Consider the following 68237-nt stretch of genomic DNA (forward strand, 5'->3'; position numbering starts at 1 on the left):
AATGGACACATATCGGACATCAGGAATGGTAACATACATAAGCCAGTAAGTGAACACTTCAATCTCCCTGGTCATTCTATTACAGATTTAAAAGTCACTATCATTGAACAAAAAAAACTTCAGAAACAGACTTCAAAGAGAAACAGCAGAACTAAAATTCATTTGCAAATTTAACACCATTAATCTGGGCTTGAATAGGAACTGGGAGTGGCTGGCTCATTACAGAAGCAGCTTTTCCTCTCCTGGAATTGACACCTCCTCATCTATTATTGGGAGTGGACTACATCCACCCTGATTGAATTGGCCCTGTCAACACTGGTTCTCCACTTGCGAAGTAACTCCCGGCTCTCCATGGGTCAATATATAATGCCTGCATCTGTAACTTTCACTCTATGCATCCCAAGAAGTGAGGTTTTTACCCACGAAAGCTTATGCCCAAATAAATCTGTTAGTCTTTAAGGTGCCACCAGGCTCCTTGCTGCCTTTTTATAGCCTTTGCCACATGACTTGTGCATCCTCTGTCCAAACCAAACCAAGCTTGCAGCACGCGGGCATGGAAAAGCTCTTGGAGTCCAGGCATGTCCTGCTGACCCAGAGGTAGCCCCCGGCTTCTCCCAATGGGTTCAGCGCACAGCTGATTGGCATCAGTACCGTCCGTCCAGCCTGTCGATGGCCCATCCGGGGCAATGTGTCGGGGGGTATCGCCCAGAACAGGACAGGGTTGAGCGGCAGCGCTCACACGTTTATAGCGCATGCTCCAGACGAACAGGGCGACACGTAGCAGATTGTAACTTTTCCACTGGTGGCTCCCATGGCCTAGCCGGCGGCTCGTCCCCCTTTGATCACGGTGGGACCAACAATACCGTCAGCGCCTTTCCATCGGCCGTGTGGGAGGGACGGGGGGGGCTAACGAGCAGGGAGGGGCCCGGGAGCCAGGTCAGGGCCGGCTCAGCTCCCCGCCAGCCGGGCTCCTCGGCCGAGGTGCAGCCAATGGGCGCTGCGGAGCCGGTGCAGGGAGCGGCTGGAGCCCGGCCCGGTCAGACATGCGTCAGGCCGGGCTCCCACACGCGGCGTCTCCCCCGCGGGTTCTGGTGACCCAGTAACCGGGTCCGGTCAGCAGGACCGACCGGGCAGCCTCCCCGTCAGGTCGGGGGGAGGGGGCGGGGCTCTCGGCTGTCCTCGAGACGCCGCCTTCGAACCGCCCCCTTCCCGCCCAGCGCGCGCGCGCCTGTCCCGCTTCGCTCACGGAGGCCCCGCCCCGCGCCGCGCCGCGCCCCGCCCACTCCCCGCCCGCCGAGCCCCAGGCAGCCGGGCCGAGCCCCGAGCGCCCGATGGGCCGCTAGGCCCGGCGAGTGGAGTCCCGAGCGCCCGAGGGGCGCCGACGCCATTTTCCAGGCAGCGAGCGAGCGAGCGAGCGGCCCGCAGGAAGGAGCCCGGCCGCGGCAGGTGGGGCGGGGCGGCGGCCGGACCCCGCGGGGGTGAAGCTGCTCGTTACCCGCGGCCGGGCCGTGGGGTCGCTGGGGGGGCCCGGGGTTCCGGACCGGGGCTGTCACCCCCCGGGGTGTGCCGGGGCTGGCCGCGCCCCTCGCCGTGGTGCCGGGCTGGGGTCCCGGGCCGGGCTGGGCTGGGCTGGGGTCCCGGGCCGGGCTGGGCTGGGCCGGGGTCCCGGGCTGGGCCGGGCTGGGCTGGGCTGGGGTCCCGGGCTGGGCCGGGCTGGGCTGGGCTGGGGTCCCGGGCTGGGCCGGGCTGGGCTGGGCTGGGGTCCCGGGCTGGGGTGGGCTGGGCCGGGGTCCCGGGCTGGGCCGGGCTGGGGTCCCGGGCTGGGCTGGGCTGGGGTCCCGGGCTGGGGTCCCGGGCCGGGCTGGGCTGGGGTCCCGGGCTGGGCTGGGGTCCCGGGCTGGGCTGGGCTGGGCTGGGCCGGGGTCCCGGGCCGGGCTGGGGTCCCGGGCTGGGGTCCCGGGCCGGGCTGGGCTGGGGTCCCGGGCTGGGCTGGGCTGGGCTGGGCCGGGGTCCCGGGCCGGGCTGGGGTCCCGGGCTGGGGTCCCGGGCCGGGCTGGGCTGGGGTCCCGGGCTGGCCGGGGTCCCGGGCCGGGCTGGGGTCCCGGGCCGGGCTGGGGTCCCGGGCTGGGGTCCCGGGCCGGGCTGGGGACAGGCCCGGCGCTAACGCGTCTCTCTGCCCCGCAGAGGCTCCCCGGGGAGCGCCGCCCGCCCGCCGCCCGCCAGGATGTTTCACGGGATCCCCGCGGCTCCCGGCCTGGGAGGTGAGTTGAACCCCGACCCCCGGGCAGGGGACGGGCCCGGCCGCTCCGCAGCGCTCCCGCGGGCTAGGCCCGGCTGTGCCGCCCCTTCCCCTGCTGGCTCCAGCCAGCGCCGCGCTCGCCAAGTGCCCGCTCGGCCCGGCCCGGCCCCCAGGGTCCCCCAGGCCCGGCCCTGGTCGGGAGGAGAACACGCGTGAAATGGGTCTGCCCCCCCCCCCCCCGAAGCTACCTGTGGGGCAGGAGCGAGGGGCCTTGCCAGGGCTGTGTGTGGGGCGCACTTGGCCCGCGCCCGCCTGGAGGTTTCTGCAGCTCCCGGAAGGCTGGTTCTCCGTGGCCGCTGCACCTAGGACGGGCCGCAATGGGCCTAAGGGGCAGCCACCGAGGGCTCGGTTAGAGCTTGGGAACGGGTGTCCAGCTCTCGGCGGAGTTAAGCTCTGGCCAGGCGGCCCAGGGGGGCTGTGGGATCCCCATCACTGGAGATTTTTCAGACCAGGCTGGACAGACCCCTGTCGGGGATGGTCTCGGCCCGACCTCGGTGCAGGGGGCTGGATTTTTGTGATTCTCCCCTTTGGACTGTTCCTGGGTCCCGGGCTTGGAGCAATGGCTGGTGGCCAGCAGGAGGTGCAGGGCTGGAAGAGTCTCTGCTGGCCTTTGGGGTCCTGAGGCTGGTCGTAGGGTTCCTGGGTAGCACTGGCCCAGTAGCTAGAGGGGTGAGGAGCTGCCACACTGGCCTACGTAACACAGGGTGACCAGGAAGAAGTGTCATTGTGAGAATGGCTGGAAAGCCCTTGGGGCTACTGCTGTTCACGGGTTTCCCTCTTTTTCAGCCCCAGGGAATAAGCCGGAACTGTACGAGGTGAGTAGCACGTGCCTTGTCGTGTCCCCTCCTTGCTCTGTCTCTGGCACAGGAGGCAGAGAGACCTTCCAGCGTAAGTTGGGTTTGTGCTCTGCAGATGGATGCACACCCCTCAGTCCTGGGGCATCCAGGGACCCCAGGCAGCCCCTAATCTCCATCCCAGTGGGGGTTCTTCTGGAACCCGTCTCCTCTGCCCCTTGGAGAGGATGCAGGAGGTTCCATATCTGTCAGCTGTGTCCCCGTCCCCCCACCCCCAGCCTGTGTGCATAGATTTCAGTTCAGAGGCTGAGACATTGCCTGACGTGCTGTGTGTGTCTGCTGTCCTTGCAGGAGGTGAAGCTGTATAAGAATGCACGGGAGCGAGAAAAGTGAGTCCATCCCCAGCGGAATGGGTTTCCTGTGGGTCCCGTGCACGCAGTTCTGTGTTGGCGTGCGTGTACCGGGAGCTCGAGCTGCTGTCTGCAGTGAGATTCTTGCTCTGAAGATGCTGGGGCTGACGGTGCAGGGAGCTCTCTATTCTGGTGTCCTGCCCCTGCCAAGCCAGAAAAGACCCGAGAGCCCTTTTGTCCTGTCTCTGCCATTGGCCAGTGCAGGCTGTGTCCAAGGAAGAAGGAGTAGGTGGAAATGTCATCTCTGGAAAAAGCGAGTGGTCCCCCTTGGCCCTGAAGCGCTAGAGCCTTTGTGCTGTTCCTGGGGGCATGGGAGGGGGTGTATCACAAAGGGTGTGAGGCGGGGCAGCCGCGGCCTGTGCGCCCTCACAGGCTTCTGCCCTCTGGTTTCAGGTACGATAACATGGCTGAGCTGTTTGCGGTGGTGAAGACGATGCAGGCTCTGGAGAAAGCTTACATCAAGGACTGTGTCTCTCCCAACGAGTGAGTCCTGGCCCTGCTCTTCTTTCCAGCCTGGACTCTCCTGGGTTGGCGGGGAGCCGAGCGCATGGGATTCCTCAGCAGGGATGTCTCCCTCTGGGTGCGTCATTACTGAGTGGAGCGGAGTGACTTCTGCTCCCCAAGACCCTGGAGACACGCTGGGGAGGGGATGTTTCCTCTGGGGGGGGCTCAGAAAATCATCAAAACAGCTGATCAATCCCCCCTGGCTCATGCCCCCCTCCCATTCCTGGGGCCAGGCAGTGTTGTTCCATCCGGAGGGGGTCTCCAGTTTCAGGCCTTGGGGCTGCTCCCCTGCCCTGGGGGCAGTTATGTGGGTGAACTCATCTCCTCCTAAGGAAGCTGCTTGCTTATTTTATGTCCCCAGCCTCAGTGTCCCCCTCCTGCTTGGCATCAGCAGCTCTGGCTGTTTGCGGCTGTTCTTACTCCGTACCCTCTTCCCCGCCCCAGGTACACTGCAGCCTGCTCCCGGCTCCTGGTCCAGTACAAAGCTGCCTTCAAACAGGTGCAGGGTTCCGAGATCGGCTCCATCGATGAATTCTGCCGCAAGTTCCGGGTGAGTTAAGTTCCCTGGCACTCCAGCTTATGGGGGTACTGAGATGAGAATCTCAGGGACCCCTAGAACAGGGGGCTGCGGTCCTAGATTTACCGCTGCTGACTGGGTTAGACTCCACTCGCCAGAGGGGGAAGAGAGAAATCCTGCATAGATTCGTTTATTCCAAGAGCAGAAGGGACCAGTGCGACCATCCCATCCGACCTCCTGTGTAACACAGGCCAGAGCCCTGCCCCAAGTCATTCCCAGAGCAGAGCTGTTAGAAACGCAGTCAGTCTGGATTTAAAATAGTCAGTGCTGGAGAATCCACCATGACCTGGGGCAAATTGTTCCAGTGGTGAATTACTCTAACCGGTTCGCCTGGATTACAGACAGGCAGTGAGTTCACACACACCCCAGCTTACTGACCAGGGCCTGCACTGAAGGTACTCTCCTCCCCCTCCCCCAGGTCAGCACGGGTGTGGAACCCCCGTCCCGTGCTTGGAAGCTTTCCCAGGGAAATGTTGCTTGTTTGGGGTTTTTATCCCTGTCCCCCGGGCCGAGCTCTCCCGGGGCTCGCTGTGACCCTCCCATCCCCCATGCCGAGCTTCCCCAGGGCTTGGGGTGACTGTCCTATCTCCTGCAGCTCGACTGCCCGCTGGCCATGGAGAGGATCAAGGAGGATCGTCCAATCACCATCAAGGATGACAAGGGCAACCTGAACCGCTGCATTGCCGACATCGTCTCTGTACGTTCCCGCCCATGGCGAGGGGCTGCGTGCGTTGTAATGCCTGTACCCAGTGTTTCTGGGGCCGAGCCGGGTCTAGCCTGCCCTGCGTGTCTAGACAGGCCAATTCTCAAGGGCAGGGGTGGCGGGTGAAGCTTCCCCTTGGGGAGGCTAGTCCCCTGGTCTGCCTCTTAGGGGCAAGGCCACACCCCTGCTCACAGCTCCCTGGGTGGGGTAGGGCTAAGAGCTTGGCCTCTCTGCCCCCGTGGGTGGGGCTGGGGCTGAGAGTTTATCCCTTGCTTGGGTCAAGCTCTGAGTCTGGAGCCCCTCCCCTGTTCCATCCCTTCCACTTGCAGCCCTGCCCATGGCCCCGCCCCATTCCATACCCAGGAGCGTCACCAGCTTTTTTGCTGCCCTAGGCAGCGGAAGGTCCCGCCTCCAAAATGCTGCCCTCAACAGAGGCAGCGGAAGGTCCCGCCCCTGAAATACTGCTGACAACCGGGGCAGCTGAAGATCCAGCTGCCGTGGTCGCCGCCCCCCAAATGTTAGCGCCCTAGGCGACTGCCAGCCCTGTCCGTGTCCCCCCCCTTCCCCCAACACCCTGGGGGGGTAGGGAGTGAGAGCTCCTCCAGCCCCAGGGCCATGGTGGGGGGAGATTTTTCTAGGGGCCCCAAATCCGCCACTGTCCCCCTCCTGCTCCACCCTGGTGGTGAGCGGTTTGGGAAGATTTTGCCTCCCCAGCCTCCATTAGACATACCCCCACACACACACTCAGGGGGCTGTCCTAGGAGGGCTGGGGTTGTCAGGTGCCATTCCCCAGGGTTCCAGGCCTTTGCTGAGGTGTCTCTTCTCTCTTCCAGCTTTTCATCACGGTGATGGATAAGCTGCGCCTGGAGATCCGAGCCATGGATGAGGTGAGACTGGGGGAGACAGCCAGGCTGAGTCCCTGAGAACTCTCCCTGGAGCCTGCAACCTGGCTGGCTTTGCAAGCCATCTCCTCCTGGGCCCAGGAGAGGGAAGGGGAACAGCCCGCAGGGCCACGGGCTGTGACTCTCTGCCAAGCTATTTGCCATGGGACGGGATCAGCACCTGGCTGCGTGGAGAGGAGATTCCTGCCTGGCCTGAGGGGTGGGGTTTTCCCAGCCAGTCCTGGGGCCTGGGGCAGGAAAGGCTCAGGCTGCATCTGTTTGTGCCCCCAGATCCAGCCGGACCTGCGGGAGCTGATGGAGACAATGAACCGCATGAGCAACCTGCCCCCTGACTTCGAGGGGCGACAGAAAGTGAACCAGTGGTGAGTATGGCTCCCTGGGCCCCTCCTCTGTGGCTATCTCTGCTCGCTCAAGCAGAGGGGATGGGGGGGCCTGACCCAGCCTTGCCCCCCGTGGGTCTTATGCAGAACTGAGAGGGCGGTTCCACCCACCGGGCTGAGGAGGGCTGCTTTGCAGGCAGGCTTGTGGCACTCCCTATGCCGTGGGAGGTCAGGGCACCCCGGGGTTGGGCTCATGGTAAGACTATCTGTGGCACCAGCCCTGCCAGCCGTGGCTCCGACCAGGGGCATGTTATGCTTTTTCTCCTCTGGCCCAGCTGGGCATTGGGCAGGAGGAGCCCTAGGGAGATCCTGGCTCTCCCCAGGTCAGCGCTGTAGAGGGCTGGGTCTGTTTTTAATGGCCCCTGCTAGTGCAGCACCGGCTGCAGCCGTCACCTTGTGAAGCACCTTCTTCCTGCCCTGGGTGGGAGGAGTCTCCTGGCTGGACCCCCCTCTGACTCTTCCCTGGCAGGCTGCAGACGCTGAGCGGGATGTCTGCCTCCGACGAGCTGGATGACTCCCAAGTGCGCCAGATGGTGTTTGATTTGGAATCGGCCTACAACGCCTTCAACCGCTTCCTGCACTCCTGAGCCCGGCCCAGCGCCCCCTGGACTGGTGGGTCCAGCTGCCCTTCTGAGAGCCCCGCTGCACGTATAGCGCTCAGGCGGGGACTGGAGGGCAGGTCTCTGGGCTGGTGCTGGGGGCAGGAGGTCATGGGTGGTGGGGTTTGTCCATGCTGTCCCCCGCCCCTCCCCCTTGGGAGGGGCATTAGCGCTTGGGGCTGTCCGTGTGAATGGTGCTCCTCCAGCCGGAGCACAGGCAGGCCCTGCCTGGTCTGCGAGCAGGGGGCAGATCTGTACAAACCTGCGTGAATAAAGCCCCTCACGCTGCGGCTCGTGTGTGGTGTGGTGCTTGGCGCGGGGGTCTGATGCAGGGACCAGACAATAGCCCAGCTGGGTCACATTTCCCAGGCACTGCAGCAGGGGCAGAACCAGAACCTGCCAGGCTCCAAAGAGCAGGGAGTAGCTGGCCTGGTGGAGGGGGAGAGGGTCCTGCTCCCTGGGAGAGCCACAGCCCTGTTTGTGTAACAGAGAAACCCTGCATCACCCTGTGGGTGGGGAGCTGTGAGCGGAGCAGCCAAGGCCAGAGCGGGTGGAATGCAGCACTTTATTTACCATGGTTAATCAATGCCCCACCGGCCGTGAGCAGCAGGCCCTGTGCTCCCAGGAAAGCACTGGACAGTCAATAAATAACCTGTAATGTCTGAACTAGCCCGAGGGGCCAGTGGAAGGGTGGGGCCAGAACCCCTGCAGCCTGGGGTGAGTGTGAATACCTCCCCCAGGACTGGATTACAGAAAGATTATTAAAGAGGACATAAAATATTAACACCCCCCCACCCCGAGGCAGGCTCCCAGAGGAATGGAGCGGGGGAGCCTTCTGCCCCAGGGCCTCAGTCAGTCTTAGATGCTGGTTTCCCCAGGCAGTGACCTTCAGACCTTGCTCCAGGGCAGTGGCTGTGCCAGGAAAAAACACAACCCAGCCCCCAGGGTTCCGTTACTCCGGCGTGAAAGCGGCTGGGGGAGACGAAGTGATCTCTCGTGCGGTGCACTAGGAATTCCCACCGTCACTCTGGGAGCAGTGCAGGCCAGGTACCTCGCTGCCTCCTTTGGACACAGCAGAGGCTGTTGATCTGCAGGGAGTTCCACTGATCCCAGCACACGGCCGGCAGTGTGCAGGGTCCTGCTGCCTTTGCATAAGATGGTACCAGGAGCTCCCTTCTCAGCTTGCAAAGGTGCCAGGCACCTGGAGAAGGCAGGATGAGCGCCAGCAGCCAGGTCCCTGCACCCTCTCCCCATGGGCCAGGGCTGAGTTCCAGTGCTTCTTCCTCCTACCCGCCAGCCACCCCCTCTGCCAGAGGCCACTCGGCCTCCCGCGTGCGTCCCGCTAGCTGTGCGGTTCCAGGGCTGGCTGAGGGAGGAGCCAAGCAGGTCCCATCACACACTCTTGCAGAACAGCTTGTGGTGCTGCGTGACTGCGCACAGCGAGGTGCCTGCGGGGCTGCGCCAGGACTCGCCCACGCCCCGCTGGTCGCTCCTGCTCAGCTGCCGGCTGCAGAGTCTCAACTCACGCACGTCGGCGGAGACCCGGGCCCATGTGGTGCTGTCCAATGGGCCTCGCACGCTGCAGCCTGCGGGAAGGAAAGAGGCCGTTGTGCCAGCGTAGGGAATCCAGGACCCAGGGCCAGGGATGTCAGGCTGGGTGATCCCCAGCGTCCCTTTATCAGCTGGAAGCAGGACCCTTCCCTGGAGCCCTCGGGGACCCCCCGAACCCTTCGTACCCTCACCTGCCAGGCTGAGGTAGCGGAGCCCCTGGTTCCTCTCCCCCAGGGCTGATAGAAGCGTCCGCAAGCCCACAACGGTGATCCCCGGGTTCGCAGACAAATCCAGCGAGACCAAAGCTGGACAAACCGGGAGGCACCTGGGGCCAAGAGGGAACAAGTGAGCCAAACAGCCCCCAGCCTCACTCTTCTCCCCACAATGCATTGCACACAGCCCTGCCCACTCGTGGCCCCCAGGGACGGACCCAGCAGCGCACAGGCCCCCAGGCGGAGATCGGCGGGGGGGGAGGGGCGTCACTTCCAGGTAGGACCCAGCAGAGGGAAGCTCAGAGTTCAGGCTCCCAGTTCAGCTCCACATCACAGCCCCTCCCAGGCAGTGGCACACCCATACCCCACAACCGTCCGCCCCCTAGCAAACCCCCAGGCCTTTACCTAGCCAGCTCGGCGACAGCCTCGTCACTCAGGTGGTTCCCGGACATAGTCAGGTGGGTGAGAGCACATCCCTCCTGGAAGGGAACAGAGGGGAACTGATCCCAAAGCTACAGCCCAGCTCAACAGGGCAGAGGCTAAACCCTCCTTGCAAGCCAAGGCCTGGAGCCGCTGAACGCCTGAGATCCCCATGGCCCCAGAGAACCAGGAGCACCAGTTGGTCACGCTCCCGAGGAAGGACAGCATGATCCGCCTCAGCCCCACAGAGGGACCTTGTGCCTCTGCACCGTGGGGGCTGAGGCCCCTGGCCAGAGTCATGTTCGTCCCACGCGCAGTGCTGCACTTCCTGGAGCTAGTGAAGGGTTACAGCAGCCCCCACTCCCCCTGCACCCGGCCTGGGGCCCATTACCTGCGTTAGGTACCTGACCACCGGCTCCATGAGAGGCTCCTCCGGCCGGGCAGCCACCGAGCCGATCTCCAGCTGGCTAAGGGTGGCGCAGGGCAGGCTCCCGCGCAGCAGCTCCAGGCCGGTGGAGCCCAGGGCATTGTGGGACAAAGCGAGGGTCTTCAGGTGCACAGCTCCTGGGCCAGGGAGAGCCAGTGAGGTAACCGTGAGCCTGTAGCCTCCAAGGCCGGGGCAAGGGAGTTGGGGAGCTCACCCGAGGCCCTGTCTGCAGCTGCGTAACGCAAAACTTACAGGCCAGGACTGGAAAGAACAGCAGAGCAGGGAGCTGTGGGGCAGGACCGAGGGGCACTGGCAGAGGTGGGGGAGCCTAGGGCTGGGGAGCAGGGAGCTGTGGGGTAGGACTGAGGGGCACTGGCAGAGGTGGGGGAGCCCAGGGCTGGGTGGCTCTGGCAGAGGTGGGGGAGCCCAGGGCTGGGTAGTGGGGAGCTGTGGGGCAGGACCTAGGGGCACTGGCAGAGCTGGGATGGGACTGACAGAGCCCCCCCCGCTGAGAGCTGTTCACCCTCCCCCCAGTCCCTCTGGGGCTAACGGGGTCTCTAGCCTGGAGATACCTCTGCTATGGCACACGTGGAGGCTAGCAGTGGCCTCTGCCATGTGGCCAGTGCCCTGCCCCTGCTCAGGAGGCCACGTACCTTTCAGGCTGTTGGCCAGCAGGAGGCGGTGGTGCTGCAGGAAAGCCCCAGTGAAGCCGCAGGCCTGCAGGCGGAGCGTGGTCAGGACGGGGCAGGCCTGAACCAGGCAGGCCAGGGCCTGGGAGCTGCTGTCCCCCAGGGGGTTCAGGCTGAGATCCAGCTCTTCCAGGCTCTGGCAGGATGGGGGGGGAGGGGTCAGCGCTGCTGGGTGGGCAGGGGTCACCCCCAACTCTCTGGGGTCTGCCCCGCACACCCAATGCCATCAGATGGGCAGGGGGCTGCACCACCCTGCTGCTGAGGGACACGGGGGAGAAGCGACAGTGGGAGCAGAGCCCCCCACGTGGGCCCCCTCCCCTAAGTGACCCCCAGAGCCTCCCCTGCCAGGGCCCGAGGGGCAGACTCCCTGGCACCAGGAGGGGGCCTCCCCCTGGAGCTCCAGGGAGGGCAGCTCGGGGGTCCCCAGCCCCTGCTTGGGGCTCTAGGGCTCAGGCATGAAGTCAGGGCCCCTTCCACACCTGGGCTGGATGCGCCACGTGCGCCCTCCCCCCAGCCCAGTCTTTGGAGGAGGGGGGAGAATGCTGGACATGCCCCCAGCCCTACCTGAAAGGCCGTCTGGGTGGGCAGCCCTGCCACCAGCGTGCGGAGCCCCACGGCCCCGAGCTGGTTGGCCGACAGGTCGAGGAGGGTCAGGCCGGGCATGGTGCCCAGCGTGGCCAGCAGCTCAGTGGCGAGGCCGTCGGCCAGGCCGTTCCCAGCCAGCCGCAGTCGCCGGATGCAGGTCTGCAGCTTGAGGGCGCGCAGGAGTGGGGTGAGGTGGGGCTGACGCAGCGAGAGGCCGCAGGCGCTGAACGAGGGGCCCGACTCCTGCAGCTCCATGATCTTCAGCAGCAGCCGGTGCTCGCCTGCAACGCAGAGACAGGGCAGGTTAGGGCAGGTTGCCTCAGGCCCACTGGGGGGCCCGAACTGCTGCTGAGGGTCCCTGGACTCACAGCAAGCAGCCAGGGAGAGAGAGCCCCCAGCACTGCACAGGGGTCGGCTGCGACCGAGGGCATCTCCCTTCCCCCTCAGCATCGCATGGGGGTCGGCCGCGACCAAGGGCACCTCCCCTTGATCCCCCTTCCACAGCCGGGGCCGGAGGCCCAAAGACTGAGGGACTTGCCCAAGGCCCCACAGGGAGACTGTTGCGGAGCAGGGTCCCAATCCCAGGCTGGCGCCCTGCCCACTGGACCGTCCTTCCCACTCTACCCCCAGAATGTGATCCCACACACAGGGCAGGGGGCGTCCTGGGGCCCTACAAACCCCAGTGAGACCTGGATCCCTCTGTGCCCGATGGTTCCGCCGCCCACCCAGAGCATGGCCAGCAAGGTCCCCGGGGCACCTCTTACCCACGGCCAGGCTGCGACAGGCCTTCCTGTACCGGTCGGCGAGCGGGGGCAGGTCCCAGGACTGCACCTCTGCTAACACCTGCAAGGGAGAGGAGAGCCCCATTGGCACAGGATGGGCACCGAACCCCCAGTCCTCTGCACCAACGAGCAGGGGCCCAGACGCCACGGTGACGGGCCCCACGACGCCCCCCTCGGCGGTCTGCGGGGGAGCTACGTGGGCTCAACCCAGGAGGCGCCAATGCTGGCTCGGACGCCCCCTGCTCACCTCCTCGTTGCTCTGCAGCACGTCCACGATGAGATCCTGGGGCGCTAGCAGCGCCCCCTCCTTCTTGAGGGTGAGCCGTGGCAGCAGGCCGCTCGTCTGGTAATGGCGCTGGGCCGCCTGTTCCGCCAGCCACGCCACCGGGCGGCTCTCGCTGCTGCTGCGAGTGAAGGGAGAGGGCTGAGGCAGAGCGCCCCCTGCAGGCCATCGGGCACCTCAGCCGGAACCAGGGCCCCCAGGCTCACCCCTGCCCCCGGCTCCCGAGGTGTGGCAGGCATGGGGCAGCCCCTCATCGGTGGCTGGGAGGGGAATCACGTCCTACTCAGAGCGGTGTTACCCCGAGTACCTGACCCCCATGGCCAACCCCTCGCCCCAGGGGGATGGGCCCCAGCAGCTCCCTGGGAGCCAGACCCCTTGGATGGTGCTGCTAATGCCGCTCCACGCTCAGCCTGGAGGGGGCAAGACTCCACCCGCCCCCCTGCCCCAGGGGGCTGGGGTGGAGGTCCAGGGGCACTGGGCCAGACCGGGAGGAAGGAGACGAGCTGGCTCTCACCTGTGGGGCACGGGAATAAGGAAGACGTTGTCCTGGACCCGGACCCGCACTCGGATGGGGGGCGGCCGAGCAGGGGCTGCAGACAGCGAAGGGAGCTGGGGACAGGAGAGTGGAGTCAAGGCACACAGGACACCCCAAGGGTACCCCGCCCCTCCCCGCTGTGAGCCGGACCCCCCAGGCACCTCACCTGTGGGGCCTCTCCACTGCCTCCCAGGCCATTGGCTCGGCTGCCGTCCGTGGGCCTCAGGTCAGTGAGGGGGGCGGCTGTCTCTGGGGCCCCCAGGGCGCAGGCTCCGCGGGACCGGCCCAGCACTGTTCTGTCCACGATCTGGGTGAGGCGGCTCTGCCGGGCCCTCCTCCTCTGGGGGGGCGCTGGGCGGGGGGCCCCGCCGTCACTCTCGGGCCCTGTGGCGTCCCCAGAGTCCGAGCCCGACTCCCCCTGGCCCCAGCGGCTCCTCTTGCAGGGCTCACGGCTCGCCCCCAGGTCGTCCTCCAGCCAGTCGTCCCCCACGTACTCGTCTGCTGGGATCAGGGCCGGCCTGGCAGGGGCCTGGGACGGCACCGGCTCTGTACCCAGGCAGGACTGGGCGCTGCCCACACTACGGATGGCCGCTTCGTACTCTGCCTGGCCACCGCCGCGGGTGGGCAGCTCAGGCTCCTCCTGCGCCAGGAACCCTGGCATCCGGCAATCCTCCCCCAGAGCCCTCTGGGACAGGAGCCGCTGTCTCTTCTTGACGGGGCGGAGCGGGGTCATGCAGTCGTCCTGCTCGGCCCTTCGCTCTGACCCCTTCCCACCATGCTGACCGGGGAGCCCGCAGGGCGCGGGGGGCTTCTTGGAGGGGCCCCCACTCCGGGGCTGTGTGGCCGGAGCAGAGGGGCGCAGGGTTAGCGGCTCCGAGAGCTCAGCATCGAACAGCTGGCTGGGCAGGGTGTCCCGGGGGGGCGGGGCCGCTTTGGGTGCTGTGGGGAGACAAGAGACCCCATGAGCGGGGCCCCCAAATCCAGGGCCAAACACCCCGAGAGCAAGGGGCTGCGGAGCACAGCAGGGAGACGGGGGAGGGGAAAGGCAGCCCCTGGGACCATCCTGGTCCCCAGGAGGACAGGGGCAGGGGACTCCAGCCCACCCCCTGCCAGCGGGTCTGGGAGCTGCGCTGAGGGCTCAGCAGAAAAGCCAGGGGCACCGAGTGAAAACGAAAGAGCGGGCTGGGGCTGGTGCCCACTCAATGCTGCCCCCTCGGAGACGCCCCTCAGCTTCCCCCCTGCCCAGCCTGGCCTCACCTCGCCCCGCCACAGCCTCCTTGAGCAGCCGCTCCATGGCTCGGCAGCGCTGGCGCGTCTCCTGGTCCAGGTCCTTGCCGTACATCCTCACCCACTCCTGGAGGGTGCCCAGCGGGCTCAGGCCCTGCGGGGGCGAGACATAGGCCATGGGCACCACTGCAGGCAGGGCCTCAGGGTGACGCTACTGCCAGCGTGGTCCCAGGAGCCAGGGCACTGCCCCCACATATACACCCTACAGCCATGCAGGGTGTGCCCAGCCCAGTGCCAGCCCCTGCCCTCACCTTGGCGTTCCTCAGCACCGCCGACGCACCCCTCTGGAGCAGCAGCTCCGCCACCTCGAAGTGGCCGCAGTTGAGGGCGTCGTGCAGGGGGGTGATCCCCTCGCAGCCCGGCCCCCCGGGGTCATCGATGGAGGCACCACGCTCCAGCAGCAGCCGGACGATCTCTGGGCACAGGAGCCAGCAGTTAGTGCCAGGCAGCGGTGACACGGCCCCTCTGGCCTCCTGCCCCAGACTTTCCCGCCCCCACCCACTGCCCCCCCTCACTCACCCAGATGCCCATGGTTGCAGGCCTCGTGCAGGGGCGTCCAGCCGCAGTAATCCCGCGGGTTCAGGGGGTGACCCTGACACCAGGAAGGAAGAGACATGAACAGGCATGGGGGTTATGTTGAGGCTGGCAGTGCTGATGGGGAGAGCTGTGAACCCCCCTTCTCCCCAGTGCACCTGCCCATCCCCCGGGACCACACGCCAACCCCAGCACTTCCATCGCCAGCGGGATCCCTTCAGCCCCTGCTAAAACGCGCCCACTGCTGGGGGGGGAACGTGGGGGGCCGGTCCGAAGGGGCTCTGCAGCGCCAGCCAGCTCCCCGGGGCTGCCCAGCCCCCGGCACCGCCCCAGGGGCTGCGGGCCGACAGGGAAGGGGCCCGCTGGGGCTCGGTGCCTGCGACCCGGGACCATCTCCTACCTGCTCCAGGAAGATCTGGACCCGGCGCAGGTTCCCATCGATGCAGGCTCGGTGCAGCGGGGTCTCGCCTCGGTCGTTCCGCCGGTTCCACTGCAGGGGCGAGGGGAGGCACCGGGATCAGAACTGCCCAGGGGCCCCGGATCGAAGCCAGCCCCATCGCCCCTGACATCCACGCAGCCCCGCCCCCACCCGGGATCCAGCCCCGCGGGGTCTCAGCCTGGCTCCCGATTACAGAGCAGGAGCGATGGTCCCCCAGGCCCCGGCCTCACCTTGGTGATCCGGCGCCGGCCGGGCACGCTCTTGTTGTAGCCGTCCAGGTCGTCTTCCTCCCCATCTGGAACACAGGCCCGGGTGAGGTACTGCAGCGCTGGGTGGGGGGAGGGGCCGGGGGCCGATCCAGGGGCTGGGGGAAGCCGGCTACAATACAGCCCCCCACCCTGCAGACCGGGGCCCCACATGCCATGCAAGGTACATGCGGGGTACAGCCCCACCCACCACATTCCTGCCCTGCTCCCCTGCCAGGCCTCGACTCCCCGGGACCCCCCTGCCTGCCCCTCCCCTCCCCCGCCCACTCACCGCTCTCAGACAGCTCCAGGTCGCTCTCCTCCAGGGGCTCGCTGTCCCCCAGCTCCTCCTCGTCACTGTCCCCGGCTGCGCTCCAGCCCTGCAGCCTGGCCAGCGTGTCGCGGGCCTCGGGGCACCCCCATTTCTGCTGCACGGGGTGAAGGTGTCGCAGGATTTGCCGCTGGGGGACAAAGGGAGATGGTCTGATCCCCCTGCCCCAGAAGGGGGCCAGGGGAGGAGGCAGGAGCCCTGGCTGGGGGTGGGAAGCTGGCCCGGCCCAGCAGGGGGGGCTGCAGTGAGGGCAGGGGGCACTGGCCATCGGGGCAGCTCCCAGGCCCCCCCGGCCCAGCAGGCAGGGCTATAAGTGAGGGCGGGGGGACGCTGGCTATGTGGGGCTCCCCACAAGTCCAGTCCCAGCTGCACTGGCCGCATTTCAGCTCAGAGCCCCAGCACCCCACATCTTTCCCTCCAGCCACCCCCAGGGCTTCTGCAATGCTGAGTCCAGCCTGGGCTCCCGGGTGAAGGGAGACACAGCGTTCCCTGGTAGGGGGGCTAACCAGACTCTTCCTGGGCACGTGCCAGCGAGGAGGGGGGGCAGCCAGGACAAGCTGCATGTTTGGGGGGGGGGTGTCAGGAGTGGGCCGGAAAGTGACGCATTTGGCAGCCGGCCCCAGCAGTGAGGTCTAGTGGTTAGGGCAGGAGACCGGGAGGCAGGACTCCTGGGTTCCATGCCCAGCTCAGTCCCAGGCTTGCGGGACCTTGAGAGGGGCGCTGCCAGCTGCCCAGCCTGAAGGTGGCGCTGCAGACGAGCACTGGAGTCTGCGCTGGAGAGCACCTCAGGTCCCTCCCCCCATCACCTGCAGCCTGGGCTCCCCGGCCCACTCCGCACACTGCAGCGCGCTCCGGAAGCAGGGCTCCAGCGCCTCGTAGCCTTCGCCGGCCTCCTCCCTGGCCAGGGCGATGTTCAGCCAGGTCTTCCCCTCCTGGGGCGCAGAGACAACGGGTCAGGGGCTGGGCTCAGCCCGCCGGCCACCAGCCCAGGCCCCCTGCTCCTCCCCTCCCCGCCGGGGGGCACATGGATAACCGGGGCCATTGCCAGCAGGGGCAGGTAAAGCCCTTTGCCACCCTGGCCCTTCTGCCTGCCCCTGAGACGTAGGGCCCTAGCCAGGCCCTGCCTGCTAGCCGAGCTTCCCCCACCCCAGCAATGGGGACCCGGGCCCAGCAGGGGGCGAGGACGGGAAGGGGGGGGCTCTGTCTCCATGGGCCGAGGGCGATTCCCACTGGGCAAGCACAGCAGAGCCAGCGGCTCTGGGCACAGTCCAGGCTGCCCCCCTCACCTCCAGTGGGTTCCCGCGCCGCAGCGCCAGCTCGGCCTGGTAGTGCTGCACGGCCCGGCCATGCTCCTTCAGGTCCCCGTAGGTGGCAGCCAGGGAGACGTGGATCACAGCCAGCTCCTGCTCAGGCCTCCGCAGGGTCTCGGCGTAACGCAGCTGCCCGGAGAGAGACTGTCTATAGCCCGCCCTCCCCCGCCCCGCCCAGCCCCGGGCTCGCTCCCCCGCCCCGCCCTCCCCCGCCCCGATCAGCCCCGCCCAGCCCCGGGCTCGCTCCTCCGGCCCCGCTCCGCCCCTACTCCTCTGGCCCCGCCACCCCACCCCGGGCTCGCTCCCCCTGGCCTGCCCTCCCCCGCCCCAATCAGCCCAGCCCCGGGCTCGCTCCTCCAGCCCTGCCCCCACTCCTCTGGCCCCGCCACCCCGCCCCACCCAGCCCCCGTTGCTGCCACCTGCGCCCCACATGAATCTAGAGTGGCCGGCAGGGGGGCCTCTGCAGACCACGTGGGGGGGGGGGCTGCAGGCACCCCCCTGCACTCACCAGACGTGGCTAGGAGGAAGGGGGAGCCCCAGTGCAGACCAGTCCCTTACCCAGGCACAGTGCCCGCCAGCACGGGGTGCACAGCCCAGGGGCAAGCTTGTCCTGCCCGAGGGCACGGGCAGCTCCGACCCACCTGCCTTTGGTAGGACTCCACAGCCCGGCGATAGTCCCCGTGCTTGGAGAACAGGTCCCCCAGCTGCTCGCACAGGCCCAGGGCTGCCTGCGGGTCGGCGGGCGCCGCCTCCTCCAGGGCCTCCTGCAGACGGCTCACCTTCAGGGCTGCGAGAGAGGCCGGCAGCGTGAGCTGCCTGTGCCGGGGGCGCGGGACGGCAGACCTGGGCAGGCCTCGCCCCCTAGGGGCTCAGGGCAGGCAGGGGATCCACAGGTGAAGGTGGGTAGCCCGGGGACCAACGTCCCCCTCACCCTATGGGACACCAGCCATCCTCCGGGCACCTGCTGCGCTTCCTTCCCAGCCCCACCCGGGCTGGCGCTGAAGTCAGTCACAGAAAGCAGGTGGCCTGTGGTGACGCTGGGGGGCCACGTCGGGGACTTACCAGGAACCCCGGAGGTCACCCTCTGGTAGGAAGGGCCTGTGCCAGCCTCGAAGCTGGGCGTGCCTGTGGGGAGTGGGAGGGGCTGGCGCTGGGGCACGGGGATTTGGAGGGGAGGAGGCCGGGCCGGGTACCGACCGTCAGGCAGCCCAGCCGAGAATCTCCCCTGGGGCCAAGCCCCCAGAGCCGCAGGGCTCCCAGCCCTGGTCAGGCTTGCAGAGTTCAGTGCTGAGCCCTGGGGAGCAGACACCCCGGCCTCCCCCAGGAGATCCCCCTAGGCCGGCTGCAGAGGAGACTGGATCCCCCCCCAGTCCCTGCAGCCCGGCCCTGAGCTCCGTGTTTCAGGGGCTCGCGGCTCCGGCGCCCTCACCGTATCGCAGGCTCCTGTGGACGCTCTCGCGCTGCTGCGGCTGCTGCGAGCCCAGCACATAGGCCTTCTTCAGCGAGCGCCTGGCGGCCACAAAGTCCCCCAGGCTGAGGAGCACCTGCAAGGGGAGGGATAGCTCGGTGGTTTGAGCATTGGCCTGCTAAACCCAGGGTTGTGAGTTCAATCCTTGAGGGGGCCACTTACGGATCTGGGGCAAAATCAGTACTTGGTCCTGCTAGTGAAGGCAGGGGGCTGGACTCGATGACCTTTCAAGGTCCCTTCCAGTTCTAGGAGATGGGATATCTCCATTCATTTAAATTTTCAAATTTGGGGCACCAGGCTCAGAGAGGGGGAGGGGGCAGATGAGCCCCCAGGAGGTACAATTGTTCAGAGCCACCCCAGGAGAACGCGCGCCCCCTGCTGGTGTGCGGGAGAGGAGCTGCCCCTTTGCCCACGGAGTGTGACCAGCTGCTGGGAGGCAGACGGGACGAGGAAGGGGGTCCCCACATGGGGGCGGAGGGGCTGCAGGCACCCCCCCCCTGCACTCACCTGGGCGATGCTAGCACAGCACTCGCTCTCCAGGTATTTCTCCTTCATGGTGTGGGCGCAGTCCCGGGCCCGCTCCAGGCAGCGCATGGCCTTGGAGTGCTGCCCCTCCCGCAGGTGGATGTTGCCCAGGTTGAAGTAGGCCCTGTACAGGTCTTCGTAGAGGCGAGTCTGCCTGGAGGGGGGGGATGGGGTCACGGCCAGCGACGACTTGGGGTCACCCCCGCCACCCCCAGGAAATCCCTGACACCGCCCGCCACACCCCTTAGCCACAGCAACCAGCGGGCTCCCCACAGGCAGCCACAGAGGGTGGGCCAGGGCTTTGGGCTGAATCCTGGGGAAACGCGCTGCCCGGGAAAGGGGCCTTCGGCGGGTCTGCAGAGGAAGGGGGCAGGGCCTTACTCCGAGATGAAGATGCTCTTCTTGATGTAGCAGTTGCACTTGGCCTGGTCCTTCATGCTGTCGTAGACCAAGCCCAGGTTGAGATAAAGCCGGGCCCTCATCTCGCTCAGCTCCCGCTGCGGCACCGTCCCTGGGACACCCAGAGCCAGCCCGTTACCCAGCCGGCTCCAGACATCCCCGTCCTCACCCACCCGGATCTGCCAGGCGGGAGCTCCAGGGCCCAGGGGGTGGCACAAAGAGCCAGGCTGAGTGCCAGGAAACATCGGCCTCTGGCTGACTGGATCATCTCCCAAGGGAAGGGGCGGGAGTGACAGGACAGTCCTGCCTGAGCCCTGGTGCGGGACTAAGAGGTCAGATAGGGCTGGAGGGCCCCAAAGTGCCCCTGTATATCCCACAGTCCCTCGTTGTCAAACAGGCACCAGGAAGGTGCAGCTGGCGCCATGGGCCTGGCCTGCAAACTGGCACAAGGAGACTGGCAGGCCAGACGAAAGCCCGAGGCTCTGTCCGTGGGTCAGGGAGGACATGGATCTCAGGGACCGGGGGATCCCAGCTCTGGTGTGGGGACAATGGGTGAAGTGTGGGTACTGGTATCACCCTGCCAGGCTGTCACGGGGGCACCTGACTGGCGTTTCCTCCCGGGGCTGCTCCAAGTCACCAGCCGGCAGCCCTTCCCCACCCCCCTGCTCTGGCTCTGTGCCCTGCAGCTCCCAGCCCCGCGCGCCCACCAGGCCCTCACCTTCCAGCTTCTCCTCCAGGATAGCCAAGCTCTTCATGAAGGCCTGCTCCGCCTCCTGCAGCGCCTCGCCCACCTGGCCGCTCTCAGCCACGAACATGTAGGTGCGGCCTATGGTGGCCCAGGCCCTCTGCTGCTCGGTGTGGTCAGACAGGGCGTGGGCCAGCGCCAGGTGCTGGCGCTGGTGCTGAGGGGGCAGGACTGTGAGCAGGTATCGGGGAGAACCAGGGGCGGCGTGAGACCCCCAAGCCCTGGGGATCCAGGTTGGCTCTGAACTGGGCCCTCTGGGGCTGACAGCTCAGGGGTTACCGCCACGTGCCCCAGTGTTCCCCTTTAAACCTCTGCAGCTATTCTCCCGCCTCATCCCTGCCCCACTGCACCCCCACCGCCCCCACACTGCAGTCTTCAGGGGGGCTGAACTGCAGGTAATCAGCTTCCATCCCCATTCCCGCAGCCAATCAGCCCCCACCCTCCTACCTTCAGCGCAGCTTCGTAGTTCTCCAGCTCGGCCAGGCGTTCCCCGATCTTCCGGTGGGCCACGGCACAGCCAAGAACATCCTCCACGCTCTCCAGGAGCCGCAGCTCCTGGCGGTGCTCCTCCAGCGCTTCCCGGTAGCGCCCTGCCGGGAACAGAGAGAGGAGGCGGGCTGAGGGAGAAGCGAGCCTGCTGCCCAAGGCGGGAGGCAGCACCTGCTTCGTTAGCCACAGCGCTAACCAGGTCGCTCCGGTAGAGAGACGGGCGTGTTCGTGCCACCGTACAAAGCACTGGGAAGAGCGGATCTGGAATACCGAGTACAGTTTCACGGCCACGAAAGGTGAATTCAAACGACCAGGGGCAGAGAAGAGCGACTCGGCTTGTCAGGGGAATGCAGGGCCTGGTTCGGGAGAAGCGCCTGGAAGAGCCTGGCTTGGTTAGTGCAGCAAAAAGAAGGCTGCGAGGGGATCTCCTTACTCTCTGGTAATACACCGGGCAGGTAAACCCCAGGGAGGGGGAAGAGGTACGGAAGCGAAAGGACAATGCTGGCCTGAGAACAAACGACCATGAACAAGTTCAGCCTGGCAATGAGGGGGAGGGAGGTTCTGGAACCACCTCCCACCAGGAGTTGTGAGGGACAAACAACTTTGTTGGGTTTGAGAGAGAGCTGGGCAAAATTCTGAGTGTGATTGTATGAGGGGGCTGTTTGTGATGATGGGGGCAGGGCTTGGCAGCCCTGGGGACCCTTCCAGTTTGTCTTATGTTCCTAATGCTCATGCTTCAGGGTCTCCGATGGTCATCTGCAGGGGTCAGGAAGGGATTTTTATCCACTCCCAACGTATTCTGGGGGGGGGGGGGGTTGGGCTCCCTCCTCTTCATAGATTCCAAGGCCAGAAGGGACCAGTGTCACCATCCAGGCTGACCCCCTGTGCAACACGGGCCAGAGCCCTGCCCCCAAGTCTTTCCCAGAGCAGAGCTGTTAGAAACGCAGCGATGGAGAATCCACCACAACCCTGGGTAAATTGTTTCAGTGGTTAATTACCCTCACTGTCAAAAATGTATGTCCTATTTCCAGTGTGAATGTGTCTCGCTTCACCTCCCAGCCACTGGATCCCGTTAGACCTTCCTCTGCTAGACTGAAGAGCCGTTATTCAGCGTGTGCTCCCCGTGTGGTACTTATCGACTGATCAAGTCACCCCTTAACCGTTGCGTTAAGCCAACAAATAGAGCTCCTTGAGTCTCGCGCTACAAGGTTGGGCTGCCCGGCTCCGATCACATGCTCCGGGTCTGACTGATCACCACACATGGGTCAGAAAGGAATTTCCCCCCCAATCACATGGCAGGGACATTGGGGGTTTTTTCACTTTCCACTTGCCAGGATTATCTGGGCCATGGTGCTGCTCGGCCCCTCCTGTTCTCTGCCCATACCAGCCTAGCCTCCTGTGGTGCACTGGCCTTGTTTCGGTTGTTGGGGTCAGTGCGCAGGTGCTGGTGGCCAGATGAGATAATCTGCTTGTCCCTCCTGGCCTTACACTGACTCTCCGCTGGGCTCCAGCAACGCGGTACGCCTGGGCACGAAGCCTCCAGCACTTAGAAACTCCAGCAAATACAGAACGCTGCCGTGTCTCCTCAGCGCCCACCAGCAACTCACACCGTCCTTCGCTCCCTCCGCTGGCTTCCCGGACAACAGAGTCCAGCTCAGCGTCCCAGCCCTGATCTTCGAGGCGCTCCATGACCTGGGCCCAGCGCACCTAAACGAGCCTAAAGCTCCAGGATGGAGGGCCTGGTCGCCAACCCCACTCCTCCAGCACCACCGGCAGGGGGAAGTTCGGCTGTGTGGCAGACACAGCTTCCTCGGGTTTGGTTCCAGCCTCTGGACGTAACTCCCCAGGAACCAAGGGCCATCCCAGCCCCACTCCCAGGGCCAGGCGCCCTCCTCTACCCGGCTTCCGTTACATAACCAGAGCAGCGGGGCCAAAAAACAGCCTAGGGAATTTCACAGTGACTAACTTTGGAATGATGGCCCTGAAGGGGGGCGATCGCACATCCTGCTACGGGACCCCGTGCTCACCACCAGGGGCCAGACGGAATCCCCTCCGCCCACACTGCACAGCACCACCCGCCTTCCGCTTTCTCCTGAAACAGCACGCACCGGCAGCGCTAGACGGGGCATCAGACGGGCCAGTGACCTGCTTCAGGGTGAGTGGGGCCGACACCGATCCTAGCCCAGAGATCCCACCTCATCCGTGGCCAGTGCACGCGGCACTGGGCGGGGGAGGAAGGGGAGCTGCGCTTCCATTTTCCCCCCTCCAAGAAAGGCAGGGCCCCAGAATCTACATGGACAAAGGCGTCTCCAGGCCCCATCTCCTGCAACGTCAGCCTCAGCCACCAGAGACAGACAGGAGCGAGCCAGCCACCAGGAGCAGGACCCTGGGACCCACTCACCATGTCTAGCCAAGATCTCCCCAAGCTGGTTACAAATGGCAGCTTCCTCCTTCAGGCTCCCACTCCTCTGGGCCTTGTCTTTCGCCTTCTGGAGCTCTGTGGGGCGGCAGGAGAAGAACCATCAGCGCCCGGTCACGCCGCTGCAGCCCGTTAGCACCGAATCCCTCTGGTGCACAGTCGTCGGCCCTCTAACTAGGCACCAAGGGAACGCCCAGCACAGGGCAGCAAGTCACTCCGGACAGGTCTTCCTACGAGCCCCAACCTATCTGCGTACTCCTGCAGGTGGGAAGCCCCATTGGCCCCTGGGGGCTGAGTCCCAGAGAAGGATGGACAGGACGTGCCCAGGTAGCCCAGCCAGTTTGTGTCAGGACCAGGAGCTGAACCCAGGTCCTGCCAGTGCATTCTTCCCACTCAGAGCCTAGGGCCCCCAGGCTAGTCCCAGGGGGTGAACTCCCATCACCTCGCTCCTGGGCCCTGCCCTCTCACATCTGGCTCCAGCTCCCACATCAGTCCCAGCTACACCCCTCTGCCAGTCACAACAATCCCAAACCCACCAGGGCTGCCCCTGCCCCAGGAGACCACCCATCTCCACCCCTCCCCCAGCCCGATCCACTCACTGCCCCAGCTAGGCTGACCGGACATCCAGATATTAGGGGCTTTGTCTTACCTAGGCAACTATGGACCCCAACCCTAAATCCCACCCCCTAAAATATTGCCCGGATCCCCAGCCCAGGAGCCCAGCTCAATATCCCACCTTCAAACACCACCCTGACACCCTCCCCATCCCACTCACCCCCCCACCCACAGCCCCAACCCCCAGCCCAAGGGCCCAGCTCAGTGACCCCATCCCCAAATACTGACCCCACACTCTCTCCTACCCCACATGCTGCCCCAGCCCACACATCCCCACCCCCTCCAATCCCCCTGCCCCACACATCCGGATTCCTCCCTGCACGAGCCGCCACCCCAACCTCCTCCTGCCCCACATGCCTCCCGTCCTGCACACTGCCGACCCATAGCTCTCAGATCCCCACACCGCACGCACCCCTGCCCCACACATCCCCACCCCCCAATCCCACCACATCCCCCTCCAATCCCCCCAGCTCCTCATATCCCCACTCCCTCCAATCCCCCTGCCCCAAGTACCCCAGCCCCACACATCCCCCCCCTCCAATCCCCCCACCCCAGCCCCACACATCCCCACCCCTCCAATCCCCCCACCCCAGCCCCACACATCCCCCCCCTCCAATCCCCCCACCCCAGCCCCACACATCCCCACCCCTCCAATCCCCCCACCCCAGCCCCACACATCCCCCCCCTCCAATCCCCCCACCCCAGCCCCACACATCCCCCCCCTCCAATCCCCCCACCCCAGCCCCACACATCCCCCCCCTCCAATCCCCCCACCCCAGCCCCACACATCGCCCCACCCCCTCAGATCCTCGCCTGGCCCGCCCCACTCACCCCCGGCCCCCCGGCCCGATCCCCCGCCCCCGCACTCACGGCGGATCTCCCGGCTCCTCTCCCCGCTCATCCCCCCGCTTCGCCGCCAGCTCCCGTCCCGCCGCGCCGGGTTCGTACCGAGCCCGCCCCCCGCCGGTCCCATTGGACCCCGATCCCCAGCGCTGTTCTCTCATTGGTTACCAGGCACCGCCGTCCCGGGAAACAGAGCCAATCGCAAACTGAGTACGCCAGCCCCGCCCCCCAAAAGGGAAAGTCCCTCTTCTGATAGGCGGCAATGGGAATCCATCCACGGGACAACTCCCAGCATGCAACGCATCACGCGCGGCCCAGAACTCCAGCTCCCAGCATGCCGCGCAATCACGCCCCGCTCGGCCCTACAGGTGGAACCTTCCCGCCTTGCTGGGGCTCGGACCGTGCCATTGGGTCCGGGGGGGGGCTCCGGTCATGAGGCAGCGTTGCATGCTGGGACATGTAGTCCTGCGAGCAGGAGCGAGGAAAACGCCTTTGTATCGCAAACGTGTCTGCCCGGAGCTCTGCGCGGGGCCCGCGAGCGGCTGCCGGAGCGAGCCCGGGGCGCCCCGGTGTCCGGTGCAAAGGGGATCGGGTCCGTGTCCGGTCGGCACGGCTGACCGGACACCAAGAGTCCGGTCACCGCACGAAGTGCAATCAGGCCGGAGGAGCAGCGCCTGGCACCGGCTCAGGGGAGGTAGGGATCGGCGCTGCCCGCCCGGGGCACCATAGAGGGGGGCAAATCTAACTGTGATTCCAGGGGCTACACTACGGGCACGGATCGGTTTCAAAACTAACCCCCCGCCAGCACTACTTTGCAGGGGGGACGCGTACCCTGGGGGGACGCCGAGCTCTGCCCGGGGGCAGGTCAACGCACCTAGAGATCTGCCTAGGTTTACAACACGCGACATAAAAAGCACTGGCGAAGTCAGTACCAAACTCAAATTTCATACAGACGCTGACTTGTTTCTACGGCTCTCTGTACTGTACCCTGACCGGTACGTACAATCTTTATAGTCCAAATGAATTAGTTGATAATTATATGGTCAATCTAGGAAGGCGAGCCATTTGTCAGCACTAGCGTGTTGTGGCACGTTTGTATTTTATGTCTGATTTTGTAAGCAAGTCGTTTTTAAGTGAGGTGAAAATTGGGGATACCCAAGACAAATCAAACTCCTGCAAGGGGTACCATTCATAAGCCAGACTGGGTCAGAGCAAAGGTCCATCTAGCCCAGTGTCCTGTCTGCCGACAGTGGTCAATGCCAGGCGCCCCAGAGGGAACGAACAGAACAGGTGATCATCAAGTGATCCATCCCCTGTCGGCTAGTCCCAGCTCCTGGCAAACAGAGGTAGAGACACCATCCCTGCCCAGCCTGGCTAATAGCCATTGATGGACCTATCCTCCATGAATCTATCTAGCTCCCTTTTCAACCCTGTTATAGTCTTGGCTTCACAACAACCTGTGGCAAGGAGTTCCACGGGTTGACAGTACTCTGGAAAGGTTGAGAACCACTGCTTTAACCTACTTTAAACCTTGTGGTACTACAGCAATTGGAATGACAATATTTGATCACACCCTAACTCAAAGATGGTTTCATGGCACCCCACAACAGAAGCACTTTAAATAGCAGCAGTTTTTGTAATGCACAAATGATGGATTGAAATTCTAAATGCAGTAGAATTTCAATGAACCTTAGGTTTATAATATGGGGGTCAAAATATATTGTTCAAAATCTTGCATCAGTAAGATCAAAACTAAAAATGAAATAAGATGGGCCACATTCTGTTCTCATTCACACAACCCTACATCCTGAATCATGGTTGAAACCCAGGCGGTTACTCCAGATTTCCAGCAGTGCTAAGGAGAGCAGAATTGGCCCGTTTGCAATTTCCATTGGAAGCTGTGCTGGAGACAGCTATGGATAGGGATTCTAATAAATAGAATGGAGATATCCCATGTCCTAGAACTGGATGGGACCTTGAAAGGTCCTTGAGTCCAGCCCCCTGCCTTCACTAGCAGGACCAAGTACTGATTTTTGTCCCAGATCCTTCAGTGGCCCCCTCAAGGATTGAACTCACAACCCTGGGTTTAGCAGGCCAGTGCTCAAACCACTGAGCTATCCCTGCCCCATCTACTAGTCTCTACTACTATACTCTCCCTAAGCCGCATGCTATAGTGAAGCGTTCATTTAGCACACCTTACTGGCAGTATTACAGTGTACCTAATTAGTAGAATTTACTTGATAAAACATCTGTAAAGATTGGAACAAACATTGCCTTCTAGTAACATTAGATCTTTGTGTAGGACCAATTGCAATGAATGACCGATGGTAAAACTATGTATGGAGATCATCCACAACAGAACCTTGCCGGGGGGGGGGGAGGGGGAAGGCAGCCCCGTCCCTACCAATTATGGTGCCCTACACAGCCTGAGCACCTGCTCTCTCCCCCCCTCCCCCACGGAGAGTCTGAGCTGCACTCAAAGCCTGCAAGGCTGCAGACAGGAGCTGTGGGGGGCCGCTTTGGGGGGGCCCACAGCGGCCTGGGGGATTAGCGGGGGGCCTAGCACCGGCAGCAAGAAACAACAACCTGTCCCCAGCCTGTTCCGTTCCCCCACCCCAGCCGTGTTGATTGGGGAAGGAGGTTTTGGGGAAGGGGTCCATCACCCCCCCCACACACACACACACACACTCACTCACTGGCGGCCGGAAGCAGAGCGACACAACGGGGAGCCAGCGGAGTGGAGCGGGCTGGGGTGCTCTGCTGCCCACCACTGCCAGTGAGTGTGGGGGTAGGCCTGACCCCTGCTGCCAGTGCCAGGCCCCCCTGCTAATCCCCTGGGCCGCATCTGTCGCTGGGGGAGGGGACTTGGGAGAAGGGTGGAAAATGAGGATGGGAAGAGGCAGGGCTGGGGCAGAGGGAGTTGTCCTGGATCCCGCATCCCCCTAGGAACGCACAGGAGGGGCACCTGGGGGATGGGGCTGGCCGCATACGAAGCACCCAGCTGCGTGTTCTGCGTATGCCCAAGGACGGCCTGGGGAAAAGCAAGCCATTTTACAAGGGGGTACCTAGATCTAAAGTCGAACCAAGGGCTGGCTCCTTAAACACATACATCACAAGTTATCATCCAACGCTCGTGCCTAGGGAATTGAAGGGGCATTCGGGGGGGTTTGTTGAAACACTGGAAATGAAACTAGACGCTGAAGAGATCTGAACCAGAAGGGGTGGGGCTGGGGCCAGACTCCCCCAGCTAGCCCTTCAGCACGGCCCAGCACCGATTTAAAGGGCCTAGGGCTCCTGGGCATCATCGCCGCCGGGCCCCAGGGAAGCTGCCCCTTTTGGCCCCCCTCCTCAGCAGCCCTGCCCGTATGGTCGGCTGTGTACCAGTGTACACTGTACCGGACCGTGCCAGCTTACTCTCACCTCTGAGCCCAGGGGAGGGGTGGTGTGACTCCTACACACACACACACACACTCTCCTGTGTGTGCCTCTCTTAAAGGGCCAGCACTCCTGCATGCCAGGGCTCGGGTATGAAACGCAGTGGGGGGGCGACAGGCAAGTACCCCTCTCCCCTCCCTAAATGGTGCCCCTGGACCTGGGGGAGGGATCCTGACAGCGCATCTCATTGGAGGAGCGTAGCCGGGTTCGCTATCCGTAATGGCCCATCCTGCCTTCTCAGCGTCCCAGGCCCCAGCTCTCTCCAGCCTCATGGCACCTGGACACAGAAGGCAAAAAGCCAGCAACCCTACCCCTGGCTCCAGGAACCGACCCCCATCTATGCCCCATTGTGCCCCCGGCCTCTCGCTCCAGGGACCGATGCTGCCTCTGGCTCAGGGACTGCCCCCACAGTGCCCTGTCCCCCATTGCCCCGTCCCAACTTCTCTGACACAACACTCAGCAAAGGTTCAAACAACAGATACCATGTGTTGAGTCACTGTAGTACCGAAAAATGAAGGTGATCCTGAGACACTCCTGACAATTACAGCTTCTCAGTCACTGGAAGATTCTAAGGAAGTACTGGTACCATACCGGCTACGTAAATATAAACACTGTCTGTGAGGGGGTGCGGTGTTGGGTTATGAACGAAATTCTCTGGGTGCTGTCTTCTGGCTGGGGGGGTTTCTGTCTTAAAGGTTAAAACCAGACTCTGACTATATTATCTTAATACATCAACATGTTAGTGTCTTGTTAATCTTGACAGCAGCTGGTATCAAATGTAAATTATATTGTTAACTTATAGTTTTCACACCGTTTTGTCGTGGCTTTATCGTACTCTACCAAACATGGAAAATGGTGACACTGTAAGCATGCCGTTTGATGTGCTCGCTCCAGCAGTTAATGCTCTTCCCAGGGTGGCGCTAATTGAAGGGATGCAAATATACAGCGATGTCCTTGCAGAACTGGATATTACACAAGCTGGTCAAAACACCTATGGTAACTTTAGCTGCACTGAAAACAGAAAAAATAGCTTATGACAAATTATAGAGGATAATATATAAAAAGTCCCGTTTTAAGGGGACCCGTGCAGTCTCTAGTCAGAAGTATTGACCGGACACCAAAAGTGAGTTACCACAATTGTCTATCTTCTTCTAGCTTCCTGTAACAAATAAAACCTGTAATTAGTGTACTAGATCTGTCAAAAAATTGGTGATTGACTCTTTGAATAACTTTTTTAGTGCACGACCACGGGGAGCAACTGGCACACACACTCAACACTCTTAGCTGGTGGCTAAACTGTGCTGCAGTCAGACCAGCACCAGGGTGAAATGGCGGAGCCCGAAAAGAAAAAGAGTCGAAGGCTGTGCTCTTTTAAAGATGAGTGGCTACAACTCCCAGAATATCGGAACTGGCTTATAAAGGCAAGTGAAGACTCGGGATATTGTTCCATTTGCCGTGTTCAATTCACAGTTAAGTTTGATTCTGTAAAAGCTATTAAGCATCATGCAGAGACAAAAGGTCACAGAATCAAAGTACAAGGACAGGTATGGTCCAGTACTAACAATAAAGTCTCCATAAAGACTGATAACGCTGAAGAACAACACATATGCACAGCTGAATTGCTTTTAACGTATCACGGAGTTAAACACCACCACAGCTACCGTTCTCAAGACTGTGGAAATAAACTCTACCCCTCCATTTTCCCTGACTCCAAAATAGCTTCCAAAATTCACTGTGGAATGACAAAAGCAGAAGCTTTGATTGAGAATGTTTTAGCCCCCCATTCATTGAAACTGGCTGTGCAAGACATTGGATCAACACCTCTCTCAATAGTGACAGATGCGTCTAATAAAGGGAACACAATATTATTCCCAGTTGCCGTCCGCTACTTTAATAAAGATAAGGGAATCTGCATGTCTATCATAGACTTTTTCGAGGATGCAGACGAAACATCAGAGGCAATCGCAAAGAACTTAAGAAGTTGTCTTCAAAATTCTGGTCTGATACAGAATAAAATTGTGGCATATGGAGCAGTCAATTTTGGAGAAAACAAGTCTGTTTTTCGGCACCTAAAACAAATGTTGGATTTACCAAACCTTGTGCCAGGATATTGCAGTGCTCACATAGTACACAATACAGCGAAACATGGCTTGGAAATGCTCTCTTACGATGTAGAATGCTTGGTCATCAAGGTCTTCAGTGAATTCTCATCCAGTGCAAAGAATATCAGTGAACTTAAAGAATTCTTTGACTTTGTGGAGACAGAATATTCAGAAATCTTATACCAGCTACCTAAACGTTTTCTGACCCTTTTCACTGCCATAGACAGGTTACTGAAGAACTGGCCTGCACTCAAATCTTACTTTGTGAATAAAGGCAAGGAAGATGTGAGCTGCACAATATGGGCCTTTCTTGCTGAGCAAGAGGACACAGTTTCTGATGATGAAACTATTACACTTCCTGAACTGTACATCTACTTTGTGCACAACATTCTGAGCCAATTTAACAACACAATAAAGGTTCTTGAGCATGATTACATTCAGGTAACTGAACTGTATGCTACATTCAACAAGCTGAGAAGAGAGATTCAGAATCGACAAGAGAAAGGCTTCTATGGGTACAAAGTGACCCAGGTCTTGAAGAAGCTACCACTTAACGAGCAGAATAAATTTGTTGGCGATGCCCAACAGGCTTACACACGCATGCTGCAGTACCTGGAAAAGTGGTTTGATTTCAGCGAAAACTCTTTCTATAAGTTGTGTGCACCACTCAATCTGGACGAACCTCTTCAGCTAGACAAACTGTGTGCGTTGTCGACAAACTTGAACATTCAAGTGGACATAGATGAATTATTTACAGAAATGTGCGTATTGAATGATGTGCTACCAATCCTAAAGAGTTCAATAAAGGACGCTGAAGCGACACAGTGCCAGCAGCACCATCTAATCAAGGTCTCTGAGGTGTGGGTAGAACTCTTTAAGTGCTGCGAGGCCCCAAACTTGCTCAGAATTGTGCAGCACGTGTTTGCTGTTCCACCCGGCAACGGCTTTGTGGAACACATTTTCAGCGTTATGAAGAGCTTGTGGGCTGATGAAAGGAATCGGCTCCAAGTGGACATAGTGAAAGCTGAGCTATTCATGCATTTCAACTATAAAATGACATGTGCCGAGTTTGCGGGATTTTTGCAGACAGGAGCAGCTAAGGAGCTTGTGACAGCGGCAACAAATGATCAGAAGTTTCAATTGCCACTTACACCGCCCTGTCTGGGCTAGACTACACGCTGCTAGAATACAACAGCATTATAGTCATATTTTGATATCCTAAAAAAAGTTAAACCATTAAGTACACAATATAGAGTTCGAATATGAATTAGTAGAGAATATTTGAGGTTGCTTTAACTTCATTACTTGTGGGCCAGGCAGACACAGAGCTGGCCTACAATAAAGGTGACTTTAATCCCCTCGCTGTCCTGTTCGTGCCTCAAGTGGAGAAATAAATGCACAGAGAATTGAGGCCTGTATGTTTGCATTGTTATACATAAATATCGTTACCTATACAATGGAAGTTCTTTGTGGCTGCGCTAGGGAGTTTCTTGCCCTGTTCTTGTTATATTTTTGTTTTACTTCTGAGGAATAAAGATGATACAAAGTTTGTATGAAATGATTACGCAGTATCTGGTGACATGTCCAAAAATGTAAAACTTTGCACCTAGCTGTATATTAAAGCGCACACAAAAAAGCCCACCCGGTTTTCAGAGGTTTCGTGGGTGCTCAGCCCCACAGAAAGCCTATTTACCTTTATTCCGGTGTCCGATGGAGATGCCTCATTGTAGGCAGTGAGGTTTGAAAGGTTTTACCGAGGTCCTTCAGACTTGAGAAGTGATTAGGTTTCAATATACCTTTATCAATTCTGGTCTTTTTTTTGTTATGCCTGGAACCATTGTAATTAAACATCTACCTTGGGTTTATGCAAATACCAGGGCACAGATCCGATCCAATCAAACAACATCTCCCCATCACATGGCACTTTCCTACCTATCGGGAGTGATGGAGCTGGCGACTTGGATCCAGTCTTGCAGCGAGTTAGACCACTAGTGCCAGTGGGATTCTTAACACTTTGCAGCACTGAGCCCAGCTGGAAGAGTTCCAATGTTTGTGTTCATTTCTAATTTACAATATCTGCACTTACGCATTTAGCACCTCCCTGCGATCCAAGAGGGCGGGCCCCAGGTAGCCTGGCCACTTTTGTAATGGACGTTGTTCCACGCATCTTTGAAACAGCAGCAGATTGTGATATCATGTTGGGGTTTTTTGCTGATTAAAGTCATAATGTGATTCATAAACCTGCAGGAAGATGTTAGTCTTGAAAGGATTGTATGATAAAACAATTTTCATGGGCAAGGGTGTTGTTCCCCTGTAGTATCTAAGCTCTTTGTGAATAATAATGAGCTTATCTTCACCAAACTCCTGTGAAATAGGGAATCATTGATTTCCACTTTACAGATGAGGAGCTGAGGCACAAACAGGTAAGTTGCCTGACCTTGATCACACAGGAATTACCTGGCAGAGTTGTGAAATGCGCCAGGTGATCCTTAGTTCCAGTCCAGTGCTCTGTTACTGGAGGGATAGCCATGTGTGACGGTGCTGCATGTGGGAGCCAGCTGTCACTCCGTTAGGGTGAACTGCAAACAAAACAGGGCAGACAAACCCCAAACGCTGGTGGATATTCCAATACTTAGATTTACCAACCAGCACAAAACAGCTTCTATAGTACCTCACTGGTTACTTAGAAGTTTAAACAACGCAGTTCCCTTAAAGTGCCCAGCCTCAGGCCTCCGTCCAGACACACCTGTGAGATATGATGCTGATTACTGAAAATCTGATCTCATCATGTAAAAGAAAAGGTTCTTCCAACCCCAAAGGATCAGCCACATACCCAGGTCCAATTATAACTTAGATCTTCCCCAACATACACGCTATAGCCAATTCTTATTAACTAAACTAAAATTTATTAAAAAAGAAAAGAAAGAGTGTTGGTTAAAAGATCAATATACAGACAGACTTGAATTCAATTCTTGAGGTTCAGATACATAGCAGAGATGAGCTTGTAGCTGCCAAAAGTCCTTTTAGAAATAGTCCATAGGTTATAGTCCAATGTCCATATTCAGGGTACCTTAGAGACTAACAAATTCATATTTGTTCATATTCATATTCAGGGTGACTCCAGTCAGTGACTGGGGATCTCAATCCTTGTAGCTTAAGGTTTCCCCCTCTGGAAACCCAAAGCAGATCTGAGATGAAGCAGGATCGTGTCCCAGGGTTCTTATACATTTCCAGCAGCCTTTTGGCCTGAGAAAACAATAGGCTTAATTCCCCTTCTCTCAAATATCCTGGCAATTAGCACAGGGTAATTTATCCATTAAACAGTTCAGATCCAGGTACCACAACCTTCAAAGAGACATAGAGACAATAATACTATTTCCCTCAAGTATCATCATGTTAATATTCCTTTTTTGATCTTTGAATCAAAGTTATAGCAATAGACAAGACTTGTTTACTTATATCACAAGACCTGAGCAAACAGCTTCCCTTCTACCTCTAACAATACAGACTTGCATTTCAAAGCTCTGTTCATTTACAGATCTTCCTAACCAGTCTCTAAAGTTCGGTCATGGGTCAGGTCAGTCTGTGAAGTAATTAACTCTTTCTGGCGGTCACCTTTCAATGAGATATTATATTATACTCATAACGTCACACCATGTTCGTCTGGATCTGTAAAAAGCAACAAAGAGTCCTGTGACACCTCCAATACATCTGTTAGTCTGTAAGGTGCCACAGGACTCTTTGTTGCTGTTGCTAACTGTTACTGTTAGGTGATGCTGATTGTACTAGCACCCAACAGCCAATGTGCCCTCTAATTTTTTACATTCATGTGCAGAATGAATTTTGTTATGTGCACCAATATGGAGGTGATGTATGGGAAGGGATGGGGCAGAGGGGTTCAGAGTGTGGGAGGGGGCTCAGGGCTGGGGCAGAGGTTTGGGGTGCAGGGGGGTGAAGGCTCTGGGGTGGGGCCAGGGTTCCGTAGCTCCACAATTAAAGAAACTTACTAACTTTTATATACATCTGTTAATGGGCAGTTTCAGTTTAACTGGCATTGGGATTCTCCTTTTGTGAACAAAGACCTCTTATCTCTTGCCTACTGACCCGTTGTGGCTTTGAAGAATTTATCATCATCATTCTGGCTGTAATCGTCAATGTAACACCCCAGAAATTAGCAGCGTTTGACAATACAGCGTGGGAACTTTCTTATGAAGATTGTAAGAAACCTGGCTTTGCACGCTAAGCTCTGCTTTAATTGGGTTGTTTCAGTTTAGCACTCCGTGTGGGTTTAAAATGTGTGGTGTCACTTGACTGGAGTTGGATTGGACGGTTTAGCACACTAGGGGGCTTTGGGGAATTTTATGTTTTCTTTCTTTATAGGAGAGACGTTAAAGCTTAATTAAACTGTCCTTTTAGGTAGAGATTTAAAGTAAGACTCATAAGGAAAAAGGAACGCCGCTATGTACGAGGTTCATCTGTTCATACTTTTTGATTTTTGTCTCATCATTAAATAATACAGCTGGATGACCAAAGAATCCACCCATGGTATACATTACATTACAATATTCTGTTCGTGGAGATTAAGTCAAAATTCTAACAGTGACTAAACTGTCACTTGCGTACTCAACTCTTGTTAAACTGTAGAGTAAACTATGAATGTAGAAAATACCTGACCAACAAGTAGAAGCATGAAAGTAGAATTGCTAAACCGAAATAACTAGTGCTGTTACTCGTGGGCTATTACTAATGAGTTATCTCGTACTTACAATTAGTGCTGCAAGTGCTTCGGGAAAAGCGACCTGGTGAGCAAGATCAGCATTGCCAACCCCCCAAATGGAAAAATCACCAGTCAGCCTCCCAAACTCATGATCAGTCAGTCCCCCACGGCAGACTGGACTCATCTCCTCCCCGTTGCAGGCAGCTCACCCCCATCAACGCATGGAAACCCTCAGCCTCTTCTTCCTTCCCTAGTCCAGGCAGGCACACACCTCTGGGCCCGGGGGATGTAGCTACTAGGAATCCGGGAGCAGGAGCTTTCCTTCCTGCTCACTGGTCCAGGACCAACGCAGGAGGGTCTGAGGGCATTTGGACTGGTCCCACTAGCAAGTTTCTCTGACAGGCAAATGCCCCAGCTTTGGCCCGCAACGCTTGCCTCTCACCTTACTGATTATGTGAGTGTTAATTATGTAAAGTGTTCAAAAGTCTCCAGGCTCAGCAATTCTACACTTTCATTGGTCCCTCCTGCCTGTTCAAACACCCCCTCCCGCCCCAAGCAAAACCCCAGCCTGTTAACCACTGCCCTCGGCCCTGGGAGAAATATCATCCACAAGGAAGAGAAATGCTGTAGTGTGGGACTGCCCCGCTGCTCCCAGAACACACTGGACTCAGTGCAGTGTTCCCAGCCAGTCTCACGGGGAGGAGGCAGCTCCCCTGTCCCTGCCCAGAACTAAGAGCTCAGGGGGTCTGGACCACAGGCTGGTTGAGTTTTAACTCTCTCCATCGAGGCTGCAGGTGGGTGGGTGGCATAAGCAGGGCAATGACTGTTTCAGGGAACCTGGGAGCTGCATGCAAAGGGATGGAGACAAGTTAGGGGGTGATGAACTTCTGCCACAGCCTATGGCCACAGGGATCATTCAGTACACTACCTCCAGCACAGTCACACACTCCGGCTCACGAGCACAGCCGTGGTGGGCGTATCTGACCCTCAAACCAACTCGGAACCTCCCGAGCGGTCCCAGCTGGAGGAGGCCTGCACCTTCCAGCCACTGCTAACACTGGACACTCTCTCTTCCCCACGTCCCCGAACACGGCATTTCTGACAGTTCAGGCGAGACAGCAACAAGGCTGCTGAAAGCCCTGCCTGTGCAATGGGGCCTACATCAGCTATGGACCAAGGAAAGGGGTGAGGTGGTTACCTTGATCAGAGGGAGCCTTTGCAGAAATTGGGGGGCGGGGGAGCCTTTTAAATAAAACAACAACCCACAAACCTATTTTACATGTTTCAAGCAGGATCAAATGGTTTTACGCCATTCCTAAGAGAAAGCAGCCAGCCTCAGTGATCAGCATCACCCCCTCAGCAGTCTGGAGGCACAGCCGGTCATTTGTTCTCTCAGCCCCCAGGATGAGTGAGCTCCCGTCCCAACTGGCCTAAGCTCACCTCCGATGCATCGATTCGTTTTTTGTAAGTCATGGACCAGTCCACACCTGGACACAAACAGGATGCACATTCCACTGCACTCAGATGTGGCCAACACGGCAGGAGAAATCCACAGAGCCGCGCCAGCATGAATGAGAAGGGGCTACAGCTCCATAGATTTGAATTTAGCAGTTCTGCTTTCTTTCACAGCTCACTCTCCCCTCAGTAACTCACCTCTGCTCCACACAGTCTCTCGCCCCCACAGCACACAGGTTTTGCCAGTTATTTTTTCACAATTCACATTTAGACGATCATTGAACACCATATTATTTTGATGACGACTTTTTTGGTGCCTTAGAATCAGGCAGTGAGCCCCACATGTCCCAGCACACTGGCTAGGACCTGCTCTCCAGGCAGCTCAGAGATAAGCAGCTGATAAGTTTTTATCAATAAAATGTTTTTTCCTCTACAGCAACTACATTTCCTCTCTCAGCAGGTGAATGCTCAAGTCTTGGACTGCCTCCTTTTACTTCCTTCTTGGGAGGGGTCTAGAGCAAACGCAGCCCTTCTTGGTGCAGCCCCCAGGCTCCCTGCTTAACAGGACATAGCTCCCTGGCAATTTTACGAAAATGCCCCCAGAGCAACTGGCTCCACATGGATTCCCGGATGTCTAATAAGTGTTGAGCGCCACCTAAACCTTTGCTCACAACTGGGACATTTATAGGGCCTCTCGCTCGTGTGGGTTCTCTGATGGGCTGTGAGGGACGATTTCTGGCTGAAGCCTTTCCTGCACACCACACATTTGTAGGGTTTCTCCCCAGTGTGGATTCGCTGATGCTCGGTCAGGTTCGAGCTGCTGTTGAAGCTCTTCCCGCAGGCGCTACATTTGTAGGGTCTGTCCTCCAGGTGGATAACCTGGTGTCAGAGAAGCTCTGCGCTTCGCTGAAAGCCTTTCCCACACGCGCTGCACCCATAGGGCCTGTTCCCCGTGTGGCTCCTCTGATGGGCAAGGAGGGATTTGCTCTGACCGAAGCTCTTCTCGCACCCGGAGCAGGTCCAGGGTCTCTCTCCCGTGTGCATTATTTGATGCTGAACGAGAGCCGAGCTGTGACTGAAGCCTTTCCCACACTCAGTGCATTTGTAAGGTCTCTGCCCCGTATGGCTCATCTGGTGAACGAGGAGGGTAGTGCTCCAGTTGAAGCGCTCTCCACATTCCCTGCACTGATGGGGTCTCTCGCCTGGGTGGATCCTCCGGTGAGCTCCAAGGGTTGAGCTCCAAGAGAAGCTCTTCCCACACTCGGAGCACATGTAGGGCCGCTTGCCGGTGTGGAGTCCCTGATGTCTGATCAGTTCTGAGCTCTGCCCAAAGGCCTTGCCCCAGTCGGCACACTCGTACCTTTTCTCCGCCCAGTGGATTCTCTGGGGTCTGGCAAAGGCAGAGCGCTGCTGGAAGCTCTCCCCACAGTCAGTGGGATGGCGGGGGATCTGCTCAGCGTGGCTCCTCTGGTGTCTCAGGAGTGCTGAGCTCAGCCGGAAGCTCCTCCCACAGGCAATGCATTTGTAGGGCGTGTTTCCCATACAGTTTCTCTGGTATTTGAGAAGGGCTGGGCGCTGCCAAGAGCTTTTGCCCCATTCACCACATGTCTACGGTCTCTCTCTCCTGAGTTGGGCTCGGTGCACAGCCACATCTTCGCACTTCTTAAGACACCTCTCGCAGAGAGTGGATTTGCCTCTCCGGTCCCCTGTGGATTCTCTCTGCTGCATTGGTAACCCGTGCTGACTTCCACCGTCTTTTCCCTGGTCCAGGCTCTGGGGAACATTGCCCATGGAGCAGTCTGACAACACCTCATTGGCTCTCACCTTTCCAGCATCTTCCCGCCGCGTTTTCTCACTCTCCAGCCCGCCATCTGCGGAGCGGAGAGAGGGACCCGGGCTCGCTCACGTCCGGCACTCAGGGGATCTCGGAAAGGAAAACGGCCAAGCGCAGGGCAGAACCACGTGAAATGCTAAGAAGCGCCACGTCCGAACGGCAATTCCCCCCCCGGGGCAGCCCGAGGGGCACGCGCTGAACGCGGGCCCAGGGTCACTCCGGGGTGGGGAGCCGCGTCTGCGCTACTAGACGGCGCGCGGGGCCGGGCCGGGCCAGGGGCCTCCAGGCTTCGGGTCTCCTCCGGCCTCCACTTACCAGGGACAAGCCGCTCCCGGGAGCCCGGCTGGGGCCGGTCTGGCTCGGGCCCCCCCCCCCTCCCCACGCTCGGGCCCCCCCCCCTCCCCACGCTCGGGCCCCGGCCCCGGCCCCACGCGGGACTGAGCGCGGAGCCGCCCCCCGGGACACGGCTCGGGCCGGGCGCGCGGCGGCCCCGGGTCTCCGGTCCCGCTTCCCCCCGGAGGGGCGGGGGGCCTTCGGCCGGTACCGCGGGAGGCTCCGCCCCCTCCGGGCCGGCCCGTAGAGGCCGCTCACAGCCACACCGGAAGTGACTCCACCCGGAAGGGATGCCGGGGTGGACGCGTTTCTCTCAGCCCCGCCCACTTCCGCTCGCCTGGGGGGGCACAAAGAGCCGGGAGGGCGCATGCGCCCCGCTCCTGGCCACGCGCGTCCCGGCCCCGTGGCGCGGGCAATGCGAGCGGGGCCGGCAGCGGCGCCCCCCCGCCCGTGGGCCCGGGCACGCCAGGCTCTGCCTGAGCCCCTGGCTCCGGGGCTGCCGGCCCCGCGGGGGGCGCCCCGAGACCCGTCCGTGGGCTGCCGGGGTCACGCCGCATTGCTGGGGCCGCCCAGCTCGGGGGGGGGGTCCCAGGAGACCCCCAGCCGGGCGTTATTTGTAACTCGGTCAATACTCAGCGGTGATTTGCTCCCGCCCCCCTGGCCTGGGGGGGGCGTGTCAGCCCCATACCGGGGGGGGGGTTCAGGGAGCGCGAAGCCTCTGGCCCAAGAGTGGGGGGTCCCTGTCCCCAACCCCGAGCTCTCCCGACGCGGGGTGACCACCACTGCCCCGCACAGACACGCGCGCTCACATCTCCGTCCCCAAGGGCGGCCAAGCCACCGACCCCAAAGCTTGACGCGGGGCAATGGGAACGCACTGATCCCCTGTGCTGGACCGTCGGAGTCAATACAGCCAACCCTTCCCCATTCTCCTGGGGTGCGAGAGTGGGGACTTCACACTGCGGTTGAGATCTTGGCCTTGGTTCACCTCTCCTGCCCATTGTGCTTTCCCACCTGCCCTTGAAAGTAACAAGGAGTCTGGTGGCACCTTAAAGACTAACAGATTTATTTGGGCATAAGCTTTCATGAGTAAAAACCTCACTTCTTCGGATGCATCCGAAGAAGTGAGGTTTTTACTCATGAAAGCTTATGCCCAAATAAATCTGTTAGTCTTTAAGGTGCCACCAGACTCCTTGTTGTTTTTGTAGATACAGACTAACACGGCTACCCCCTTATACTTGCCCTTGAAAGTGCATCTCTCCCATGTCTGAGAAAACACGTTCACTACTACATGTGTCAGATAAACACTTAAAACCAATCCAGATTAACATGCGTCAGTTGTGTCAGTGGTGCAAATTGTGTGCTGTGTGACTTCCCAACCTGCTGACCTGAAATTGGGATGCCAAAGGCAAATCTCTGATGAATCACCCTTCCCAGGTATATGCAAAAGCTGCTGCCCACCCCTCTGAACCTACAACACAAGATCCAGACCCAAACCGAGGGACCAAAGGGGGGTGTGAAGGGATTTATACAGGAGACTGAGGAGAGGCTGAGGGAACTGGGATTGTTTAATCATAGAATATCAGGATGGAGCTCGGCTGTTCTCAGTGGTGGCAGATGACAGAACAAGGAGCAATGGTCTCAAGTTGCAGTGGGGGAGGTTTGGAATCATAGAAGATCAGGGTTGGAAGGGACCTCAGGAGGTATCTAGTCCAACCCCCTGTTCAAAGCAGGACCAACCCCAACTAAATCATCCCAGCCAGGGCTTTGTCAAGCCTGACCTTAAAAAACCTCTGGTTTTATACTCCTGCCGATTACCACCCTCTCTTAGCAGAAATCTATAGCAATAGTGAAGACCCTAGTTGACTTCATGGAGTATCTGGCACATCGCTCTTTTCAGGGTCAAAAGAAGGGATTTTAGGGTAGGGATTTTGTTTCGCTCTCTATTTGTCGGGTTTGGGGGGGTTGGTCGGGGTTAATTGGGTAGAAGGGAGGGTCGTTAGGAGTCATTCTTCTAATGGAAAAGCCTTTTGAAGAGGAAAGCTTTGCTGTGTTTCCCACCGACTCAAGACTTTAGATTCACCCGATTGCCTCCGGAAGTTTGCTCCATACCTGAAGCTCCTGGACGGGATGCTTTGTCCTGTGCTGGGTGACCTGCGTTGGCTCAAACACAGCTGTCATGGTGGTTCATAGATCAAACTTCAGTCTTGCACAGAGCTGGAGCGTTATCCATTCATTGAACTTTTCTTTCTGTTTATAATAATCTCTCCGCACCTGCTGCGCGGCCTGTTTCCCTGTGGGCGTCCCAGCACTCAGTGTAATCTTCGTGCTGCTCTTTGCATGCAACACAGCTAACGTCTGGGGGGCAGGGGTTAATGAAAAGAAACTCTCAGCACTGCCAAGCCTGGGGGGCAGGGAAATGACGGGGTGGTGCAGGCCAGGGGCTGGAACAGTTTGTGTAGTGGGGGGGCTGAGAGCCATTGAACCAAACTGGGAATCCTGGATATGATAGAAACCACTTCAGATTTGGAGGTGCTGCAGCCCCCTCCTATCCCTAGTTCCAGCATCTGTGGGCGCAGCCTCTGGGCCCCACAGCTGGATGAGATCAGCATGGCCAGTTGCAGAACTGGAGGCCAAGGGCCCCGGCTTCGAAGGTCACTGGAGGCAGAATGCCCTTGGCGCTCTCACACCTCAAGGCTGGCCCAAGCAGGGCCTATGCAGCAAACCCAGGCGCAGCTACGCTTGGAAACCTGGTCACGTTTAGACTGGGGGGAAGGGGCACAGCAAGGATCCCAGGCTTCGGCGCCTCTCTGACACTTATGTGGAACCTCCCCCCCGCAGCAGTCCAGTGCTGCTAACCCTGGGGGTCACGTTAAGATCAGCTCCCTTAGTGAGGCCATGGCTTTTCATCTATAGTTTCAATGTTGTTGATTTTTTCAGCCTGCGTAAAGACAAACCCACTAGACTAAAGTTATGGCTCCCCCAGCCTGGGCCATCCCCAGCAGCCAGAGCCCGGCGCAATCAGAAGAGGAACGCCAGCCTTTTCCGAAGCACGCACTCACTTTGGGGGAGCCCTAGCCGAGGCCCCAGCGGTGCAGGGGACCTGCCCGTAAGCCTGTGCACTGCGACCCAGATTTACCAGCCCCATCATGTGCTGCGAGGGAAGGGAGTGTCCCGAGACACTCAGACGAGACCGGTTGTGATCATGTCCCGGCTTTAATGTCACTTTGTCATGTAACATGTCTTAAACAGAACTCACCCCCCAAAACTGTCTGAGCCCTGGGCTTTCAGTCAGAGGTGCCGACTTTCTAATGCGCCAGGGGTGTGTGTGTGTGTGTGTGTGTGACCCCCCCACTATGCCCCTGGCCCTGTCCCCACTCCATCCCTTATCCCTAAACCCCCCATCCCCACCCTGCCTCTTCCTGCCCTGTTCCACCCCTCCCCCAAGAGTGCCAGGCTCTCGCTTGTCCACCCTCCCCTCTCCCCCCCAGCATCTCCTGCACTGGGAGGGAGGTGGAGGTGTTGATTGGTGGGGCCTGCCAGCAGGCAGGACACACTGAGGGGGGGAGCTGATGGGGGGCTGCCAGTGCGTGCTCAGCACCCACCATTTTTTTTCCAATGGGTGCTTCAGCCCTGGAGCACCCATGGAGTTGGTGCCTTCCTGATCAAAGCCAGTGGGGTGACCACCAGCGTGTCCTCTCATTTTTCCCACCCATGTGCGGAACGAATTGTGTTATGTGCACCTATATGGAGGTGATGTGTGACACGACCCTGTGTGACACATCACCTCATATTGGTGCACCTAAAATTCATGTGGTGGGGGTGGGGCCGAGGGATTTGGAGTGTGGGAGGGGGCTCAGGGCTGGGGCAGAGGGTTGGGTGTCGGGGCTCCGGCTGGGGATGCGGGCTCTGGGGTGAGGCTGGGGATGAGCGGCTCAGGGCTGGGGCAGAGGATTGGGGTATGGGGGTGAGGGTCCCTGCTGGGGATGCAGGCTCTGGGATGGGGATGAGGGGTTTGGGGTGCAGGAGGGAGCTCCCCCCAGCTCTCACTCCCTGCGGCAGCTCCGGGGCTGGGGCCGTGGGCTAGGTGCCTCTCCCTGTGGCCACGGAAGGTCCAGGATGGGGCTGGGGCCGGGGGAGGGGCATTTCTTCCCCAGCTGCGGCAGGTCTGGGGCTGGGGGAGAGGAATCTCTCCCCGCCACAGCCCTGAGCGCCTGCGTGGCGCTTAATAGGCTGCTGCGTGGCCGCGCAGCTTAGAGGGAACGTAGGTGACCACGCTCGGCCCTGCTAGCCACTGATGGTGTGGGGGAAAGCCCCCCGAGCAGGGTTATTTGCACTGGGGTAACAACTGTGCCCAGGTGCTCAGCTGTGAGGATAAGGGCTTTTCCTGTAGCCGTACCGTACGGTCGGAGGCCTTTTCCTTGAGTAAGCAGCAGCCGTGAGCGAAGAAGCAGGAAGCCACATCCTCACCTACCGGGCTGTAAAGGCGGCTGTTGTCCCAGTAGCACCCACCATCACCAGAGAAAAAACCTGCAGCTGGTTAAAGAAAACGTCGTTTGAAGCATCCTGGGTGGCAAGGAACCACGTCTCAGCAGTTGTGATTGTAAAACCTCCACTTCGATTGTTTTGCCATTACGGTCCCTACGTCGCTATAGTTTATCTGGTTCTTTGATTGTTCCGGTCTGTTGCATGCCTAATTGTGTTCGGTGTAAAACAATCATGTTGGTGGGGTATGATTGGTTAAAGAATTATTTTACACTAGGTTAGGATTGGTTAGGGAATTGGTTAGTAATATTTTAGTAAAATGACTGGTGAGAGCACAGCTAAGCAGGACTCTGGTTTCACTGTATAAACCGGGGGCCAAAAGGAAGTTCTTTGGGACCCAGCCCAGGATCAGAGCTGCCAGATCTCAGCACCCAGCCAATGCCACCGGGCAGAGACTGGAGTCCCCGGGTGACCTGAGCCTGCCTGGCCAGCAGGGATGTCTCCTGGCAAGCGGTGAGCACTGTGTGCTCATTGGGTTTGGTAACTGTGAATAACTAGAAGTGAAGGCTATTGCTGTGCGAGGCACTATCACTGGGGAAAGATCCTGAAAACCCAGAGAAGAGTTCGCCCTGAGCCCTAGGAATGGGATACAGGTTGGTGCCTAAATCAAGAGGGTTACGCCTTGAGTTCTAGGAACTGTTGCTGGTTTGGGGAGTGCCAGCTGAGCAAAGGCATATGAGGAGTTAAGGGGTGGGGCAGCCATGTTGTGGGAGGGGAGTTGGGGGGCCGAGTTTGGGGGGAATGGGGCAGGGAGCCCCCAGGCGGTGCAACGGCTGAGCGAGCCCGGTGGTGGGGTCAGCTGAGGATGCTTCGTACCCCACCCTGGCGAGGGCTGGCTGGCTGGGGAGGGCACCGGGCGCAGCCTGCAATGGGGCGGGGGCTCCAGCATGGATAGCGGAGGGGGGAGGGGGGAAGGGGACAGGTCAGTGCCCGGGGGAGGGGGGGTGTCCCCTGACCCTTCACTGCAAAACAGCCCATCCCCACCCCAACCCGACGCCTGAGATGGAGGGAATAGGTCAGTGCGAGGGGGGCAGGGTCCCCAATAGGCCACACTGTGAAATAGCAACCTCTGTCCCACCATCTGCAAGCCAGCTGCTGAGGGAGGGAGGAGGAAACCTTCCAGCTGCACCTTTGCTGCTCCCCTGACCCCAGCCCCCCCCCAAAAAAACCCTCTTCCAGCCCTGCCCCCAAACTCCCCCTACACATGCTCTGCGCGCCGGCTCTGCTTGGCAGGGCCAGTGGCTGGGCTGTGGGCCCTGGGGCTGCGCTGAAGGGCCAGGGCTGGGGGGGAGTGGAAAGATGCAGCCTGGGGGGGGGCAATGCCCCTAATGCCCCCTCGATCTCCGCCCCTGGCTGTGACATCACAAATGTCGCTCTGATGCGGCGCAGGGAACGCGCTCCCGGGAAATGCTGCGGGTTGGGGCAAACGTGTCTACGGGATCCTTGTGGCAGGGCAGCAGCACAGCACTCAACGTGCGCTTACTGCGGGGCTGGGGGGTCCCCCAACGAAACCTCCCTCGCTAAGCCCAATGCAAGGGGGAGGGGACAGGGGTTTCTACCTGGGGGGGCAGTTTCAAGAGGCTAGCGGTTCATTGCCCCGTGACCCCCTTCTAACAACAAAAATGACTACGCGACCCCAGGCCTGGAAACGTCCGAGCCCCACCCCCCTGGGGGGACCAAAGCCCAAGGGCCTCAACTCTGCGCGGGGGAATCGTCGCCTCGGGAGGGGGGGTCACTTGTCCCAGATTTCTGGGCGGGGGCTCCAGCCGCTTCTTGTTTGGACTGTTCAGAGCAGCCCCGAGACACTGAACCTGGCCCTCGCCAAGGCTGCCGAAAGGTTTTGCTCCTGGCCCCGGCCCGCTGGAGCTGGGCGTATTTGTCTCACCATCTTTTTCAGCCCCTGCTACCCACTCCCCCCACTCCACCCCCCCGCGACTGGGTCTGTGGGGTTTGTCCTGCCTCTCTGGCTGGTTTCTCTCTCTCTCCCCCCTCCCCCCCACGACTCCTGGGTCTGTGGGGTTTGTCCTGCCTCCCTGGCTGGTTTCTCCCCCCGCCCCCCCGTCAGCCCCTCCTGATGTTCTCTCTGGTCCTTAGACTTTATTCCTTTGCCTGGCTCCTGCCCCCTGCCCCGGTTCACAGCTCTCCATCTTCAGGCCTATTGTCTCAGCCGTTCCCCCCACCTCGCTCCCTGCCCCCTCACGCCATCCCCCAGCCTGTCTCCCCCCCAGGGCGGGGGAGTAGAGGGTCAAGCTGCTGGCTGGCAAGGGGATGTGGGCTCCCGTTGGGCAGGTGACCGGGCCACACGGGCCAGCGGGGACAGTGTGGCCACCTCAGGGCTGAGGGCATGGAGCTGGGAAAGGGGCCAAGCCGAGCGGAGGGGACTGCCGCACAGGAGATGGCCCCCAACAAAGGAAAGTGGGATCACCTCAGAACAGGGGGGTAGGAGGGGACGGAAAGAACCAACCCACCCTAGCAGGCAGGAGGTGCCAGAAAGGGGGGCAGCCGCCCCAGTGGGCAGGAGGGGCAGACCCTCAAGACCTCAGCAGCCAGGGGCGTGCAGCAGAGCTCCTTGCCTGCACCCAGAAGCCAGTGGCCAGCAGACAGCTGGGGAGGGCAGCCTGCAACCCACAGCCCAGCCACAGCCAGACCCCGCAGGAGGCAATAACCTGCATGAACAGGGCTCAAGTCCCTGCTGTGTGGGCTGGGCTCTGCTCCAGGAACCTGACCCCACCATTGAGGGAGCGATCGTCTCAGAACTGGGGTGCCTGTCCAGACTCGCTGAGCACCATGGTCCCTTCTGGCCTTACCAGCCCCGCAGAACCCCAGCAGTGGGGGCAGTGCGAGGCCCTTCCCCGGGGACTTCCCTGGGGGAAAGGGACCGAGCCCTTTCAAAGGAGCGCAGCCCCCGCAGTGCAGCCCGGGCTGCTATTCCAGCCAAGCCAAGAACCGCTCCAGGCGTTCGTGTCCATTCCCCCAAATGCCTGACGAAAGGCATGTCCGGCTCTGGCAGCCGCATGGCCCGAGCAGCGGCGCGGTTCCATCTCCCCAGGCAGACAGGGGGACGTTCATTAGTTGATTTTCAGCATTCAAATGTGACTCCAAAGTACAGCCTCTCCATCTGCTCACCTCCTATCTCCACGCTCAGCCACTCACAGCCAGTGCCATTTCCAAGGCTAGCGCTCTCCGGCCCGCGCCCCAGAGCCCTCGGGCCGCATGCACGGCGTGGAGCACACGTCGCACTGGTTCCTGCTGGACGGGTCAGATGGTGACGTCTGTACCAGGATTCCACCGGCTGAAGTCTTTGCGGCACTGCTGGGTGTCCCGCGCGGCCGCTCTCGCGCACGCTGAGCTCTTCGGGAGGCTGTTTTGAAGAGTTGCATGAAGCCAAACAGCAGCAGCTATTCCTCCCCCCCCACCCCCCGAGGTCCTATTGCACAAGACAGCACTCTGTCCCCTCAGCCTACACATGCATCATCCCTCTGCTCCACCGAGCGTGTCCGCTGGCACCCTCAGCAATGGGCGCGAGGCTTTTCCGGTGAACGGGCTAAGAGCAAAGTGGAGGTGGCAGGTGCTGGGATTAGAGGGGAACATTGCATCTCCTTGTTGCTACAAGTGAGAAGCTGGATAGTTCCAGGTCAGAGGGCGCAGAGGTTAGGCAGAAACGGAGGATGGAGGTGGATTGGCACGGCCTGTTGTTTTGCCAGCCACGTGTCTCTTCCTCATGGGCTCTCGCACGTTTCTTTGCAACAAACAGTAGCAGCAGTGAGCCTCCCTTCAAACCACACTCAGGAACGTGCTATTTGCCAGGATGAAAATACCCCAGCTTCTGTGCCATGCCTAGGTGTGGCTTGGCGAGGCACAGGCTGGCCAATGGGCCGAGTAGCACAGGTATTTCCCACCCCGGCAAACAGCTTCAACCTGTAGGATGAAGGGGTCTGGTGTTTATTTTTAGCCCGGAACATCCATAGTTGGGGGAGTGGGGGGATTAAGATGTGGGCTCCACTGAACACACAGGTGCATAACGAACATGCGAGAATACAGCCCCATTTGTGTTGGATTCTCTCAATCTCTTTGCAGCGTTACTGCCCTCAGCCTGCGGCCTTGTCACATCTCACAAAATGAAGCAGTGCCCGGCGGTTAAGTGGACGGGACACGCAGGGAGCTCTGAGTCACGACAGAAGGAACACTCCACCATGGCGTTACGGAGCGCCGTGCTGTGGCCAACGCCATCTTTCCGCTGCTGCAACCCCAAGTTCGGAGATCCACCCACTGCCAAGCCGGGGGCAGGATACAAGACGCACTAGCGCAGAGAGAAGAGTTTGGGGTGCAGAAAGCAGTGGAGTTCTTCCTGGGAGAAGGGACCAGATTAAACAATACCTGCCTAAGCTGCCCGAGTCGGCCCCCCGTGGCGTGGAAACCGGCAGGGCTCATGGGACAGGCTTTCCAGGAGGTAGAAAAGGGCCAGTGTCACAGACCGAGACAGGGAAGGGATATCTGAGGGCCTCTTGCCAGTTCTCAGGATCCAGTGTAGTTCCAGGACTGCAGGGCCTGGGACCCTGCTGGCCGCACAGGTCTGAACACCCTGGGGAAGAGGAGGATATGGCCTGGAGAAGAAATGCTGTCTGTCTCGACTTCACTACAGGGAAGGGATCGTAAGTACGTGTTAGGGAAAGCAGGTGAACTGAAACCTGACTCGCCGAGGGGGCTGCTCCCAGGGGCTGGTGGGTCAGTTCTCTGCAGGGCAGAGTGAAAGTGAAACGTACAAAAGTCTCTTGGAGCAGAGAAGAGGGAGGAAAATCAACACTCTCTCAGCCTGAGAAAACTTGCCAGTGTGTATTTCATTAAGAAATCTCTGATGGTCTCTAAATCTCTGAAGGTCGGTGGCCTTCACAACATCCCCTGGCAGCGAGTTCCACAGGTTGACGGTGCGTTGGGTGAAAAAATCCTTCCTTTGGTTTGTTAAATAAATAAATAAATTTAACAAACCAAAGGAAGGATTTTTTTCACCCAACGCACCGTCAACCTGTGGAACTCGCTGCCAGGGGATGTTGTGAAGGCCAAGACTATAGCAGGGCTCAGAAAAGAACTAGGCATCTCGGGTGAAGGGGGAGGAAAATCAACACTCTCTCAGCCTGAGAAAACTTGCCAGTGTGTATTTCATTAAGAAATCTCCGATGGTCTCTAGTGTAGCCCCACACTGCAGCTAACAATTACAGTCCTCTTGCCCAGGGAGAATCCTGGGAGCAGACGAGCTGGGGGCCGTTGGGGTTCGGGAGCAGAGGAGCGGGGGCCGTTGGGGTTCGGGAGCAGAGGAGCTGGGGGCCGTTGGGGTTCGGGAGCAGAGGAGCGGGGGCCGTTGGGGTTCGGGAGCAGAGGAGCTGGGGGCCGTTGGGGTTCGGGAGCAGAGGAGCGGGGGCCGTTGGGGTTCGGGAGCAGACGAGCTGGGGGCCGTTGGGGTTCGGGAGCAGAGGAGCGGGGGCCGTTGGGGTTCGGGAGCAGACGAGCTGGGGGCCGTTGGGTTTTGCTTGGCTCCTTCTGGCAGATCTGAATCCCCTCCACAGATCAGGTTGAACAGGAGCAAGAAGTTTCTGAGCTTAGCCAGTGCTTGAGAGTTAGTTCCTTGGTCTCACGTAGACAGCCCCAGACATAGCCGAGAAGGAAGGCCCTAGTATAGACTCTCCATTTCGGGAGGGCCAAGCCCCCTGACCGTACCCATCTCTAGAAGTGGAGCAAACCCCTGGCTGAACGTGAATCCATGCCGGACTGAGGAGCTGCTGTCAGAAGAGGGAAGAGCTTTGAGGAAGTTTCTTTGCCAAGAACAGCTCTGTGTAGCTCAAAACCTCGTCTCTCTCACCAGCAGAAGTCGGTCCAATAAAAGATATTCCTCCCACACCTTGTCAGTCCACCACATTGGGGTTCTTTTGGACTCATGACCACTGAGTGTCCAAAGAGTCATGGCAAGAGACGCCCACTTGCTTCTGCGGCTGGCCAGAGGATCGCTCCCCTCCAATAGGACACAGACCTGGCCAGGATCAGTGTGTTTGTGGCCTCCAGGTTTGATCATCACAACGGCTATCTAGAAAAACCTCCATCTTGCACAACACACAGCAGCTCTGCAGGTCATCGGCAGCCCGTCCCCCGGTGTCCGCTGTCTGCACTGGCTCCCCAGAATCCAGGCCAAAACGTCCCAAGATGCAGAGCTCTCCACGGGACTGGCGCTAGCTACCCAAACCGTCACTTCTCCCCACACAACCACTCCCTCCCAGCGTGGTTCTGTTCTGTGGAAAACAAACCTGCCAACCAAGAGGACCCTGACGCGTGGGAGGAGCTGAACTGAACCACCCTTCCATACTCCATCCACCTCACCATGCGCAGATCTACATCGGTGGCTGACCGCTCCAATAGAAACACAAACTCCAATCAACTTATCACCTACAGAAAACCCCAGTTATATCTCTTCGCCTTTGGGAGGTAGGAGGGAGGGGGAGTTTGGGAGGCAACCCCGTGCTATGGTGCAGGACCATATAGCTAGAGAGGGGTTTTTGGGAGGGGTTCACATTTTCTTATGCTTGATGGGATGAGGGATCCCCGGTGAGGTTTCACGCACAGAGGGTATAAATAAAATGGCTGCTCTGGACAGCCTGAGTGACCCCCAGTACCTAGAGAAATTAAATAGCTTCGCCTTCAGTCAAGACAGAAATCCGTGTGACTCCCGATCAGAAGCAGCGAATCAGGACTGTGCTGCTGTAACGTGAGGGATCCTGCTTCGGGGGCTTATACCCCAGCACTCCCCAGCGGAGCGGGACGGAGGGGGCGTACAGAAATAGGCCGCACTGTACCAAAAAGGAACATGTTGCCGAACTAGTTAGAGGATTACAGTGTTGTAGCAAGTCGAAGATCGCAATGTCTGTGTTATTCAAAGACACGGCCCCTCCATCACAAAGGCGGCTGCTAATTAAAAAGAGCATATGGAAAAGCTAACCTCTACCCACAGCACCCCCAATATCCGTGAGTAATAACATTACCTCGCTCTCATCTAGCGCTTTTCATCACGCGCTTCACAAAGCAGGTAAAGTCATGAACATAGTCAATGTTCCAGCTATTTAGTCTGATCACACTGACTTGCGTTAAAGCCAAAGGCAACTACACAACGTCAGTGTCTCCAGAGGGGCCCGGGAGAATAAAGGGTGCAACAAGAGGTACAAAGGGAGATAAAAGCAGACAACGCAGGCACTGCCCTACCGGCTCAGAGCACGGCCCCATCTAGGCCGATGTGCTGAGTGGCTGGGACTGGCCGCTTCAGGGGAGAGCCAGAAACTCCAGAATGCCCAATTGTGGGATAATCTGCTCCTAGTTCTTCCTAACTCCCGGCCATTGAGTTAGGATCTGAAACATCACGATCTTGGCTATTTTTACTACAAACATTGAGAGCTCAGTCAGGATGCGGGCCCCAGTGCGCAGGTGTTGTACAAACAACTTACAGAGATACAATCTCAACCCCAATTTATTTTTAAATTGTGGGTGTTCCTGGTATCCCTACAAATGTCCAATACTTTTTGGCAAATGAAATTTAATGTGGATAAATGTAAAGTAATACACATTGGGAAAAATAACCCCAACTATACATACAATATGATGGGGGCTAATTTAGCTACGAGTCAGGAAAAAGATCTTGGAGTCATTGTGGATAGTTCTCTGAAGATGTCCATGCAGTGTGCAGAGACGGTCAAAAAAGCAAACAGGGTGTTAGGAATCATTAAAAAGGGGATAGAGAATAAGACGGAGAATATCTTATTGCCCTTATATAAATCGATGGTATGCCCTCATCTCGAATACTGCGTACAGATGTGGTCTCCTCATCTCAAAAAAGATATACTGGCATTAGAAAAGGTTCAGAGAAGGGCAACTAAAATGATTAGGGGTTTGGAACGGGTCCCATATGAGGAGAGATTAAAGAGGCTAGGACTCTTCAGCTTGGAAAAGAGGAGACTAAGGGGGGATATGATAGAGGTCTATAAAATCATGAGTGATGTGGAGAAAGTGGATAAGGAAAAGTTATTTACTTATTCCCATAATATAAGAACCAGGGGTCACCAAATGAAATTAATAGGCAGCAGATTTAAAACAACCAAAAGGAAGTTCTTCTTCACACAGTGCACAGTCTATGTGTGGAACTCCTTGCCTGAGGAGGTTGTGAAGGCTAGGTGTATAACAGAGTTTAAAAGAGAACTGGATAAATTCATGGTGGTTAAGTCCATTAATGGCTATTAGCCAGGATGGGTAAGGAATGGTGTCCCTAGCCTCTGTTTGTCAGAGGATGGAGATGGATGGCAGGAGAGAGATCACTTGATCATTACCTGTTAGGTTTACTCCCTCTGGGGCACCTGGCATTGGCCACTGTCGGTAGACAGGATACTGGGCTAGATGGACCGCTGGTCTGACCCAGTGTGGCCGTTCTTATGTTCTTATGCTTTGAATCCTGCTGAACTCTTGGGATATCTTGTGGCAGTGAGTTTCACAGGTAATGCATTGTGTAAAAAATGTCTTTTTTTTCCCAGTTTCTGTTGCCTTTCAGTCTGTCCCCTTGTTCTTGTATCAGAAAAGATAACTAGCACTGTTTGAGCCACCTTCTCTATTAGAGTATTTTGGACACCTACATCACACCTCTTCTTCCCCCCTCCAAACCGCCTCAGGCCTTTCCATTTTTGCTCGTACAGAAGTCTCTGCATGCCTCTTACCATTTTCATTGTCCACCCCATAACCCCTTCGCTTCCTGCTGGGCCATTAAGGGGATGGGGTGACCTGTCCTGACACAGCATTTGGGTTGAAGCCCCACCATGGGGATATATGAAGACCTATTTTTATTATTTTCTATATCCTGATGTTGTTTGCTTTTTGACTACCACTGAGCAGATGTCATCACTGGACTATCCACAGTAACCCGTCAGCCCCCCATAATTTAGAAGCCAGCACTGTGCCTGAGGGATTCCTGTTATTACCGTGATCTCTCAGTCATTACACAGTCTATCCACTTAGCTTTGGGTTCTTCACTCCCGCAGTCCTATTCTCCCCCAGACTTGGGCTGTGGGGCCTAGGACATGCTGTGATTCAGAGAACTGGACACTGGGCAGGTGAAGCAGGGATGAGAGGGGAGTGGCCATATTTGGGCTACTGGGTGGCGTGGCTGTTAGTTCTCCAGACCATGGTGCCTCCATTCGGACCTGTCAGGAATGTTACACAGGGCTGTCACTGGGTGAATCTGGCTGCTGGGGTCCAAGCCAGGCACAGAACTGGGCCATGCCTAGCAAGTTTAGGGCTGGGATTCGAAGAGGTCCCTTTCTGATGTTCTCACTGTTCCTGGCTACCGTAACGGCACCAGTGGAATCAACTTCTTTGATAAAGTATGGGGCCTTGTGGGGCTCAAGTTTCCTCCAGGGAGAGTCACAGAAACGTGGGGCTGGAAGGGACCCTGAGAGGTCATCTAGTCCAGCCCCCACGCTGAGGCAGGACCAAGTACACCATACCTAGAATGGTCAGGGGCAAAGCTAATCAGCCCTGCAGGCCTGCTCCAGGGAACAGAGCCCCTGCACCCCACGGCACGGACAGATCTCCTACAGCGCAGGGAGGATGACTGGCAGCATGGTTTGGTCAAGTAAACACAGACACAAGTGGTTTGGTTTGGTTTTTTACTACAGTTACATACAGAAACTATTCAAACAGAACGCAGACCACAAAAGGAACAGAAGAAATCATTCTTGACAGCGTCAGAACCAGCCCTCTCAAACGGTGTTCGAACGTGTAGTGCTCCGGCACTGGGAGGAGGCAAGCGGTAGCAGTAGCCAAGCCAGGGGCTGCACGTGCTCTCTTCCCAACGCTCCTCAGCCCTGACTTGCAGCAGTCCCCGCTAGTCCAGTCCCGAGCCTCCCTGATTCGCCTGCCAATTGTGCCACACTGGGGGGCGGTTCTGCGAGACAAGTGTCCGGAGGCCAGACTGACACCCACCCACCCTCGTCTACTTTGAAAACCAGCTTCAAGCTGAATCCCAGGCTCCAGCGTTGGAATGAACCCGCTCCCCCACCCCCCGCCCCGCCCGGTCTATCCCCGCTAGATAGAATGAACTAAAGGAACGAGAACACAAATAAAATCAGGCCAATTACAGAGCGGACGTACGATCCTGCAAACAAACCATTAGCTTTTAAATTATTTTAATTCTACATTCACTAGTTAAATAAATTACCCACAGTAAATACTGTAAGGAGGTTTGTGGTCTGCCAGTCTTCAGCCCTGGCATGAAGAGACATGCTACAATCTTTAGTTGTCTAGTCCTGAACTAGACACGTAAGGCTCAGCTACTGTGTATGAATTTTCCAATGTCCAGGAAGGACAGGGTGACCTATGCCAAGGAGTTGAGGGACCAGGGCGAGGAGAGAGAAAACAACTTTGCAAAACATTTGATGATTTAGAATTTGATCATCACACCCAGGAAATCCATTCAGTTGAGTCTGGCTGGCAGCTGGCCAGGGACTCCCGGACACAGGAAGGCATTTTAAAACGGCGAACCCAAAGGGAGCAATGGACACAGGTCTTATGGAACGCCATCTCGAGCAGCTGATGGGCAACCCCGGCTGGAGTCCCCACTTTTCCAGGTACTCCCCCTCACTGCAATGTGCTTTTCTCAGGCTAACGCTTCGGTCAGACGTGGATATACAGTTGCTCCTCCCTTCACTTTACACTGGTAGAACTAATACTAATATACAAGAACTTTTGTAATACTGTACAAGGGCCCTGTCTTTTGGCTTCCAAAGAGATTACCTGCTATTGTCTTAGTGAAAACATCCACATCCAGTAACCACAGGGGAAGACTGTGCATTCAGTCCCATTCAGACACAACTTGGTCATGTCACTCCCCAGGCCTGGGCCACAAAGACTGGCCCAGGCTTATGCAAATTTAAGTCTGCATCTGACCAATGATCTCAGTCCCACCTTTCAGAAACGGGGAACACATGGCTACTCCAAAGCACAATTCCTTGTGCTTACAGGAGAGAGGAATCTAGAGGCAAAAAAAGGGGACAGAAACATTCAGTGGCAACAAGCGAAGAGAAGGAAGAGTGGCGGCGGCAACACCTCTTCAATGAAAACCCGCAGACGCATTCATTCAACTAGCATCTGCGAAGGGTGCAGAGGACCGTTCCTGGGAAAGGAAAGGGTTCCACTTTTCCCGTAGCCATCCTTTGAAAACAATGGCCGATATTGAAGGCACGTAGCAAACAGTATGTCAAACAGTAGGACACAAAAGAGCAGGGAGAGATCTACACACAGGGGAGGACCAGATGACAGTAATGGGTCTCTACCTGGACAGGTTTGTTGTGTGCAGTCCATGGCACTGTGCGTGCTATTGGGAAGCACCCCATGGGGCAGGAGACACAGAGTTGCATTAAATCACAGCTGACGGGCTGGATCTCAACTTGCCTTAATAGCGGGAACTCTCCAAGATCGTGCCTGTTTCACTCAAAGTTGCTGTCTGACGACATCTTCTGCTCAACTCATGCAACTATCGCACAGAGAATAACGGAATCTCGTTAAATGTGCAAACTGGAGGTTCCTGCCTGAATCTATAGAAGAGAGCTGCATCAAAAAAATCTGTTCCATCTGAATTCAAGGCCTAATGGAGTTGTCTTTGGAGAGAAGACTAATATTCCAACATTGATTATCCCTGTGTTGCATAAAATGCCTGTGGCTTCCCTTATCTTCATGGGAAAGATGGGCCATGGAGATTACAGGCCTCTGGATGCAGGGCTACACTTTGATCTAAGCAGCAGCGCTGTGCATTGGCAACCATCCTACCCGAGCTGCATCCCTCAATTAAAGAGATGAGGACGGCTGCATTCGTTTTACAGATTAATTAGGTGGGGACCCCAACCCCTGCAAAGTAGCCAGTGTGGCACTCAGCTGGGCAAGCCCGCGGGCACCCCCCTTTGACAGCAGCACAGGAAAACTCCACTGCCACTGGGCATCGTCTAAAGCAAAGTGCACAAAACCTGCCAGATTCTTCCCATCAACCCAACGAAGATAAGCAAAGTTACCTCCTGCCATGGGAGCCAGTTACTTGGGACAAGAGTTACCAAATACAAAACAATTGGTCTTCAGAAACTCACCAGCGTTCACCCTACACACTCAGGGAACTGGAGGAACACTCTCAGAGATGAAAACATGGTAACCTGGACTAGTGTGCTAAGATTAGGCCACAAACAAGTTCAGACCTGCAGGATTATACCATCTTTAAAATCACAGGGGGTGGGATGGGGAAGAGGAGACCTGGTAAAATTATTCTACCCTGAAAAGTTTGCAGGTTGCCACAAATTAATTCTCCTTAGGTAGCCCAATGTACTAGAAAATGAGTAAGTCTACAGATAACTTTCTGAAAGGAGAAGCTGGCATGGGGAAAACCCAGCCTGCAAACTACACATGGATCGAAGCATCAAGAGCCGGTATTAAGAAATATAAAATGAGTCTTTTCTTTTTAGGGGCACGTGGGGGTTGAACAGTTCCAATTGTTTAAAAAGTGAATCATTAAAACAAAGCTGTACAAAGATCTCTGCAGCTGCCCATCCTCTGAGCAGCAGAATGAACAGTCCGGAGGATTTGCCTGAAATTCTCTAGGAGGATCTTCAAAGCTTCCTAACGGAATGACGTCTCTTTGCCATCTCTTGATGGGTTCTCGAGGCTCCTGGGAAAGACGCTCCCCCTGAATTACGCCCCAGGTTGTTCTGAGCTTTCAGGATGGAAGGGGAACTCCTCAGGGACAGGATTTCTTCTGTTGAAGTTAATTTGCAAGCACATGTTTCTCATATGCTCCATTTACTTTGGAAAGATTTTACCGCTTAATTTAGGTCTTGAAGGGAGGGTGAGAACTATGCATGGCTTCAACAGCTCCTATTAATGCAGAACGCCTTTGTGTTTCGATTCTGTGCTTATCAGTAGCCCGTTCCATGCAGCTGTTACTGAAGTTCTACCACTCGCATGGCTGATGCCAGAATTTGGATTTCTTTGGTCACCGGGTTCAGAAGCAGTTGCCTCAGTAGAAAGCACATGAACATACCAGGCGTATTAGCACACCAGTGGTACTGGTTATAGAGTGATCAATGCCTTCTAGTCTCTACTAAATGGAAAGTGTCAGATGCTGCAGAACATTCCTAAGGTGATCTTTAATGACTCTAGAAAATACTCACCCTCCTGCCTATGCAACAGTGGGAAAAGAGAAATATACCTACCTTGGGCACTGATTAGCTTGCATGGTGGCTTTAACTAAATTCTCATACTCTATTACAGGACTTAACGTAGCAACTCCTTCCAGATAGATGCACTAGGACAGGCAAATCCTTCCTCAACGTGACTCAACTCTTCACTCAAGTGTGAGCCTCTTAGAGCCTTAGAAGAAGACAAGTCTAAGTTTCACAAATGCCAGGGCTGGAAGTCTTCACTTCCCAAAGGTTATAGCCAAGACACTTCTAGATCACTTTTGGTCATTCCAACGATACTACTCTGAAGATACCTGCCACAGTGTCGGCGTACTCTGCATAAAGTGAGCAGAGGTCTAAGTGTCCATGTAATCCAACAGGACATGCTCTGTCATGCTGACATGTTACCCACATCTGGCCACCCTATGTTATTCTCATGGAGGGTCTGCAGAACATTGGAATCCCCGATACTCCAGTAGGATCAATAATCCGGTGGGTATCTAGTCCTGTTCAAAACAGTAAGTGTTAACAAGGACAGGTTGAAAGAGCTATTGCTACTCACAGAAGGAAGTAGTGGCCTGTACCAGATTGCACTGGAGTTCTTGCTCCTCGTAAAAAAACAAGCTCTATTCGTGTGGCACTGTCTGAGCCAGTGAGCTACCATACAACAGCCCCCGGTCAGGGGAATTTTTGTTTCCTTGACAAGCCTTTGTGCATTTGACACCAAGGAACAAACCGTGCTACAGACTGAACAACTGCAGGCTGGGACAATGGGAAGACAACTGCAATGCAAGTTCCCTTACCATAACCAGGGGGAAGTCTCAGTCTGCCCCTGGTGTTTGACTCCACTCTAGACTTTTCCAAGCAAGGGACTCTGATCTTGGCCAACTTGTTCTTAATGGCTCCTCCTGAGGGCACCATCTTTCCTGAACTGGCTTCCAACCTATCCTGTAAGTGACTAGATCTCAGGAAACAGCCCTAAATGGAGTCAGCCTTTGGTGATCCCTTCAGTGTTGCTAAACAGAAGACAGGCAACCCTGAGACTGTCCATTTTGAAAAAAACTTACATTCATCATAAAAACCCAGTTCCTCTGAAGTTTTACAAGGTGGTCTGTCCTGCTCTACAGGCACTGTAGTGTTGGGGTCATTCTTAGACACTCAAAACCGCCACCAAATACAGACTGGCCTGTTGCATGCTATTTACTCTGTCAGTCTAACACGTAGCATGTGACAATAACGAAGAGTAACGGGGCTAACGGGGAAATGGCTCTTTGGTATTTAATCAAAAGAAAGCTACAATAGATGGTATTCCTCTGATGCTACGGAGAAGCCTACGTAAAATGACAGCTTACAATTCTAGCAATCAGTGTTAGACATTTCGCACACCTGGGGCTCTAGGAGCGGAGATTCTGCTCTCAAGGTGAGGGAGGGGAGACGTGAAGGAAGGGGCTACACCTGTGGCACTAGCTCAGACTCCAACCTCCACACTAGACAGTTACAGCAGCAGCTAATGGAAAGTTATTTTCCTTTGTAAATCTCACATCCATTCCAACTGAGCATTTTGAACACACATCTTTTAACCTGGCAGTAATACCCTTCATTCTATGAAACTCTAGGCCTCTTTAAAAGACATCACTAAGATTTCAAGACACTATTAAGACTATTGACTAGGCTTCATGCTATAAACATTCTCCTATTCCACGGGGCTCAGCAGAAAGACTCATCAAGTTACCAATCAAAGGGCTCGAACTCCCATTGGCCACTGCCTTTCGAAGGGCCAGTGGGAGGTGAGAAAGCTAGGCTGGAAAGCTGACATGATTCGGAATGAAAAGCCCGGCAGAAAAAGCTTAATTACTGAACGTAAAACAGTAATAGCTTCACTGTAGGCAGCATCTGCGAGAGGTTCTCACGATTTACACCATACCCAATCCAGTTAGTCCACAATAAAATGAGATGGCCTGACTTCAATGGGCATATTCACTGGGGGGCTGGTCTTGAACACACGGCATTAATGAGCTTGTGATAGAGTTTTCCTGCACCACCAGTAATACCCCCCATTTACATTTCTTAAAAATAGTGTCACGTGAAACATCCCTGTAGATCTCTTCACAATTTGGTGACTGGCTGCACTATCCCTGTCCATAAACATGCTGTATATATTTCATATATAAAAAATATTCTCACACTGTAAAATTGCATAATTACTAGAAGAGCCTGCAACTCGTTTCTTTTTTCTTGTTTCACAAGAAACTCAAGTTTTGGCAAAACTGCAAAGGGACAGAATTTCACCCTGCATTCCGAAAAGTCTGCAAGAATTTAGGTTTGGTTTCTACATAAGTCCTCATCTTGTCTAGATAAAATCTCAACCTGTGCTATATTGCAGGGCTGGAGGAAGCATGGAACTGTAGAAATGACCTTGGGGTTGTTTCTTCATGATGTGCAATACAAAATGAACTAGAGATACAGTATTTTGTTTGCAGCATTCCAGGGTGGTGTTTGTGGGGGAAGGCAGGAGAGGGGACAATGAACCGTTCGGATCCATTCGCCATTAGCACAGTCCTGACAAAAATGCTCCAATAACCACTTCTAAGGTAGTTGAGAACAAGACCATCTTCGCTTGGGAATTACCAGGAAAGCCCTCTCAGTCCAGGAGGGTCACGTCACAACCCCGTGAGAGATCGTGCAATGCTCAGCGTGTCCGCTTTTCATAATCCTCGCCCTGCATCTTAAACTTCCATTTACAAACCATTGCAATGGTTAACGCCACTGGACCAAAAGGTTGGGACGAAAGGAACATGGAACGAAGGGTTAGTTTACACACACTATACACACGTGGGGAGTCTGGTTCTTTGGAACGCTTTCATATGTAATGCACTACAGCGCCATCATTTCTCCCCACCTCTATCCTTGTCCCATAGAAGAGTGGAACGTCAGCCCAGCCCGCACAAGTTCCACAAACGCCCCCAAACACCTCATTAGTGTTTTCAGGGGGGAGGGGTCCCCATTTGTTTTATTCTACTGATAAAATAGACAGAGGACCAGACTGCACAAGTAATAATGAACTAGGCTCTCCCAAGCCCTCGATCGCAGCTACACTTGTCTCTGTGCGCCCCACCCCAAAACCAAAACAGGAAACTGAAATGTATCCAGTTCATTCAAGCCACATGCTGCCTGAAAGGAGGGGCCTCCCTTACAGCCCCCCCAACTGCCACATGTAGACTGTGCACTTTACCATGACAACATAACTCCGTCTATTCACAATATACTGAACTGCTTGGATCGCTGTGCCCTCACCACAGCCTGCCAAAGAGCTCTCGGTATGCTGCCAGCACCTGCAAGCTTCCCAGCTGTCACCCCCATGTGCCAGTCCTCGGCACGGACCTGGCTCCATTCTTGTCTGTCCCTGGGGAAGATGGGGGAAGGAAGGGAAGGGAAGGGAAGGCTGTGACTGCTTACGCTGTTGCATACACATGCAGACGTTTGGTTGGTTTTTTCCTTTTAAAATGATCAAATTACTGTGAAATCACAACGGGCACAGGCAGCCGCACGAGGTAACTATGGTTCAGTGGTGCTTTCTTGGTAACTTCCAGCATAACTCAGCCTTGCCTATTTCTGTATCTGGAATATAAAAAGCCGCAAGTTGATGTTCTTGGCAGCCAGCAGTTTGTTACATTCCACAGAGTCGATGATGGGGAGCGGCACGTACTCCGTCTCATTGTTCTCATTGGTGAAGACGAAGTGATAGATCACAGGGTTGATTTTCACGTCGTCGTAGGGCCCCTTCAGGAGCAGGAAGGAACACTCCATGGGGGAGCTGATCTTGCTTTTCAGAATGAGCTGGAAGGAGAGGGTGCGCTTGCAGGACAGGTTGGGGTTGCGTTCGGAGTCATTGACGCGGGCCTTTAACACCCAGGTCTGGTTGAGCACGGTGAACCTGGGCGTCTCGTAGTACAGGCGGGTGATGAAGTCATCGGTTCGATAGGGACGGAACTGAACTTCTGCAACACAACAAAAGAGGGCGGGGGAGAAAACACAGACAGACAATTAACCAGAGCAGCTGGCAGCCTGAACAATCGAGCTCAAGTTACCTGTAGTTACTGTGCAGGGCCTTTCTTGACATGGCATAAGGAGGCAATTGGGGTTGGGAGTGACCACTCAAAGCCAGCTAGTGTCAGGAGAAATGGGACTTCTTGGGAAGGAACTCAATGCACTTTAATAGTCCATTGAAAACAGTAAATACAGGAAGCACTTTCAAGATGCATAAAATTGAGGGGAAGGCAAGGGAGAGGGGAGAATAAAATACAAACAAGGTTAATCGAATCCACTGAATACATCACCTTGTAAACATAGGAATTACCAAACTGGGTCGGCCCATCTAGTCTAGCACCCTCTCTCTGACAATGGCTAGAATCAGATGCTTGTGAGGAAGGCTGAAGAAAGCCCATTTGTAGACAGTGAATCCCCAGTCTCTGATGGGTTTAGGTCTGGAGGCTTGAGGGTTTATATGCCATAGATATTTGCATATTTAGTGTAACTGTAGCTATTCTGAGAATCAGTGTCTAATCCTTTTCTGAATTCTTAGCCTCGGTAATATCTTGTGGCAGAGAGTCTCACAAGTCAACTGGTTGTTGTGTAAACAAGAATTTCCCTATATCAGTCTGAATTTGTTGTTACAAGGTAAATGACTCGCTAACATTAGCTTGTGGTGAGTGGGTGGTGCACACAGCACACAATTACAAAGCATCAGTCAGTTGCCTAAGTGGGTCTGACTGATGCAAATGACCTACATGAATTTGGTTATAAACCATGCCATCAAGAATGGCAAGATGGATGGGCCCTTGCCACTTGTTTCTTTGTGATCTGTTGATGGAGAAAGAGCAGGGGAACAGGCAATAAGCATGTAGTGAGAAGGGAAGTGTTGTGGGAAGCTGTAGCTTCCTAGGTATAAAATCTTGGGTATGCCAGAACTGAGGTCTGGAGTGCATAAAAACAAGCATCACACACAGACAGGATACAGTTCAGATAACAAAGCACGTTTTATTGGGATTATGCATACAAATCTGTAATCAAGGTAATAAGGCACAATTATGCATTACCATAGTGCAAAACCAGAGAACAGGGCATGTGAAACACAGACCTTCAGGCTTCAAAGGTACAGAAAATTCCGGGTTCAGATACATAAAGAAATAACAATACATTGGGTAGAAGTGGTCCAAATTTACTTTTGCAAATGCACTCTAAAATCTGAAATCCAGCCCCCATTTCAAGGCACAGTCCGCTGTCAGTCCAATAAACTCTTTGCCAGCACACAGACTTTGTCAAATCTATCACTTTTGAACAAGCATATCGTTTCAGTGAAGTCTTTACTGTACAAACCATGGAAGCTCACAGCATAACTACAGGTACAATGAACCTTTGGGTGCAGTTCATACAGGGTTACATATTCTTCAAAGTTTCCAGAAGAATTAGGAAAGCACAGGAGGCCATACCTGGACAAAGGAGGCGAGCAGTTATTCAAGCTACACAGCATTTGTAACTCAGAGATTTGACATACACCATCATTTTACTACAGTAAAAGAGCTCAGAGTCCAGCTGTCTCTTCAGGGATCGAGAGGGGTTATTTCTAACACACAGCTCTACACAGAGAAGACGTTTTCCCCAGGAAGGAACTGCTTTAGGCGTAGGGGTGTTATCGCCAGTGTCACGGAGAGCTCCTGAGCAGTGTTAAGCAGCACAGAATGCTGCAGCTCGGCCTCGCTCTCAAAGGTGCCCGCCTGAGCTAACTTATCCAACAGGGCTGGACCCGGAAAGCAGCATCCGGGCAGAGCTTGGGCTATCTCATTCCCTAGGCAACGGTTCTAACTCAGGCTTGTGCTCCAAGGGCAGACGCTACCATGGTGCGCTACAGAACTTTGCTCCCCTCCTCAGCACCAACTACTTACGTGTATCCGCAGGCAGCAATGGATGTAATGCTGGGAAAAACCAGAATCCGGGCTAAGCACGTCAGCTAACAAGACTGCTCCATTTTTCAAGATCTGAGCTCCGAGCACAATCCATTTGCTACACACTGGCCTAGAGAAGTTTCACTAAGGACTCAGCTCCAGATTTAAAAAGCAAAGTCATCAATGCAGCAGGATGCTAGAGTGGCTGTCACTGCAACCACAAAAATCACCTTTCTGCCTCCCGTGGGAGAGGGAAGCAGAGACCTTGAACAGTACGAGGTTATCACACACGTCTGCCTGCAGCTCCCTTCTGGAACAGCAGAGCACCCAGTGCTCCTGAGTGGAGGAGGAAAGCCAGCCGAGACCAGGAGATCTTCCCTCTACGCTTCCCTCTGCGGGGCTGCTAAATCTTTATGGTAAGGGAAATGTGTTTTCCCCACCCACACCCTTCCCCCTCCATACCCTCTTCAGAGATTCTCTTCCATATTATTTGCCTGCAAGTACCTCAAGCACAAACAAATCTTAAAAAGCAATTCTCGGGGCCCGACTTTAGCACCGATGTGCCAACAGAGTAACCAGCTTCCCTGCGTGTTTCATTGTATTTAGTTGTGTCAAAGGTGTTAATTCAAAGTTGATTTTTATCCCTCTTTTCCCCCCTCCCCACCCTCACAAGTTGCCATTTGAGGTAGACAATAGATAGCTCTGCACTGGGGCTTTTCTTTACCCAAAGGAAAATCAAGAACAGGAGACACTCAAATCTGAGAAATGACTACGTATTACGAAGAGCTCTCTCCAGGAGATGGATACAAAACCGACAGCACAGAAATCCCCGTGAAAGATAAATTAAGCTTTCTGAATAGTTCACTAAGTGTGTGCCCCAAGAACAGGAACCAGACCGGAATGTGAGGAGCTGTAATTCCCATGCAGTGGAAACGAGAGGCCTATCCCGTACGGTCAGTGTGTGTGGGTGGGTCACTTCAGTTATTAATACACTGGACTCCGGCTGGAAGGATGTATCAGATGACAGATAAGGGGTCTGTTAGCTGGATGCTGTCAAATTTCATTTTCACTTGCAGTAAAACAAAGAAACATCACAGGCAACACTGGTTTATATTCTTATTATTCTGGTCTTGTTCGTCAATCCAGTGGATGCAACTACAGCACCTTACCTGCAGCTAGGACGTGGCCTTCCTTCACACTTGACACAAGTGTTGCTCCGTGCACTAGCCATCAAGGGAAGCAGCACCATAAGAACTGAGGTCAGCTACTGTCCAGAGCCCAAGCACATAACCTGGGAAACAGGGCCCGTCTTCACCAGTTCCGAGGCCCCGGAATCCTGCATTCGCCTCCCGAATCCAAATCCCACCTGACGCCAGGACAATGAACTCTGCTGCTGCTGAGCCAACTCTTAACATGTCTGACCACCCCTCCATCTCCGCCCAGCACCAAGCAAGGAACACAGACACGAGCTAACCCAACTCCAAGAGACAGGGAAGAGTTCTCGGAGAGCACTACTGGGACAGTCTGCTCAGCAAAGCCCAGGCTCTTCTGATCTACAGACCGGCACTGTGCATTACATAAGAAAAATAGGCTTCATCAGTACGTAAATAACAGGAGTGCCAAAAGCAAGACAGTGAAAACACTGGGAGGAGGCTGTGTTTGGCCTGGCTGAGTGATTACCTGTATAGCCAATCTTCTCAAAGCTGAGCAGGCTGAAGATACTGTTATACAGCTGCATTTCTTTTTTATGGGTTTGGTCCATTTCATCCAGAATCTCCATCAGTTCATTCCCAGTCTTTGTGGGGTGAGTGCACTCCGCTTCATGAACTGTCAGCTCATGGTATGGACCCTGCCACGGGCACCCGATCCGCTTGTATCTGCACTGAGTCACCCTGTTACGAAGAGAGCACAAACAGGACTACTTGCACCACGGAATGACATGCACCAAGGGCAAATGACACTCCAGCAATGAGACCATCAGAATACAGCCTCCGAAAGCAAAACCCGACCAACCTGGTGGAACAGTAACGACACCACCGGCTACCAGAATTCATCACGAAACCTCTGGGCCTCGGCATCCCAGAACCTTCATCCGTGCCAAAGAGGCCTAGGCTTTTGCAAGCCAGCATGTTTGGCTGCAGTCATTAATACTCCAGCTAAACAGCTGGTCCCAGCAATAGTGTTAGTAACCTAATCTGGGGTGGCATCTTAGTGTGTCACTTGTACAGCACCTGACGCAGTGGGGCCTCTGGGCGCTACTGCAGTATAAATCTTCACCAAGATTTACTGAGCACCTGTCATTTTATGAGATGCCAAAGAACTCCATGGACTGTTTGCAGGGCTCTCTTCACCCACCGCTGAAATGCGGCACCTTCTGGGGAGTAGTAAAGTAGCAACTATCCCATACTAGCAATACTCCCTTTTAAAAGCACTTGTGTAAAGTACAGAGCATACAACTGAAGTGACAGGAGGTGCCTTTCGGACTGAATTTGAAATGGAGTTTGAAAAAACGTCAGCGCTGACTCCCTTTTCACTGCAACGAGTGCGAGGGGTTGTCAGCGACCACGCCTGGGCAGGATTTTAAACTGAAAAAGGCCCTACCACAGCACAGCCCTGTAGTGCCATGCTGGGGCATAGCCTCCGTAGGAGTGATGGGAATGGTGTCATTTTACCAGAGAGGGCATGCACGTGGCTTCCTGCCAGGGGCCTCCCAGCCAAATCCTAACACTCAATCCTGGCTGGTTTATTAGATTTCACTAGATCGCAGTACTAGATAGTACAGCTGAAGCACTCATGTGGCCAGGCAGTACAGTAAGTCTGAATTCCCAACAGCGCTGTGTAACCGGAGCTTCTGCCCCAGCTGACATGCTGCAGTCTAGCCCGTGCTCTCTGGGCTAGTGGACTCTGCCTGAGAGAAGCATCCCGCAGGCTTTGGGCTGCTCAGAACTACACAAGATAAGGAAGAGAGGGAGGGTGCATGCAACAGGCTAGGACAATGCGCGGCCTCTGCCAGCATGAGACAGAAGCGATAGAAAGCAATCATGTGCAAATCTATGCGGTCTCAGTGCCGCTTTCCAACTCTAGGGAAGTAAAGCCACTTGCAGCCAAGCCGGCCACAAGCTTCACTTTCCTGTCTCACCTAGCGTGACCTGCAGCCAGGCCACCTTACAAACAACAAACAGGAGAAGAGGGAGCCTGTTTTACTGCAGCCCCACATCATGGGGCCAGCACACACAGTTTCCTTGCCTCAGCGAAAGCATCTCGTGCCTCACTGCACGGAAGGTGAGACTGGTTACCTGTCCTGGCACTCCTCTTTCTGGTGTCTCTCCAGCAGAGAGCGAGGAAATTGCCGCATGCAGAAGCCACACTCGGATGGCAGCTCACTCACTGCTTTTTCCACAGCCAGGTTTCGGCAGCATAGGCTCTTACTGATCTCACAACGGCAATTGGGGCACGTAGCCTGCTCCTCCTTCAGCCGGGCATCTGCTAGGAGGTGGATAAAACAGCCAGCGCACATCAAGTGACCATTAGTACACTGTGAAGAAGGAAAGGGAAACGAAGCTTCAAAGACCTTGCGGGAAATGGCATACCAGAGATTCACTCTACACCTCCGACAGGCTTGCCCTCTAGTCTCCCTTATATTTTGATTATAAACAGATGTCATTTTTGCTGCATACATATATGTACTGTTGCTCTCTGGTCCACTGACATGTTAGACAAGACAGCAACACAAGGAGAATTTTTTTAAAATGCACAAATGTGCGAAAGGCATCAGGCAAACCAAACCAGACCTCGCCACTTCAATTAACACCGCAATGTTTAATCTTTAAGTAAAGCAAAGGAACCTCATTTGTTCCACTGTAATCTTGAGGGAGACACAGGAACAGCAATTCCCTGCGTAGTAATAAGAGACGGGAGCCCATATTGCAAACTTGTCAAAACTCTTCCACATCGATGAGAACAATCCTGGACTGTACCCCTGGCAAAGATCAGAAACTAGAGAGTAGGAGACTTTCACTTCGGACTCAGCAGCACCTGGCTTCAAACCGACCAATGGGGAGGAGAGGGCAAGATGTGAAACAACATGAATTTCTGACTTGGTGGTGCCATTATCCTGGGTCTGCCCATCTTTTTACACACAAAGGACAGAACGTTAGGGGCTAAATGCCAAGGCTGGATTTCCCCCCACTCAGATAATCCTGTAGCCTGGCAGAAAGACTTACTGCTTTCGCTTTGTTTAAAGATGGCACAGCTTCAAACCGGGAACAAACAAATGACTGACCAGCCAAAGACCAAACATGCGGAAAAAGGCACATGGTACCCAGGCTTTGGCCAGCCAGGCAGCGCCATTTTTACTGGCACTGTTCTTGTAGCTCGACAACAGAAAGTGAATGGCACTCCCCCCACCCCCACTCTCCTTCCGACTGCTTTGTAACAGCCTTGCAGGTGACACCCCCAGCCCCGAGGAAGGCCTGCGTTCTCCTCTGGCAAAGCAAAAGGACGAGAGCTCATTTCAGAACAGACAATTTTACTCTTCCTTTATTCAAATGTAGACTGAATGGAATCCAGGGAACCTCTGTATCGCATGCTTAACTCACAGCGATTTATGAGCCTTGGAAGACAGAGGAGACTGACGCCTGTTAGCAGTCCTGACCACTATCAAGTTTCGGTTCACACACTTTCCAACACGCTGGAGCCCTACTACGTCAGGAGACAGCTATTTTCAGCACTAGGTCAGTTAATTATTGGTTTCCTTGGACTGATGCTGAAGACAATTTAACAGCTTGCGTAGACAGGATGAAACTGTTTTCAACACCTTTACAAAAAGTGTTTTTGAAAATAAAGTTTCTTGAGTCTGAACCCAGCCAAAGAGCTTCCGATAAATTGCCCCTTTCCCACGTGACTAGGAAAGTGAAACCCACAGATTGAGCCATGCACTGCAACAGTCATTATACAAATCACACACAGCACAGAATACTGGTCCTTACGTCAAAAATAAAACCCCACAGGCTTCTATCCCTGAAGCCAAGGAGACATCCCCTGGCCAGTCACACTGCGCCCCTTATCCTCGATGGGTGATGGAAACATCCCAAGAGCAGAACCACACCCCACCACAAACCACCTATTTGTGCAATTCCGCACAATGGGAGGACGTGTCTTCTTGACCTCATTTAGCGCTAAACTTAAGCCCCAAGGCATGAGGGCTGTATAGCTGCATTGTTCTGTCTAGAGCAAGCCAGATTTCCACCAGTGTGTCCTACAATGTCCACAAAGAGCGCGTCAATTACTACCAAACAACCAAAAGCAAATTGTATGTTAACATGTTAGCCAGGCAAGGTGAACCATAAGGGGAGTCTAGTTTTCACCTCAGCCTGCAGCACTTGGAAAGTTGGAACCCATTAGTTAGACTGGGATAACCAACACATTGTAACACACCTTCTATCCCAGCCCAAGAAGGACAGCCTGTCCTGAAGAAGCCTGTGTTCAAACTCCACTTACTGAGTCTTTGAAGAGAGCAGATTCCAAATGTTCACACAAGTGTTTATACTAGTGTGACGTTGCACTCCATATGTTTTATGGAAATATGCTTAGGAGTGTGAATATGATGTAACTGGAATACGCTTTATGCAAAAGGTCTCTTGTAAGGTATCCTAACAAAGGTTAAAACTACTGAAGATGTTCCTCCTATTTGTATGCATGTATCCTTCTTGTACCTGAAGTTAGAAATATGAAGGTCCTATTGTAATTATGCAAAGTGTGGGCCATTAATGGTGGTTTAGAATCTTGATGGCTCCCATTGACTAGGACAATTGGTTGTAAATGATTTATTTACCTGCAAGCCTTCCTGTGTAGGTGTGGGCCAACCCAGGAAGAATGGAGACTAGGGGTCTTACAGTGATAGGTGACCATGTCACCTAATACTGGAATCCATCTTAAATCTGGTACTTTTCCATTTAGAAGGAGGGGTGGGGATCCAGAGAGACAAATGATTCCCGCCTTGTGCCAAAGCTATAAAAGGGGGGGAGGGAAGCAGGACAAAGGAGGCTGCCAGTCATGAAAAAACCCCTGCTTACCACCTGAGATGTCTGCGGGAACTAACAAGGACTGTACCAGTTGAAAGGATTGGGTCCAGACTAGGAAGAAGTCTAGTCTGTGAAAGAAGCTTATTGGAACATCTCTGAGGGTGAGATATTACCTGTAATAAGTTTCTTAATGTATTAGGCTTAGACTTGTATATTTTTGCTTTATTTTGCTTGGTGAAATACTTTGTTCTGTCTGTTATTACTTGAAACCACTTAAATTTACTTTTTATACTTAATAAAATCACTTTTGTTTAT

The 68237-nt window shown here is 56.2% G+C and overlaps 5 protein-coding genes and 1 long non-coding RNA gene across 9 annotated transcripts in view; 2 read left to right on the plus strand and 4 right to left on the minus strand.

The window, feature by feature from the left end:
* Positions 1 to 1333: 1333 nt before the first annotated feature.
* Positions 1334 to 7458, plus strand: VPS28 (VPS28 subunit of ESCRT-I). Its single transcript, XM_054018619.1, has 10 exons — positions 1334 to 1446; positions 2185 to 2261; positions 3086 to 3114; positions 3445 to 3482; positions 3897 to 3986; positions 4452 to 4557; positions 5180 to 5281; positions 6121 to 6174; positions 6460 to 6551; positions 7039 to 7458. Exons 2-10 carry the CDS (start codon positions 2225 to 2227, stop codon positions 7154 to 7156), a joined length of 666 nt encoding a protein of 221 aa, XP_053874594.1. The 5' UTR covers positions 1334 to 1446; positions 2185 to 2224; the 3' UTR covers positions 7157 to 7458.
* A 256-nt stretch (positions 7459 to 7714) lies between these two features.
* TONSL (tonsoku like, DNA repair protein) lies at positions 7715 to 24401 on the minus strand. 2 transcript variants are annotated; one of them, XM_054021106.1, is made up of 26 exons: positions 24329 to 24401; positions 22826 to 22921; positions 20383 to 20525; positions 19909 to 20092; positions 19173 to 19302; positions 18774 to 18945; positions 18228 to 18342; positions 17440 to 17585; positions 16775 to 16927; positions 16295 to 16420; positions 15450 to 15618; positions 15143 to 15207; positions 14874 to 14963; positions 14459 to 14531; positions 14191 to 14354; positions 13910 to 14033; positions 12819 to 13591; positions 12632 to 12726; positions 12082 to 12238; positions 11817 to 11895; positions 11032 to 11333; positions 10432 to 10603; positions 9743 to 9915; positions 9337 to 9410; positions 8911 to 9044; positions 7715 to 8754 (listed from the first exon to the last, which is right to left on the minus strand). In XM_054021106.1, the coding sequence occupies exons 1-26, from the start codon at positions 24357 to 24359 to the stop codon at positions 8561 to 8563; spliced, it is 4134 nt and encodes a 1377-aa protein (XP_053877081.1). In that variant the 5' UTR covers positions 24360 to 24401; the 3' UTR covers positions 7715 to 8560. The 2 variants fall into 2 exon arrangements, with proteins under 2 accessions (XP_053877081.1, XP_053877082.1); XM_054021107.1 differs by having other exon boundaries at positions 12082 to 12235; positions 24329 to 24378.
* A 387-nt stretch (positions 24402 to 24788) lies between these two features.
* Positions 24789 to 31399, plus strand: LOC128832253 (uncharacterized). Its single transcript, XM_054019494.1, has 2 exons — positions 24789 to 24995; positions 28975 to 31399. Exon 2 carries the CDS (start codon positions 29065 to 29067, stop codon positions 31006 to 31008), a length of 1944 nt encoding a protein of 647 aa, XP_053875469.1. The 5' UTR covers positions 24789 to 24995; positions 28975 to 29064; the 3' UTR covers positions 31009 to 31399.
* A 1018-nt stretch (positions 31400 to 32417) lies between these two features.
* On the minus strand, positions 32418 to 38196 carry LOC128832254 (zinc finger protein 3-like). The gene has a single exon (XM_054019495.1). The coding sequence runs from the start codon at positions 37550 to 37552 to the stop codon at positions 36896 to 36898; it is 657 nt and encodes a 218-aa protein (XP_053875470.1). The 5' UTR covers positions 37553 to 38196; the 3' UTR covers positions 32418 to 36895.
* Positions 38197 to 55792: 17596 nt separating this feature from the next.
* Positions 55793 to 68237, minus strand: part of ZFTRAF1 (zinc finger TRAF-type containing 1) — a 48351-nt gene continuing 35906 nt past the window's right edge. For all 3 annotated transcript variants that reach the window (XM_054017052.1, XM_054017053.1, XM_054017054.1), the window contains exons 2-4: positions 65196 to 65434; positions 63580 to 63791; positions 55793 to 59955 (exon numbers count right to left, since the gene is read on the minus strand). In XM_054017052.1, coding sequence (XP_053873027.1) covers positions 59564 to 59955; positions 63580 to 63791; positions 65196 to 65434 — 843 coding nt within the window. In that variant the 3' untranslated portion in view covers positions 55793 to 59563. The remainder of the gene's footprint in view (positions 59956 to 63579; positions 63792 to 65195; positions 65435 to 68237) is intronic.
* Positions 60970 to 63573, minus strand: LOC128831024 (uncharacterized). The gene is made up of 2 exons (XR_008443725.1): positions 63069 to 63573; positions 60970 to 61446 (listed from the first exon to the last, which is right to left on the minus strand). It is a non-coding gene; the product is annotated as an uncharacterized LOC128831024 (long non-coding RNA).

Source organism: Malaclemys terrapin, chromosome 2 (genome assembly GCF_027887155.1).
Source record: "Malaclemys terrapin pileata isolate rMalTer1 chromosome 2, rMalTer1.hap1, whole genome shotgun sequence".
NCBI classification, from domain to species: Eukaryota; Metazoa; Chordata; order Testudines; family Emydidae; genus Malaclemys; species Malaclemys terrapin.

Coding starts and splice junctions, on each gene's coding strand:
- VPS28 (XM_054018619.1), top strand. CDS start 2,225: ATGTTTCACGGGATCCCCGCGGCTCCCGGCCTGGGAG. Junction 2,262..3,085: donor CGCGGCTCCCGGCCTGGGAG/GTGAGTTGAACC, acceptor CCTCTTTTTCAG/CCCCAGGGAATAAGCCGGAA. Junction 6,552..7,038: donor CGACAGAAAGTGAACCAGTG/GTGAGTATGGCT, acceptor CTTCCCTGGCAG/GCTGCAGACGCTGAGCGGGA.
- TONSL (XM_054021106.1), bottom strand. CDS start 24,359: ATGAGCGGGGAGAGGAGCCGGGAGATCCGCC. Junction 14,532..14,873: donor TCCAGATCTTCCTGGAGCAG/GTAGGAGATGGT, acceptor TCCTGGTGTCAG/GGTCACCCCCTGAACCCGCG. Junction 11,896..12,081: donor TGCTGCAGAGCAACGAGGAG/GTGAGCAGGGGG, acceptor TCTCCCTTGCAG/GTGTTAGCAGAGGTGCAGTC.
- LOC128832253 (XM_054019494.1), top strand. CDS start 29,065: ATGGCGGAGCCCGAAAAGAAAAAGAGTCGAAGGCTGTGCTCTTTTAAA.
- LOC128832254 (XM_054019495.1), bottom strand. CDS start 37,552: ATGGGAAACACGCCCTACAAATGCATTGCCTGTGGGAGGAGCTTCCGG.